Source organism: Schistocerca nitens, chromosome 4 (assembly GCF_023898315.1).
Source record: "Schistocerca nitens isolate TAMUIC-IGC-003100 chromosome 4, iqSchNite1.1, whole genome shotgun sequence".
Lineage (NCBI taxonomy): Eukaryota > Metazoa > Arthropoda > Insecta > Orthoptera > Acrididae > Schistocerca > Schistocerca nitens.
In genome coordinates this window covers 852,620,408-852,692,496 of record NC_064617.1, presented here as the reverse complement: position 1 = coordinate 852,692,496, position 72,089 = coordinate 852,620,408, and the positions used below count along the sequence as shown (strand labels likewise).

The 72,089-nt window shown below is 42.6% G+C and overlaps 1 protein-coding gene across 1 annotated transcript; it reads left to right on the top strand.

Moving 5' to 3' along the window:
• The first annotated feature begins 13,342 nt into the window (after positions 1–13,342).
• Positions 13,343–54,065, top strand: LOC126252614 (protein dimmed-like). The gene is made up of 2 exons (XM_049953516.1): positions 13,343–13,375; positions 53,577–54,065. Exons 1-2 carry the CDS (start codon positions 13,343–13,345, stop codon positions 54,063–54,065), a joined length of 522 nt encoding a protein of 173 aa, XP_049809473.1.
• The last annotated feature ends 18,024 nt before the right edge of the window (positions 54,066–72,089 follow it).

Here is a 72,089-nt window from a genome sequence, read left to right as displayed (position 1 = left end):
TGAGCGACCACATGATCAACCAACAAGAAGCATGAATTTACTCATAACACACGACAGAATAGCGAAACAATTAAACTGCCAAAACTACACCTCCCATCGGGCAGCAACGAGAGGAGGAGGAAAGATCACTGTCTTCAATTACACCGGTGCCGGGGACAGGAAACCCGATCGCCGGAGGTCACAAGGCAGAAGAGACACTGGTTACGCAAACTTATTACTTAATGATTAAACCTTCCACTAGCTTAACTTGTAATTATGCTCGAACAGGCAGTACACGACCTCCGATGGCAAGAATCCACACACCCGACCGCCCACGCGTCGCCAGTGTACCCAACACGCCACGGTCACGCGACAACACGCTCTGTCACCGGAGTTCACGTCTTCTCTGCAACGTTGACGGGTAGTGACCACTCCTTCATGTTAGGTGTCTCCTTTTTAAACTCCAGTGTTGAAACGGGGGACTTAAAGAAGCTTGTTAACGTCCCACCAAGGTGAAATGAACAGCAACTACTCGTGGGGCGATTCTGTATACAACCAACCTGCGGGGAGCTCTTCTGTCAACTCCACCCGCTCGTTACACACAACCGACATACATCACGTGGCGACTCGATACAACCGCCCACGCCTGGTCCGCGCTGGCGAGCCACATTCCCTCCCGTGTCCACCCGACTCTCTGAGAGCTTGCCCCTACTTCCGCGCGACCACACGAAGTTACCACCGGTCAAAGATCTCACTTCCACCATAGCAGTTTCCCGGAAGCAAAAACGCAGGTATCGATAGCAGAGGGAAAAGACAACCAAGCAGCCACTTAATGACAGACAACATATCAAACAAACATGTCAGGGGAAGAAAAGGAAAACCAATGCAATTTAAACACAGGGTGTAGCACGAGTCGATACACGGCTCAGTCATGCTTATAAATCTGTTTTAAGAAATTGTGACATGTTAAAATTAATAACAAAATTGTGTTTCAGCATAGTAGTGATTGCAATAATAACAGTAGGAAAAGGAAATGAAGGCACGAAAAAAGAAAGAACTGTTTTGAGGAAGATATAAGAAACATTTAAATTGAAAAATAACACAGAAGTATAGAATCATGGAAAAAAAGTTCAGGCGAAACTACTAGAACAAGACGTACGCTCTAAAGCAAAATCCAAACTATGTGACCTAGAAGAGTGACAAGAAAAACCGTAGAACATTCTGAAAAATTAAAAGACAAACCCATTTAGCTAAGAAAAGTGCACGAAAATCTAGACTAAACTGGCAAAAATAAGCAAGAAACTAAAGACAGAAAAAAATAGAAACAAAATAAAGACCTGGGAAGGATTTTTCTAAAAGTAAGAAATAAAACAGATTAGAGAAACATCTGACGCGACTTTGAAAGATGCATGAAATATTCTACAACAAAGACGGGCATCAAATGTTTCTGTAATCTGTTTTATTTCTTACTGTCAGACAAATCATTTCACAAAACATTTCCCCGTTTTCTTTTCTTTTCATTTTTTTCCAAAGCTTTGTCGAAACATGAAATATATTTAAATTTAGATCGGTATTTTATTCTTATTAAGAGTATATAGATCAAGAGAAAGCGGAGAAATTTCAGTTTGTGCTGAAATTTGAAAATTATTTTATAATTACAACATGAAAGCAAGAATTCCACAATTTCTACACCAATGTGACTTGTGTTGAGCAATACAGATAGAGTTTGAAAAGACTAACTTTTTGATACGTCATTTACATAGCTAATAGTACACATTTTGTGTAATATTTCAATTTTTCCACAAAAGTTTATCTTGATTACTCAGACTTTTTTTTTCAAGTAACTTAAAAAGAACTAGACCTCACGCCGATGAGTTTCATACACCATTTGTCCATTTCCGACTCTTCGTTTCGCTACGAAAATTCTGACCAAAATCCACTGTGTAATTTCTGGGAGGGGGTGGGGGTTGTTTTCCTGAAGAACTGCATTTCGGCCATCAGCTGTACGAAATCTTCTTTATTCTTTACCAGGTTCGGTCGTAGCGACTATCATCACAGAAAGAAAAAGCAGTACATCAGAAGAACAAGCAATTTATCATCCCTTTCGATGAACTGAAAGTCACTACAGCTGCAATATGCTTACGTGACCATACGTAATATACCATGACTCCGAAGAGCAAAAAAAAAAAAAAAAAAAGTCTCCTTATACCTCGCAACCGAGTATGAAAAAAATAGCGTGAGGATTGATCATAATTAAACGTGCCTTGGGTCACATCACTTTCTACGTAAATACATAAAACTGCAACCAGTCACTTTGTATAATAGTTATTTATTATTGCAATTTACACATACAAATACAGATTGTGTAAAAGTGTATGAAGTGATGTACCAACTGGACATAAAAATGGAAGCAGACTGTTGGACACTAACGGAAAAAGCCGCCCATACTGTCGCAGTAAGAACAAAACTAAAATTTTGCATCCATATCGACAGATAAACAATGCTCATGGCGATACATTAAAGCCTGTTCTATCTTCTTGTCATAGAGCCAGCACCCAGTATTATGCTAGAAATAGTGATGTAACTTCCAGGTTAGTGTTCGTCAGGATAGAAGTCAGGAGCGGAGGGCGTTGTAAAATGAAAGTTAATTGAGTGGAATGGACCCAGTTTATTCTTGTAATGATGGTACAGTGGTGCCTACGTAGGGCTGAGCAGCCCCAAGAGGGGTTGCCGTCTGCTCATCAGAGAGGCAGAGGCTAGAGGAGCGACTACTCGGGGCCGAGGTCAGAAGCTAAGAGAGCGCGGAGCTGTTCCCAAGCCGCCCTCGCCGCTCCCGGCCGCGTCCCCACGTGATCACACGATTAGTCTCTGATTGGAGGATTGATTCCGCCAACGTGCCTTGCTAGTAGCGTGCCCCCGTCAGCGCAACCAACCCGTGGGACTTGAGTCTGACCGAGGAGCACGTGGCAGGAATGTGCCGACCATGGTCTTCCGGCCATCACCTTCCACCACAGTATGCCCAAGCCGGCTACGGCCGAACATTATGCATTGAAAAATTTATTTAAATAAAATTTTGTCGGCAATGATCCCTCTTGGGGGTCTCCTCCCTGCACATTAGAAAACCGGTTCATGAAATAATAAATAGCTATTCAGCAAAGTGAATGGTTGCAGTTTTACGTATTTACATTCAATTAACAGTCACGGGTTCTAAAATATCCGTGACGGAAAGCTTAATCACACCACTTTGACTCAGACGAACTACGTCAAGACACAGCCGCGTGCTGGCAACGATCTTAGATGCAGAGAAATGCTATAAAACTGTACATTTACGATTTTACCAATAAATTCACTTTGTCTGTTATACTGAAGGCCATTATAATGGTTTCATCTTGGCTGTCGTTAACAGATACATGTTTTATTTAACTCCGCACAACTGGCAAATTATTTCTCTCGGTTATTCTCAAGTGCCGGTTAGGAAAAAAATAAAACAGAACAAATATGCAGCAAATTTACTTTTAGTCTAGTAACACATAAAAAATGTTTTTAAATAGAACAGTCTAAAATACACCAACATGCCATAATATATTCCATTATTTAGAAGCGGACCTGGCAGTTCTGAAAGCGAACACATACACATGCAAACATCAAATTTAAAACAGAATGTTTACTGAATATCATAATAGTCGCCGCAGCAACCAGTGTCACATTTTTGGACACTGTATGTGCTCATCCTCACATTTAAAAAACCAACTGTCGGATCTGTCCTCGCAGACAAATGAAATATACAGTGTTCTATGTCGGTGTATTCATAAATCGGTAAATGTGTCCGAGATGTAAACGTAACATATCTACATAACTATTGGCATACCAGAAGATCGAAATTGTAACAACACGTCCAGTGCAAATAGTGTGTAAAAACGGCAACAGTATCTGCTGCGTGAGGTAATATTTAGGGGAGATATTACAGTTCTTTATTACATTTGGACGTAAATCGTTAAAATATACAGCTCTGTCGGACGATCCAACAGGATAAAATTACAAAACAAGTGACCATATATACATAGGCAACTACATAAACATAACAAATAACGGCTACAACAGCAAGAAAGCGACGAAGTGCAGAGCTTCCATGACAGTACAGAGTACAATATAATGATCTGCCTCCCATCTAGACATCATCATCCTAACTTTGTTACTAGCTGCCAAAGGGACAAGCGCATCAGATAATCGTATGGTGGCTGGACAGGAGAAACGTACGGGACAATATTATGGAAATGGAAGAGGATGTAGATGAAGATGAAATGGGAGATACGATACTGCGTGAGGAATTTGACAGAGCACTGAAAGACCTGAGTCGAAACAAGGCCCCCGGAGTAGACAACATTCCATTGGAACTACTGACGGCTTTGGGAGAGCCAGCCCTGACGAAACTCTACCATCTGGTAAGCAAGATGTATGAAACAGGCGAAATACCCTCAGACTTCAAGAAGAATATAATAATTCCAATTCCAAAGAAAGCAGGTGTTGACAGATGTGAGAATTACCGGACAATCAGTTTAATAAGCCACAGCTGCAAAATACTAACACGAATTCTTTACAGACGAATGGAAAAACTAGTAGAAGCCGACCTCGGGGAAGATCAGTTTGGATTCCGTAGAAATACTGGAACACGTGAGGCAATACTGACCTTACGACTTATCTTAGAAGAAAGATTAAGGAAAGGCAAACCTACGTTTCTAGCATTTGTAGACTTAGAGAAAGCTTTTGACAATGTTGACTGGAATACTCTCTTTCAAATTCTAAAGGTGGCAGGGGTAAAATTCAGGGAGCGAAAGGCTATTTACAATTTGTACAGAAACCAGATGGCAGTTATAAGAGTCGAGGGGCATGAAAGGGAAGCAGTGGTTGGGAAGGGAGTAAGACAGGGTTGTAGCCTCTCCCCGATGTTATTTAATCTGTATATTGAGCAAGCAGTAAAGGAAACTAAAGAAAAATTCGGAGTAGGTATTAAAATCCATGGAGAAGAAATAAAAACTTTGAGGTTCGCCGATGACATTGTAATTCTGTCAGAGACAGCAAAGGACTTGGAAGAGCAGTTGAACGGAATGGACAGTGTCTTGAAAGGAGGGTATAAGATGAACATCAACAAAAGCAAAACGAGGATAATGGAATGTAGTCGAATTAAGTCGGGTGATGTTGAAGGTATTAGATTAGGAAATGAGACACTTAAAGTAGTAAAGGAGTTTTGCTATTTGGGGAGCAAAATAACTGATGATGGTCGAAGTAGAGAGGATATAAAATGTAGACTGGCAATGGCAAGGAAAGCGTTTCTGAAGAAGAGAAATTTGTTAACATCGAGTATAGATTTAAGTGTCAGGAAGTCGTTTCTGAAAGTATTTGTATGGAGTGTAGCCATGTATGGAAGTGAAACATGGACGATAAATAGTTTGGACAAGAAGAGAATAGAAGCTTTCGAAATGTGGTGCTACAGAAGAATGCTGAAGATTAGATGGGTAGATCACATAACTAATGAGGAGGTACTGAATAGGATTGGGGAGAAGAGGAGTTTGTGGCACAACTTGACCAGAAGAAGGGATCGGTTGGTAGGACATGTTCTGAGGCATCAAGGGATCACCAATTTAGTATTGGAGGGCAGCGTGGAGGGTAAAAATCGTAGGGGGAGACCAAGAGATGCATACACTAAGCAGATTCAGAAGGATGTAGGTTGCAGTAGGTACTGGGAGATGAAGAAGCTTGCACAGGATAGAGTAGCATGGAGAGCTGCATCAAACCAGTCTCAGGACTGAAGACCACAACAACAACAACAACAATAGTACAAATAGATATAAACCTCAGCTTACAACTGAAAGCAGTTTGTACTCAAAGACTTCACATTTACTTATAACAGGGAGACTGTCGTACCCAGTTTACGTACCTGGAAACACACTATATTTTTTGGTCGGTACTTGTCCAGTCAGTGTTTTTAGTATCACATGAAAGAACACGCATTAGAAACCGCAATAAGCGGTTTCCACCATGCTCTGCAGTTTTTGTTGTTGTCAGACACGAGGTTTCGTTTTTTGCAGCAATTGTAATTTTTTCGCGTTCGAGGCGCTTAAGTGCTGTACGACATATTAAAACTATTTCGAATATATTGTTAATTCTTCTGATATATAATTTTATAGTGAGTGAAATGCTATATATTTTTACAGCTATTTATTTAACGTGGCTATATGTCACAGCTGTGCACCATCTTGTACCTTGAAACAGAAGACCTTTTACCACGATGTATGTGGTACTTGCCCGCAAATGAAATAAGTTTCTTTATTTATTTTAACAATTTTACCTATCTTGGAAATGGAAATTTGTGTTAGTTTACAATAACGTCCATTTCTAGAATGTATCTAACTTGCAACTGGCTTTTAATAATACCACTGCTTAATATGATTTCAGTTTCACATTACTGTAGTGGAATAGCGTAATAATGTACCAAACTGGTTATTAAATACAGTATTAACAAGATGTTTTGGATACATCAGTCGTGCATTGTTTTTTAGATAACTGACCATGTTCTACCATAGAGCATGTTTCCACATTTTTTCGGAGAAATTTCTGGAGTTTCAGGAAAAGACTGCAGCACATAAAACGTGAATGCCATCAATTAAAAGTGGTATAATAAATATATTAAACTTCTATTATAGGGGCGAAAGTCTGAAAAGTTCACGAAGGTACAAGAATCTACAATACGTGACTGCTAGATTTATCCACAAAGCCGAGGTGGGACCATTATAGTGTCGTTCAAAATGACAGACTAATATGTTACAAAAACAGCTATAAAACCACTAATTTGCAGACTTTTTGTTCTAAACATTTTATTTTACCGTGTCCTTACCGGATTCGAACTTCTGTTCATCGTCAGATGGCTACACTAGAGGATGAACTGCTAATCAGACTTTGATTGTTTTGCTTGCCATGGTGCCCTACCATCAAAAAATATTAACTTTCAAACATTCATAAAGGAAATGAAAATAGATGAAATTTGGCAACTGCACCAGTACTTACAGTGAACGTGTCTCGACAGCTTTGAATCATTGATTTTATGTTATTTTCCGTGCACCGTGCAGTTGTATCATGGTAAACGTGTCCCAGTGTCGTAAACACATCCACGAAATCGCAAACTAAAACTTGCGTCACTATCAGCATTTTTACAACAAACAATCTGATTTAACATACACTCTATGCGTTTCACGTGTTCTGATAGTTCACAAAGGTGCTAAGAAGCGAATGTATACGTTGTTTGCATTGGTGCCAGAGACGATATGCTAGATATGATTTTAATATCGATACATTTTCGGAAATAATAGATAAATAATCGATGTGCAGCAGAAAATAATGAAGCTAATGAAATAATTTTCCAATGTGAACATTTTGTTGGCAGGGAACTAGCAACTTTATTAAATTTCTTGAAGCGTTTTTCTACGATCCTGTGAACAGTTGCAGTGCTTGTATAAGGCGACTAGTTTCCAACCTCGCCGGTTCATTTTCAAGCCTGGCCTACTGAGGCTGCGCTGATACTGTCCCATTTGAATCATAAATATTAAAGTGGTAACACGTGCTTCAAAAATGTTTGCAGAATGAATATCATAATCAACACGTCCCTCAGTGCAGTCTCTATAGGCCAGGCTTGAAAAGGAACCTGTGAGGTTCGAAACTAGTCGGCAAATACAAATACTGCAACTGTTCACAGGATCGTTAAAAACCACTTTAAGATATGAAACAATCCTTTTCAATAAAAATAATTTTAGACTTGAGATATATTACACAGGCCCTACATAATGTATTAGAATCAAGTGAGGCACATATTTGTGTCAGCAGCTGGTGGAATTTATTTTATGTCCTATGAGAGAGTAAATTTTGTACGTTTTTCAGGAAACCGTTGTTGGCTAATTCTGTTTGTTTATTGAGAACGTGAAGTCAGATTGTTCGTTGTAAAATTGCTAATGGTGACCCACCTTTTACTTTGTGATATCTTTGATGTGTTTATAATAATGGGACTCGTTTATTATGATACAACTGCATTTTACGTGGAAAATAATAAAAACTCATACCATCAAAGCTATGGAGAGACATTTAGTATAAATGCTGGGGCTAACTAGCCGTTAAGCAATTTCCACATTTCGTTGATCTTCATTTACTTCGTGAATATTTAGGAGTTAACGTCGTCTCCAGAATGAAATTTCATTCTGCAGCGGAGTGTGCGCTGATTAGAAACTTCCTGGCAGACTAAAACTGTGTGCTGCACCTCCACAATTCCCAACAATATCATTCCGCCTCATGAAATTTTTTCAGAATAACTTCCGTGAAATTTGGGTGGTATGAGATGGGGTATAGGCGAAAGTAAAGTCGTGAGTCGTGCTTGGGTAGCTCAGTTGGTAGAGCCGGCCACTGTGGCCGAGTGGTTCTAGGCGCTTCAGTCCGGAACCGCGCTCTGCTATGGTCGCAGGTTCGAATCCTGACTCGGGCATGGATGTGTGTGATGTCCTTAGGTTAGTTAGGTTTAAGTAGTTCTAAGTCTAGGGGACTGATGACCTCAGATGTTAAGTCCCATAGTGCTTAGAGCCATTTGAAGCATTTTTTCAGTTGGTAGAGACTTAACTGTCAAAGTCAAATGTCCCGAGTTTGATCCTCGGAGCGGCACAGAATTTTAATCTGCCAGGTAGTTGCAACCAACAACTGATTAGCAGTTTATCCCGTAATGCAGCCATTTCACGATTAACAAGTGTTCGAAACCGGTCACCATGGAAAAATAAAATGTGTAGAACAAAAAGTTCTTAAATAAACAGTTCGTAGCTGATTTTATGACATCCATACTAATACTTTAAATGCGGAAGTAACTTTGTCTGATACGCTTTCACGACTAAACCGATGAACCGATTTTTATAAAATTTGGTATGGAGATAGCTTGAACGCTGAGGAAGAACACAGGCTACTTCAGAAAGTGTGAAGTGCGACATATTCATTTATTTGAAGAACATAACGCGAGATATGGAACAATTATAACTCTTTGAAAAAGCTGTTTACTGTTTGACTTTTGAACTTTATTATAGTTGTGCGAATGCTTATATTGTTTGATATGTCCTAGATAATATGATTTCACGTAATGAATACAATGTTTATAAAATCCTGTACTTGTTTAATCGGTAATTCCATAGTAATATCAGTCACAAACCCGCCAAATTTTGGTCACTGAACGTCATGTGTCTCTTAGAGCTTCCAAGACGCTTAAAGACACGTAACGACGGCGTCATTTAAAGTCTGTACGACAAACAGAGAGTCGTAGGTTTACATGTGGAATGCGGGAGGCTTCTGGTGAGGCTGCATTTCGTTATGATCTATTGACTGACAATGTTAATCAGTTAATCACAAATTAATCATCACAGGGCGATGGATCAAAAATGTAGGCACCTTTCTTTTTTTGAGTCTTCAGTCTTCTGACTGGTTTGATGGAGAACGCCACGAGTTCCTCTCCTGCTCCAACCTCTTCACCTCAGTGTAGCACTTGCAACCTGTCCTCAATTATTTGTTAGATGTTTTCCATTCTCTATCTTCCTCTACAATTTTTGCCCTCTACAACTCCCTCTAGCACCATGGAAGTCATTCCCTGATGACTTAACATATGTCCTACCATCCTGTCCCTTCTCCTTGTCAGTGTTTTCCACATATTCGTTTCTTCCCCGATTCTGTGCAGAACCTCCTCATTCCGTACCTTATCAGTCCACCTAATTTTCAACATTCGTCTGTAGCACCACATCTCCAATGCTTCGATTCTCTTGTGTTCCGGTTTCCCCACAGTCCATGTTTCACTACCATACAATGCTGTACTCCAGAAATTTCTTCCTCAAATTAACGCCTATGTTTGATACTAGTAGACTTCTCTTGGCCAGGCGTCATAACGCCGCAAAATGTAAGGGAGAAACGAGTTTATGTATTGCTCTGGTGGCAAAGCTCACATCCAGTACTAGGCGAACCAGAGAGACACCTGGGAACTCTGTTTCCGCACGAATGTAATGAATCGATGTGTTTTTAAAATATAAGTAGAAAATATTGGTACGTTATTTCTATTTTGAACTGCAATTTCCTTAACCTTTAATATAAAGGGAGTGGAAGGACTTGACCCATACAGTGACCATTTCATTTCAAACATATTTATTTGCATCATAGATAAATCATCAAGAGAATTACAAGCATAAATCAGATAATTTCTTTAAGAAATGCGATTCAGGCAAACATCTCTTTAGAAACATTTAAATAGATCGCCACTCGGGCCAAGTAAATCATTTAAAAATAAACTTTACATCAAATAACCAGGAAATCAGTTACTTCCATATAGATTGAAAACCGCCCCTCACGGGCGAGATATTACCAAACACCTGCAACAATGTTATAGACAGTTTAATCAATAATAACCCAGTTATTTCCCCATCGAAATTGGCATACGCCACTAAGGCTGAATTGCACCGCTATTTTAGAAAACGGTTTCAATTAAGACACATTCTTCTAGAAATCCCTCAAAGTTCTTAAGACAAATATTTAAAACATTTAACCCGGGGAACCTTGCAGAGCCACCACAAGTTTTACAAAACTACAGCTTGTACAATAACTGAGGCCCGAGATTGCGAGGTAGCGACTTGGCCACGAACGGTGGAGGCGACTGAGTACTTATCTTCGAATTAAGATGTGGACTCCGTTTGTACTTCCACCGTGTTCAGAACACCGAAATCGGAACCAAACAGCACATGCGAGCTCAGGCGAAGTCCACCGCCTGTACGCCCGTTAGTAATTTAAGAGCGGAGGCTCTGCACTTCGGTGGACCACTGCTTCCGATCTCTGGAACATAAATCAGAAGCGACAACAGGGAATCAAACAAACCTTCCTTCACCTTAATACTCAAACTTATACAGAAAACTACTTCGTTAAAATTGACAATAATAAAACTAATTTCATTCTTTTAAGCAGAACCACATACACTAATGATGCGAACGATACTGGCTCATTAAAACCCAATCATCACATGGAGCACCTTATGTGGGCCTGTAAGGTACCACACGGCAATCTTTAGACACGGAATATAGATCGCTCGGTAAGGCTGCGTACACGTATAATTTTTTTTTTTTTTTGGACACTTGCCAGCTGAAGTAAGAACAATACTATTAAGGAGCGAAGCACACAATAAGAGGGATGAAATATCATATCACAGTCCTTGCAACACTTTGCTGCCTCAAGAGCAATCATCCTTATATTTCACTAATCGTTGGTAGGACTTGAATGACTTAACTTGATGCCAGCTGCTGGATCGATGTGGTGAAGACACCAGACGTTGCTTAGTCCGATAGTAACAGCGTGTTCCTTCACGGAAGCGAGCACACGCATAGCTTCACGAGGTTGCCAAGAAGCCACAGCGCCGGCCCGCTGTTACTGACCCCAGTACGACCAAGCGCTAACTGCCGCCCGTACTCAGGCGCATCGTGCTCACTGTCGTCTATCCAACGTCTCGCTAATACGCGCACTTCCGCGTCCGTGTCCAACGTTGTTGTCTCTTTCCACTCCGTACTGCCCCATTATATCCTCAGCCGGCTCACGCTCCAAGGACAAACTTCTGCCAGAGGGAATCGATAGTGCCTAAGCCAAAGATATCCCTGGCGCCAGTCTCGCCACGGCTCAAATATAATGTGTGCTTTCCGATTCGACATACAGCAACATAATAGAAACACCTTTTGTACCTACGTACCGGCATTGCATACATTTTTATATATACATCTCTACAACACTATATACACACACATCTACATACATACTCCACAATCCACCATACGGTGCGTGGTGGAGGGTACCTCGTACCAGAAGTAGCATCTTCTCTCCCTGTTCCACCCCCAAACAGAACGAGGGAAAAATGACAGCCTATATGCCTCTGTACAAGCCCTAATCTCTCTTATCTTATCTTTGTGGTCTTTCCGCGAAATGTAAGATGGCGTCAGTAAAATTGTACTGCAGTCAGCCTCAAATGCTGGTTCTCTAAATTTCCTCAGTAGCGATTCACGAAAAGAACGCCCACTTTCCTCTAGAGACTCGCACCCGAGTTCCTGAAGCATTTCCGTAATACTCTCGTGATGATCAAACCTACCAGTAACAAATCTAGCAGCCCGCCTCTGAATTGCTTCTATGTCCTCCCTCAATCCGACCTGATAGGGATCCCAAACGCTCGAGCAGTACTCAAGAATAGGTCGTATTAGTGTTTTATAAGCGGTCTCCTTTACAGATGAACCACATCTTCCCAAAATTCTACCAATGAACCGAAGACGACTGTCCGCCTCCCCCACAACTGCCATTACATGCTTGTCCCACTTCATATCGCTCTGCAATGTTACGCCCAAATATTTAATCGACGTGACTGTGTCAAGCGCTACACTACTAATGGAGTATTCAAACATGACAGGATTCTTTTTCCTTTTCATCTGCATTAATTTACATTTTTCTATATTTAGTGTTAGTTGCCATTCTTTACACCAACCACAAATTCTGTCCAAGTCATCTTGTATCCTCCTACAGTCACTCAACGACAACACCTTCCCGTACACGACAGCATCATCAGCAAACAGCTGCACATTGCTATCCACCCTATCCAAAAGATCATTTATGAAGATAGAAAACAACAGCGGACCTACCACACTTGCCTGGGGCACTCCAGATGATACCCTCACCTCCGATGAACACTCACCATCGAGGACAACGTAGTGTGTTCTATTACTTAAGAAGTCTTCGAGCCACTCACATACTTGGGAACCAATACCATATGCTCCTACCTTAGTTAGGAGTCTGCAGTGGGGCACCAAGTCAAATGCTTTCCGGAAGTCAAGGAATATGGCATCCGTCTGATACCCTTCATCCATGGTTCGCAAGATACAGACGTATCGTGAAACTACTAGCTTGCGCACTCAACTTCACTCATCATAACAAAGCTGCTGATACGTGAGCGAAACAGGGGGCGACAGCTAGTATTTTATAAAACAACCACGGAACCCTCCAATGTTAGTTACTACCAATATAAATTTAAATGAATATTCCAGTACGTGCTGTCAAGATGACGTTGACACTGCGGAGTTCTTGCAGCTGCGGCCTACACGATCTCTGTCGGTCCACCTTGCTCCAGGTGAGCGACGAGGTGGTGAGCTTCTCTCGGCGCAGCCACAGCGGGGGCGGCGGGGGCGGCTCGTCGTCGTCCTCGTCGGCGTCTCGTCGGCGGCGGCCGGCGCTCAACGCCCGCGAGAGGAACCTGCGCCGCCTCGAGAGCAACGAGCGGGAGCGCATGCGCATGCACTCGCTCAACGACGCCTTCCAGGTGAGGCGCAGGCTGCCACCTGCTGCGCGAGCCTTCCCAGAGTACACTGCTGGCCGCTAAAACTGCAACTTATTCTGCCTTCAAGTATGCGGTTCTTGAATCCGCACAAGTTTCGAATTTCCGCCAAATCGTAGTTCCGCAGGAGGTCGCGATTGGCGTTCTTGGAATCAAGTAAACAGTCAGAACCTCAAAATGGCCAAGATATTACGGACATGTGCAGAGCACGACCGAATAGCCGCCATTATCGAAAGTCTCGGGCCGGGCGTTCGCCCTCAGAAATGCACTCATGCTCGTAAATTAAAGATTATTGTAGAATGTGGTGCCACACAACGTAGCACTAAACAAAACTGGCGCTAGTAGCATAATCACATAGGGAACACACACGACGCACATCTGTAAGTCCATGGTATGGTGATAAGTTGAGAAAACCGTCCAGAATCACATGTACTACAAAACGCCACTGTTCCCTGTGCATGTGCCCCGACATCAATAAGGCATGTGATCACTGTGCACACGTACACAGGCCGCACAACGGGTTGGTATACTCTGGATCAGGTGGTCGAGCAGCTGCTGGGGTATAGCCTCCCATTCTTGCACCAGTGCCTGTCGGAGCTCCTGAAATGTCGTAGGGGTTTGAAGACGTGCAGCGATACGTCGACCGAGAGCATCCCAGACGTGCTCGATGGGGTTTAGGTCTGGAGAACAAGCAGGCCACTCCATTCGCCTGATATCTTCTGTTTCAAGGTACTCCTCCACGATGGCAGCTCGATAGGGCCGTGCGTTATTATCCATCAGGAGGAAGGTGGCACCTACTGCACCCCTGAAAAGGCGGGCATACTAGTGCAAAATGATGTCCCGATACACCTGACCTGTTACAGTTCCTCTGTCAAAGACATGCAGGGGTGTACGTGCACCAATCATAATCCCAACCCACTCCATCAAACCACGACCTCCATACAGGTCCCTTTCAAGTACATTAAGGGGTTGGTATCTGGTTTCCTATTCACGCCAGATGAAAACCCAGGAAGAATCACTACTTACACTATACCTGGACTTGTCCGTGAACATAATCTGGGACCACTGTCCCAATGGATATGTACTGTGTTCTTGACACCAAGCTTTACGGGCTCTCCTGTGACCACGTGTCAGTGTAATGCACCTTGCAGGTCTCCAGGCGAATAAACCATGTCTGTTCAGTTGTCTGTAGACCGTGTGTCTGGAGACAATAGTTCCAGTGGCTGCGGTAAGGTCCCGAGCAAGGCTACCTGCAACACTCCGTGGCCGTCTGCGGGCACTGATGGTCAGATATCGGTCTTCTTGTGGTGCTGTACACTGTAGACGTCCCGTACTGTAGCGCCTGAATACGTTTCGTGTCTGCTCTAATCGTTGCCATAATGTTGATTGCGGCACACGGAAGGCCCGTGCTACGACCAACTGTATTTGACCAGCCTCCAAAAGCCCTAGTATTCTATCCCTCATAACATCATCAATATGTGTTCCTTGAGCCATTTTAAACACACAGTCACCATTGGCAGGTCTGAAAATATCTGCACACTTCCCGAGGTGATTTAAACCCGCAAACCGCCCACCAGAGCGTTGTTTCACCATGTATCAGCATTATCCTTCCTTTATGAGCATCAGTGTAGCTCGATTCTTCGGTTACCTGAGGTCAGCCATTTACGATATTGTGGCCAAGTATAATGCTTTGTTAAAGTGTGGGTTCACGTGATAGGTGTTGTGTGCAGTGAGGGTGACATCATGCCACCACATTTCTTTGAAAAGGGAAGAACTGTGAGAAAAGAAGTTCATCTGGAAGTTTATAGTAATGTCGTGAAACCGTGGATGGTGACTGTTGTGGCTGCGCCCTCTTGTAATGTTTAGAGGTTCCTGGCTGGATGAGGAGAGGGTGGCATGATAGGTGGGTGGTCGGTTTCCTCTCACTACAACACAAAATGCACACGTGGTTAAAATATACTACAGGAACCAATTGAGTCCTTAACTTCAATTATGTCCAATCTGAAGTTCTGTGGTTAACAGCAGTCAAATAACATGTACTAATTCTTGAATCTTGTCCGTGCTCATATCACAGCTATATACAATGACTAACGTTCCCTCACAGCTTACTGAGGTGTGAGGCGACGACTGTCACTGTGGACGACGTATTGAGGTGCAATGCGAATCGAGTCCCGATAAGATGTACTGAGGTTGAGAGACTGAGTAGTTGAGGCAGCTCGGTCGGCGATGTCGGCCTACATGCACGCTGCCCAGGGGACGTTATCGGCACGTAGCCTGGGGGAGTGTCTTGGTTTTCTCTTTGCCTTAGGAGCGTTTGCTTCAGCGCCTGCTACACAATGTGCCCTAGTGCCGACGGGTGTGCTGGCGAAAGCGTACGCCAGCACAGTAACTGTGGCCTCAGGGTGACAATATGTCTTTCAACACGGCGGTGTGGCAGTTGTGGGGAAGGCGGATAATCGTCTTGGTTAGTTGGTAGAATTTTGGGAAGATCCATTTAGTTCAAAACTGCCTCTCAGATAACATTGGCTTGTTCAGGTCAAAGAACGTACGAACTTGAACCTCCTCGATTACTACACTACTGGCCATTAAAATTGCTACAACAATAAGAAATGCAGATGATAAACGGGTATTCATTGGACAAATATATTATACTAGAACTGACATGTGATTACATTGTCACACAATTTGGGTGCATAGATCCAGAGAAATCAGTACCCAGAACAACCACCTCTGGCCGTAATAACGGCCTTGACACGCCTAGTCATTGAGTCAAACAGAGCTTGGATGGCGTGTACAGGTACAGCTGCCCATAAAGCTTCAACACGATACCACAGTTCATCAAGAGTAGAGACTAGCGTATTGTGACGAGCCAGTTGCTCGGCCACCACTGACCAGACGTTTTCAATTTTTTGAGAGGTCTGGAGAATGTGCTCGCCAGGGCAGCAGTCGAACATTTTCTGTATCCAGAAAGGCCCGTATAGGACCTGCTACATGCGGTCGTGCATTATCCTGCTGATATTTAGGGTTTCGCAGGGATCGAATGAAGGGTAGAGACACGGGTCGTGACACATCTGAAAGGTAACGCCCACTGTTCAAAGTGCCATCAATGCGAAACGTGTAACCAATGGCACCCCATACCATCACGCCGGGGGATACGCCAGTATAGTGATGACGAATACACGCTTCCAATGTGCGTTCACCACGATGTCGCCAAACACGGATACGACCATCATGATGCTGTAAACAGAACCTGGATTCATCCGAAAAAATGACGTTTTGCCATTCGTGCACCCAGGTTCGTCGTTGAGCACACCATCGCATGCGCTCCTGTATGTGATGCAGCGTCAAGGGTAACCGCAGTCAAGGTCTCCGAGCTGATAGTCCATGCCGCTGCAAACGTCGTCGAACTGTTCGTGCAGATGATTGTTGTCTTGCAAACGTCCCCATCTGTTGACTCAGGGATCGAGACGGGGCTGCACGATCCGTTATAGACATGCGAATAAGATGCCTGTCATCTCGACTGCTAGTGATACGAGGCCGTTGGGATCCAACACGGCGTTCCATATTACAGTCCTGAGCCCACCGATTCCATATTCAGCTAACAGTCATTGGATCAGACCAACGTGAGCAGCAATGTCGCGATGCGATAAACCGCAATCTCGATAGGCTACAATCCGACCTTTATCAAAGTCGGAAACGTGATGCTACGCATTTCTCCTCGTTACACGAGGCATCACAACAACGTTTCGCCAGGCAACGCCGGTTAACTGCTGTTTGTGTATGCAAAATCGGTTGGAAACTTTCCTCATGTCAGCACGTTGTAGGTGTGAATGCTGTGAAAAGCAAATCATTTGCATATCACAGCATCTTCTTCCTGTCGGTTAAATTTCGCGTCTGCAGCACGTCATCTTCCTGGTGTAGCAATTTTAATGGCCAGTAGTGTATGTTTGGAGCGTAGTCGAAAGAGTTACCAATAAGACGACGTACCCTAACGTCGCATCTCTACGCACCACTATCGAAGCAGCATTCGTGAATATGGACAGCGCTGTTTTAAAGGGGGCTTGCGATCGCTTGATGACAAGTTTGGGGGCGGTCATTGCGGCTGAAGGGGGTTACATCGAGTAATGCTACTCTAGAAAGATACCACTACTTATATGTTAAGGATTTGCATTTTCATTTGTATTTTGTTTCAATAGATTTGCTTTAAAAAGAAAATGTTTCATTTGTCCGGATTTAAGCGCCGCACCCTGTATAAGAGCATAGAAAACGAGATTAAAAAGATTTGTGGTTGGTGCACAGGGTACGAAATTTAGCAGACGGTGTTCCCACCTCTGGCGTCAACAAAGGCTCTGAGCTGAACTGTGCTCAGAAGTCAGGTATCGGACCTACCGGTACCAGTGGTGTCTGTACTATCGGACATATCTGACAGAGCAGACAACATTCACATGTATAATTATATAGGCGCGACGACTGTTTGATGAAAAAGTTTCAGTGCAGACGCAGAATCTAAGAGCCTACACCTGTGGGAATCAGATATCAGCGAGCAGGGGCTTAATGGGCGGGGGCTGTTGCGGTGTGACGGGCCGGAAGCTGGGTGTTTGGGTATGACGGAAAGTGTGTCCGAATGGCCGAGTAGTTAAGGTAACCACTCTAGAGAAGCGGAGTATCCGTGTTTGAGCCCCGGTCCAGCAAAAATTTTCAACTCTCGCCGTTGCACTGCCATAATGCCCTGTCCGACTGAAAGCCGTTATTTCCTATGTCATTCCAATCCTGTTTCCTTTCCATTAGTTTCATCGCAATTATTCAGGTATCGAGACGTCACTCCATGTCGCTTCTACATATACGTGTACATCTACATACAACCTTGGCAAGCCACTGAATCATAAGGTGAATAGTGTTGGGTACGTTAGCCCACTGTTGGACACTTCAGTCTACATGGCTACTCTGCAATTTACAATTAAGTGCCTGTCACAGGCACTCTCGAAGAGAGAGCAGGAACGACGAACACTTAAATCTTTCCGGGCTAGCTCTAGTTATCATTATGATCATTTCTGTCTATAGACGTGTGCACCAACGAAATATTTGCGCATTCGGATGAGAAAGTTGTTGACTGAAATTTCGGAAATGATTCTCCAGTAACTAAAAACACCTTTGTTTTAATGATTTCCATCTCAACTTGCGTATTTTATCTGTGACATTCTATTCCCTTTTTTGAGATAATACAAAACGAGCTGCCCTTCTTTGAACTATTTCGATGTCCTCTGTCAATGCTAGACGCTGCGGATTCCAAACTGCGCAAAAGAGGGCTGACAATCGTAGTGTAGCATCTTCTAAGTTTCCTGCCAGTAAATCGCAGTGTTTGGTTTACTTTCCCCAAAGTAATTTATTAGTGATCATTCCAGCTCAAGTTATTCGCAATAGTAGTCACAAAGGATTTAGTGGAATTCACAGCCTTCAGAGATGTGTAATTTTTCATGTAACTTAATTTTAGCGGATTCAATTTAGTATTCATGTGGATGACTTCACACTTTCCATTATATAGTTGGTTGGCGGGTTGATTTGGGGAAGGGGAGCAAACAGTCAGGTCATCGATCCAATCGGATTAGGGAAGGATTGGGAAGGAAATCGGCCGTGCCCTTTCAAAGGAACCATCCAGGCATTTTCTTGAAGCGATTTAGGGAAATCGCGGAAAACCTAAATCAGGATGGCCGGACGCGGGTTTGAACCGTCGTCCTCCCGAATGCCACTCCAGAGTGCTAACCACCTATATAACCTCGCTCGGTTGTACAGTCAAATGCCACTATCCACACCACACAGGTATCTTCTATAAATCATTCTGCAAATGGTTTTGATCGTCGGATGACTTTACAACACGACAGCGTCATGTGCAAACACTTTAAGAGGGCTGCTCAGATTGTCTCCTAAATCGTTTATATATATTAGGAACAGCAGAGGTCCGGTAACAGTTCCTTGGGAACGCCAGATATCACTTCTGTTTCACGCGATCACATTCCGTCAATTACTGCGAACTGTAACATTTCCGGCAGGAAATCACGAATGCGGTCGCACAACTGATACTCCCAGGCAAACAGTTTGACTGGAAGTCGCTTGTGAAGAACGGTGTCAGAAACCTTCTGAGCCGGCCGCTGTGGCTGATCGGCTCTAGGTGCTTCAGCCTGGAACCGCGCTGCTGCTAAAGTCGCAGGTTCGATTCCTGCCTCGGGCATGGATGTGTGTGATACCCTTAGGTTAGTTAGGTTTAAGTAGTTCTAATTCTATGGGACTGATGACCTCAGATATTAAGTCCGATAGTGCTTAGAGCCACTTGAACCATTTTTGAAACCTTCTGGAAATCTAGAAATATGGAGCAATTTGAGATCCCTTGTCGATAACACTCACTACTTCATTACGTCCTTTTTCTGTTGCAGCTGGGAGAAGGAAATGCGTCTCTATCCTTCCGTACGAGTCGTGATTTCTCATTGCTTGTCTTCGTTGTCCTGAGACGAAATGTGCGTTGGTTGTAGTAGAATCGCTATGCAGCCAGCCATAAAAGTCGCTTCTCTAAACTTTGCAATAGTGTTTCGCGAAAAGAACGCCGCGTTCCCTCCAGGGATTCCCACTTGAGTTCACACAACATTACCGAATTTCTCGCGTGTTGGCGAACCTACCGGTGTCAAATCTAGCAGCATGCCTCTGAAATGCTGCAATGTCTTCCCTTGGTTATCCCAAACACTCGAGCAGTACTCACGAATGGGTCGCACAAGTGATCTATACCTCGTCTCCTTCATAAATGAACTACACGTTCCTAGATTTCTACCAGAGAGTCTAAGTCGACCATTCGCCTTCATTAGAACCTACTTTAGGAGCTGATTCCAATTCAGATCACTACACTTGCGTGTTTAATTTACGTGATTGTAGCAAACGGCACACCACTAGTACTGCATTCGAATATTATAGGATTGTTTTTCCTACTTGTCTAAATTAGCTTGCATTTTCCTACACCGTCCGCCCAAAAATCTTCGAGACTTATTTTATTCCTGGCGCATAAGCAACGTAAGAGCAGTTAGTACAGTGACAGTTGGGACGAACAACTGTAAACAACAGCTGTGCATTTGACACGTGAGTTGCGAGCAGGCAGTGTTAAGTTGTGGACGTGCGACAGTAGTATGTCAACGTTCTTCTGTTACAAATCATAATGGAGCAACATCTCTAATTTAAGTGTTCAAGACCTACTCCACATTGTTTTGAAGAGGAGAAAAGTGTTGCCAACGTTTGTCGTGCTCAGTTTGACCACCAAACAAAAAATGACAGATGGACACCTGCCACGACTTGATTGAAATGTAAAACATGGACAGTTCTTTTCTATAATTTCTTTCCTTCACCATACGTGACGAGATGTCATGTTATCAATGTGAACTTACCACAGGCTGACAAAGTGCAGAACGCTTTGACGACATAACTGCGTTTCAAGCGAATGTTATTTTCAAGTTCAACTACATCCCAAAGTAGGACTTTTCTGACGGTTTTACATGGTTGTATGAACGTTCTGTGCGTTGTAATCAGTTGGAAGGCAGCCTATGTAGAACATCCGAAGCATTAATCCACCATCTTAACATTATGTTTTATTATCCAGCCTCACTACTTTATGGACAGTGTACAATTAGAGCAAGCTGTGATTCATCACACCAAATAGAAACTTTGTCCAGTCCATCCCGTATCCTCTTGCACTCAGTGACGACGCCTCCTATACACTACAGCATCGTCAGCGAACAGTCACAGATTGCTGCTCATCCTATGAGTCAGATGGTTTATTTACTGGGTGGTTACAATTAAACTGACGGTGTTCTGCGTGTAGCAGTGCGGTCTGCATACATCGCAAGACGCTGAAACATCGCAAGTATGTTCATTAATCAGTAAGTAATGAAGTAATGAATGTTATCGACAAGGGATCTCAAATTTCTCCATATTTCTAGATTTCCAGAAGGTTTCTGACACCGTTCCTCACAAGCGACTTCCAGTCAAACTGTTTGCCTGTGGAGTATCAGTTGTGCGACCGCATTCGTGATTTCCTGTGGGAAATGTTACAGTTCGTAGTAATCGACGGAATGTGATCGGGTGAAACACAAGTGGTACCTGGCGTTCCCAAGGAACTGTTACAGGACCTCTGCTGTTCCTAATCTATACAAACGATTTAGGAGCCAATCTGAGCAGCCCTCTTAAATTGTTTGCACATGACGCTGTCGTCTCGTAAAGCCATCAGACGATCAAAACCATTTGCAGAATGACTTATGAAAGATATCTGTGTGGTGCGGATAGTGGCATTTGACTATACAACTAAGCGAGGTTATATAGGTGGTAAGCACACTGGACTCGCATTCGGTTGGACGACGGTTCAAACCCGCACCCGGCCATCCTTATTTAGGTTTTCTGTGATTTTCCTAAATCGCTTTAGGAAACTGCCTCGATGTTGAAAAAATAATAGTTCCACCTTCTGCCATATACCACCTTCTCCACACTTCACTCTTGGCACCACACGTGATGGTAGGTAAAGTTGTACAGGAATTCTCCAGACACAAACCCTCCCACCGCACTGGCGCGGGTTATGGCGTAATTTATCACTCCAGATCGCTCGTTTCCAGTCATACCCTGTCCAATGGCGTTGCTCTTTACACCATCACAAGCGTCACTTAGTGCTGAATACAGAAATGTGTGGCTTATGAGGAGCTGCTCGACCAGCGTATCCCATTCTTTTTAAGTTCTTAAGTCATTGTGGGACTACTGGCAGCACTTTGGAAATCTCGAATGATTTCTTGTGTTGACTACATTCGATTTTTTACAACCACCCTCTACAATGCTCGACGGTTCCTATCCGTCAGTATAAGAGGTCTTCCTGGTCATGGTTTGGCTGTGGATGGTCCTTCGCTTTTCCAGTTCACAAGAACTTCAACAACAGCCGTCTTGGGCAGCTCGTCTTGGTTGGCTGCGGATCGTCCTTCGCGTTTCCACTTCACAATCACTCCCACAACAGCCGTTTTGGTCAGCTTTAAGAAAGGTTAAAATGTCCACCTGATGATTTTGTTACTCAGTTGACAGGCAATAACCAGTCAACTTCCGGAGTCACTGAGGTCTCCTGACAGCCCGATTCTGCTAACACTGCTTGTCTTTTGACAACACAGTACTCCCCGCCCACTTACTCTGGAAAGTGCGTCTCAGGTGACATCTAGTGGTCAGATTCTTTTCACATAGGGGTCTCGAGATAATTTTGATCAGATAGTGTACTCCAGTCTTTCTGTAAATGTTTTGCCCATCTTCGCCTGTGAGAAGCACCATGAAAGTTATTCCATGATATCTTGACACCGATATACACTGAAGAACCAAAGAAAATGGTACAGCTGCCTAATATCGTGTAGGGCCCCCTTAAGCACATAGAAGTGCCACAACACGACGTGGCACGGACTCGACCGATGTCTGAAGTAATACTGGAGGGAGCTGACACCATGAATGCTGCAGGACTGTCCATAAATCCGTAACAGATCTCTTCTGAACAGCACGATCCAAGGTATCCCAGATATACTCAATAATGTTCATGTCTGGGGAGTTTGGTGGCCAGTGGATGTGTTTAAACTCAGAAGAGTGTTCCTGGAGCTATTCTGTAACAATTCTGGACCTTGGGGTGTAGCATTGTCCTGATGGAATTGGCCACGTCCGTCGGAACGCACAATGGACATGAGTGGATGCAGGTGATCAGACAGGATGCTTGCGTACGTGTCACCTGTCAGATTCGTATCTAGACGTATCAGGGGTCCCATATCATTCCAACCACACACGCTCTACACCACTGCAGCGCCTCCACCATCTTGAACAATCCCCTGCTGAAATTCAGAATCCGTGAAGTTGTCTCCACATCCATACGCGTCCATCCGCTCGATGCAATTTGAAACAAGACTCGACCGATTAAGGAACATGTTTCCAATCATCAACAGTCGAATGTCGGTGTTGACGGATCCAGGTGGGGCGTAAAGCTTTGTGTTGTGCAGTCATCAAGGCTACACAAGTGGACCTTCGGCTCTGAAAGCCCGTATGGATGATGTTTCGTGAATGGTTCGCACGCTGACACTTGTTGATGGCCCATCACTGAAATCTGCAGAAACTTGCGTCAGGGTTACAGTTTTGTCACGTTGTACGATTCTCTTCTGTCGCCATTGGTCCCGTTCTTGTAGGATCTTTTTCGGCCACAGCTATGTGGGAGATTTGACGTTTTACCAGGTTCCTGATATTCACGGTACAACCATGAAATAGTCATACGGGGAAATGCCCACTTCATCGCTACCTCCGAGATGCTGTGTCCCAAGGTTCGTACGCCGACTATAACACCACGTTCAAACTCACTTAAATCTTGCCAACCTGTATGTGTAACAGCAGTAACCGATCTGACAACTGCGCCAGACACTTGTCTCATATAGGCGTTGTCGACAACAGCTCCGTACTTGCCCGTTCAGATATCTCTGTATTTGAATACTCATGCCTATTAAATGTATTTTATTTCAGTCTTTGATCAAAGTATGAATTCTTTAGACGATGACCGTTTGCAGTCCATGATGACCATCCTCAGATCTTTTTTACACCATGTCCTAAAGTGGTTAGGCCGTAATGGCATCGTCAAAACATATAAATATAATCAGCATGGCATCGTCATAAATATCTAAAATAGGGTGTAGAATAGGCCGCATCGTCCACACAGTCATTATTGCATGGTTACACATGCCTATACCAGTTTCTTTGGCGCTTTAGTGTATCATCACGTCCTCTACTTCAGTCAGTCTTTTCCACATATTCCTTTACTCCCGATTCAGTCCACTAACTCTACGGATCCAGCCTGCTCTCGTAGACAAAATCAGACGATATGCTCAACACAGTGTTAGGTTGAAGCCAGGGAAAGCTGTCAGTGGCTGTCGGGTACTTCCGCTTTGCATTGTTGCAGCTTCTTTCATGAGCTACCACGACATCCTCAAGGACTGTGCGAATAATATGCGTTTTGGTGCGAGGGAAGGTCAAGAAAGACGATTTTTAGGCGCGCTTTGTTGGCAATGTAAAGCCCATAATCTTCGTCGACAGCGAAAGTATTACAATACAAGTTAATATTAATGCACAGCAATGGAATATACTTCGAAAACAAAAATCCCGTTGCAATTCGAAATATGCAAAATTTGAATTCTTTTAATAGAATTACTTCAAATATATTCTTCACACATTCGAAAATGCACACAATTTTATGTCAGCGCTTCATTGCTTCCAACGTTTTCAAAATATTTCACCATCGTGTTCACTCAGTTTTAACAGTGCTTTTTTTTCAGTTGGAAACTTCTAACTTTAATTTTCGCCAATAAAGTGAGAAGTGCAATGCCAAGTCCTCGATAGCACGAAACCTGAAGCATGTGCCACACGTGCTGTGTGCTAAACTGCCTCTGGCTCAGCTTATTAAAGTGGAGGTCACACTTCCTTGCAATAAATCTGGTTAGTTTGTAGGTTCTCGCTAATCGCATCTTACCCTTGCTCTGGGTGGTGTCCCTGCCGCTGACAGAAGGGGTTCCGGATGCTTGTTTCCGAGTAATCAATAGCTCTGATGAGAACCAATCAACGGCTCGATCCGTCTGGCAGAGAAATTGGAGGCTGTGCGGCTTCTTGAATGGGACGTGACGTCAATGGAAGCCCCGGTGCTAGCGCCACACAACATGGTCCCCAGAGGGCGCCCGCACGTCACGACGCTTCCCAGCAAGTGGGCCGTAACATGCCGTACGTGTTCGTTACTGAGTAATGAGTGTTCCACGTACTGTTTCGTTGCTGCCCGAAACGTTTGCTTACTGGCGTGCTTTCTTTCCTGCACGTACATGTGCCCGACTCGGTAGTTCTCGTATTCGTCCAGTTGCCTGTTCTGAGTCGAGTAACTCGTTAGTGACATAGAGTACCGAATACGTATTGTGATTCGCCATGTTTTCTTTCCCGCAATCAATTCGTGCCCGTCTCTGTCCGAATCGGTAGTAATCGTAAGCACCCAATCTTTTTTCACACGCTATTGTTTCCGCCATGCGGCAGGCAAATCGCCAGTTTTTCAATAGTCAACAGTGTTGAACGAGGATTTTAATGGGGTTACGGCGGGAGGCCAGAGCACGGCTACTGCCGTCAAGCATGTGTTGAAGAGACAGTTTTAAGCTCGGAAGCCATGTAAAAAATGTCATATTTCATAATTTTTTTGACTGATATCCATTTTCTTTTATTTTTTTTATTTTTATTTTTTTTTTTTTTTATTTGTGGCCTTTGGACTTGATCCTCTCTGCCAGCCTTTGATGCATGTGTGCTGCAAAATAAATGACATATCCAGTGACACACACACATACACACACACAAGTCAACTAATGACTCAAACAGAATATTTACATTGAAGTTAAAATCTTCTGGGTTATTGGGCCAAGTCATATTTCTTCTAAAATGTTCGACGTTTCGACCCCTCTGTTAGGATCTTCCTCAGGATCTTTTAGTGTCCACTACTGCTAGGTACAGTGTTCCAGCAGTAGTGGACACCAAAAGATCCTGAGGGAGATCCTAGCAGAGGGGTCGAAACGTCGAACATTTTAGAAGAAACATGACGCGGCCTAATAACCCAGAAGATTTTAACTTCAGTGACAACGGCCACGAAAGCCTGCAGTCTTACAATAAAACCTGCAGATTTAAATAATATTTACATTTTTTTAAAATATCATACACTACTGCCCATTAAAATTGCTACACCAAGAAGAAATGCAGATGATAAACGGGTATTCATTGGAAAAATATATTTTACTAGAACTGACATGTGATTACATTTTCACGCAATTTGGGTGCATAGATCCTGAGAAATCAGTACCCAGAACAACCACCCCTGGCTGTAATAACGGCCTTGATACGCCTGCGCATTGAGTCAGACAGAGTTTGGATGGCGTCTACAGGTACAGCTGCCCATGCAGCTTCAACACGATACCACAGATCATAAAGAGTAGTTCAAATGGCTCTGTGCACTATGGGACTTAACATCTGAGGTCATCAGTCACTTAGAACTTAGGACTCCTTAAACGTAACTAACCTAAGGACGTCACACACACCCATGCCCGAGGCAGGATTCGAACCTGCGACCGTAGAGGTCTCGTGGTTCCAGATTAAAGCGCCTAGAACTGTTCGGTCACTCCGGCCGGCTCTAAGAGTAGTGACTGGCCTATTGTGACGAGCCAGTTATTAGGCCACCATTGACCAGACGTTTTCAGTTAGTGAGAGATCTGGAGAATGTGCTGACCAGGGCAGCAGTCGAACATTTTCTGTATCCAGAAAGGCCCGTACAGGACCTGCAACATGCGGTTGTGCATTATCCTGCTCAAATCTAGGGTTTCGCAGGGATCGAATGAAGGGTAGAGCCACGGGTCGTAACACATCTGAAATGTAACTCCACTGTTCAAAGTGCCGTCAATGCGAACAAGAGGTGACCGAGACGTGTAACCAATGGCACCCCATACCATCACGCCGGGTGATACGCCAGTATGGCGATAACGAATACACGCTTCCAATGTGCGTTCACAGCGATGTCGCCAAACACGGAAGCGACCATCATGATGCTGTAAACAGAACCTGGATTCATCCGAAACAATGACGTTCTGCCATTCGTGCACCCAGGTTCGTCGTTGAGTACACCATCGCATGCGCTCCTGTCTGTGATGTAGCGTCAAGGGAAACCGTAGCCACGGTCTCCGAACCGATAGTCCATGCTGCTGTAAACGTCGTCGAACTGTTCGTGTAGATGGTTGTTGTCTTACAAACGTCCCCATCTGTTGACTCAGGGATCGAGACGTGCCTGCACGATCCGTTACAGCCATGCCGATAAGATGCCTGTCATCTCGACTGCTAGTGATACGACGCCATTGGGATCCAGCACGGCGTTCCATATTACCCTCCTGAAGACACCGATTCCATATTCTGCGAACAGTCACTGGATCTCGACCAACGCGAGCAGCAATGTCGCGATACGATAAACCGCAGTCGCGATAGGCTACAATCCGACCTTTATCAAAGTCGAAAACCTGATGGTACGCATTTCCCCTCCTTACACGAGGCATCACAACAGCGTTTCACCAGGCAACGCCGGTCAACTGCTGTTTGTGTATGAGCTATCGGTTGGTAACTTTCCTCATGTCAGCACGTTGTAGGTGTCGCCACCGGCGCCAACCCTGTGCGAATGCTCTGAAAAGCTAATCATTTACATACCGCAGCATCTCCTTCCTGTCTGTAGCACGTCATCTTCGTGATGTAGCAACTTTAATGGCCAGTAGTGTAGTATTCAGCCGCTAAAATGTTCTATATAGAGGGTGATTCAGGTGCGCCTGACGATGTCGTTCTAAACAACCTGCAATTCTATATCTGGTTCTCAAAAAACTCGCGTGAGATTTTCATCTTCTCTAGCTTTCTACACGCAAACCATTCTACAGAAAAAATGAACAGGACGTTTTCGTGGGAAATTTCACGTAGTTAAATTTTGCTCAGGGATACGTTTTCGCTAGAGGCCGTAGTTCTAGAGTTATTCAAGTGAAACGTAGCGAAGTGGCCTTCAAATGTACCCCCATGCCCACACTCAGCGCCTACAGCTCAATTTTTCTATTATGTTGTACATGGCACTCCCTCCTACAAATGTACAATAATTTGCAACTGCACGAATTATTTCGCACATCCGACCTTCTTTGGTCACTGGTCGACCACTTGCAAATTCTAAAAGTGACGTTTGTGTAAATTTTACCTAACAAGTTGTGAATTTTAACAGCATAAAATAAACAATTACATAGTTGTACTTGTCACAACTTCTGCATAAGAAAATACAGAACTTGTGAGTGTTAAGTTTCGATTGCATAGTCAACGTAATTAGTTTTAGCGTAACGTTTACAAAAGTCGCTTTTCTTTCATTAGCCTTACGGGCACGTTTGAATCAACAGTATTAACGAAATAGCCGACTACGCTGGTGGCGTAATAGCCCAATCAATAGACACCAAATAAAGTAGAATATAGGGTATAATTCGTGTAGTCGCAAATTTTTGTACATATGTAAGAGTGTGCGTCACGAACTACCTACTAGAAATCCTGACTGTTGAAGAACGAGTGTGGGAGTGGAGGTGCATTCGAATGTCACTTCTGTACGTTTTTCTTGAATAACTCTAAACCCGTGGCTTCCGGCGAAAACTTATCGCAGCAAAAAATTTAACTACATTAAATGTCCTACGAAAAGGTCCTACTCATTGTTTCTGTGGAAGTAATAGTTTGTGCGTATTGAGCGACAGAATATTAAAATCTCGTACAATGTTCTTTTAAGGCCAAATATACATGGTGACAATTATAGAACTATATACAAAATGTACATTGGTTACGAACTACGACGAGCACACACTTTATTCAATATGTAAACGTCACTATAGATATTCAGATTTAGGTTATGACATGTTCTACGTGCCTGCCATCATTGGCGATGAAGTGGCGCAGACGAATACTGAAATTCTGCATGCCCAGCTGAAGTGTCGGAATATCGATGCTGTCGATGCCCTTCTGAATGGCTGTTTTCAGCTCAGCTGTGGTTTTGGGGTTATTGTTGTACACCTTGTCTTTAATGTACCCCACAAAAAGGAGTCGCATGTGTTCTGATCCTGAAAATATGGCGGCCAATCGAGGCCCATTCCAGTGACCTCCGGGTACCCCAGAGTCGGAATGCAGTCCCGAAAGTGCTCCCAGGACATGAACCACATCTTGTTGAAATCCGGGTCACTTTGGATAAAGAGGATGAAGTTAGCTTTCTAAACCGTGCCATCAAGGAATATCGCAACGATTATTCCGTGACTAGACATTGCACATCACACAGTCATCCGTTGAGTGTGAAGAGACTTCTCAATCGCGAAATGCAGATTCTCAGTCCCCCAAGAGCGCCAATTTTGCGTACTGACGAACCCATCCAAATGAAAGTGGGCTTCGTCGCTAAACCAAACCATATTAATTCCCATCATGCCCCGCGGCCAACCGTGCAGTTTGAATGCCATAACGCAAACCGTTCAGAGGTTATGACGATTTTATTTCATATAGTTCAATGATAATTGTCACACTGTACGATTGCGATGTGAATAAATCGACTTCGTTAGGGGCTGCTCAATCATTCTGTTATATCGAGTGTCTCAAACCTTTTGGGTCAAACTGAAACAGGCGATAGTGGGTTGACAATCGATTGTGTTGAGGTAGAATATAAACGGTCGTAAGTGCATATTTATTGCGTTAAGGACACACACAGCGTTGTTCATAGTAATTGTTCAAAATAACGACCGCCACTTTCTCAGTGCATGCGTGGCAATGGCGCATGAAGTTCCAGCGCACTCTCTTCCTGGTGTCTGTTGTACCAAGAGACAGTCAGTTATGCACAGTAACACACTATGGCCGCATAACAAGCTGACTGATGCAATGGATAAGTGACATCTGGGATAATGGTGTGCGTGCGGTGCAATGCTTGTGATCGTCACATTGTCACACGTGCTCTGAGCTAAGTTGTGTATAGTACGTCTGGTTGGTGGTCAGGCGTGTACGCTGTTTACCACCCAGTGCCTGTTCCAGTCTACAACAGGCACGCGGGATCTTTGCGAGAGTGCAGCAGACCTGCAGGCGCCGTTGCAATACATGCACTGAGACTGGTGGTTGTCGCTTTTAACAGTTACTATAAGCTATGTTGTTGTGCGGTGTAAGCTGTGTATGTTCCTAACACAATAAATATGCATTTCCGACCATTGGTTCCCTCCTGTCTCAATATAACAGACTGTTGACCCACTAACACCTGTTTCAATTTGAACTAAAATATTTGAGACAACTTTTATATGTAGGGTGCCTCCAAATATTACCGACAATGCTTACTATCGGTTTTCAAGAAGGAAGCCATGGAAACGCACGGCTTGGGCCCTGGAGAACGTCTGAGATCGGTGTGCGTTCCATATTGTGTCAATAAACCCATCATGAGCAGCACTTCGTGCTGTATGTATTACAAACGGGCTCCGAATTGTTTACCTCCCACCCCTGACAGAAAGTACCCACTTGCAACTTTCAGCCTTCTCGGAAGCGTCTCTCGTTGGCCGCGAATGTGGAATGATGCGGGGTTCGTCTGTTTGGACGACGTTCCGCGTACAACCTTTCAGCAGCTCTTCCATTGGTAATCCTCTTTATCGTAAACGAGCACCGCAGCTGTGTACTGGTAAATGTCGCATGGCCGTCAACAACGTTACTGCACTGGCTGACCACACCAGGTCCGCAGTAGGATGGACGCAAGGGCTCTGTCGAGGAATTTCGCGCATGCGCAGGGATGTTGTTAGGCTCACGTCGTCTATACGCAGTACACAGACGGGTAAAGGGTTGCATACCTTCGTATTCAGACACCAAACCGAAACAGAACAAATCGTCACAACCGTTCGTTCTCGGACTTCGACGCTTCCCAGCGCCCAAGCCGAGCGTTTCCGTATGCGGGTTCCTTCTTGAAAACCGATCAGCTTGCCTTCCTGCACAACGTACTAAGCGGTGTTGGTGTTTTTTGGGACACCCTGTATGTGTGTTTAGTCTTATTTATTTATTTATTTATTGTTCCGTGGGCCCAAATTAAGGAGAAGTCTCCATGGTCATGGAACAAGTCAATACATGAAATTACAACACGATAGTAGAAACAGATAAAATGAAATATAAAAAACATATTCAGGCGACAAGTCGTAAGTTTAAATAAAGAAAATCAACAATGTAACACTGGAATTTGCTTAATTTTTCAGCTCTTAGGAGCTCCTCGACAGAATAGAAGGAGTGTGCCATTAGGAAACTCTTCAGTTTAGACTTAAAAGAGTTTGGGCTACTGCTAAGATTTTTGAGTTCTTGTGGTAGCTTATTGAAAATGGATGCAGCAGAATACTGCACTCCTTTCTGCACAAGAGTCAAGGAAGTGCATTCCACATGCAGATTTGATTTCTGCCTAGTATTAACTGAGTGAAAGCTGCTAACTCTTGGGAATAGGCTAATATTGCTAACAACAAACGACATTAAAGAAAATATATACTGTGAGGGCAATGTCAGAATTCCCAGACTATTGAATAGGGGTCGACAAGAGGTTCTCGAACTTACACCACATATAGCTCGAACAGCCCGTTTTTGAGCCAAAAATACCCTGTTTGAATCAGAAGAATTACCCCAAAATATAATACCATACGACATAAGCGTATGAAAATATGCGAAGTCACTGTCACTCATTTCAGATACTGTTCTAATGGTAAATAAAGCAGCATTTAGTTTCTGAACAAGATCCTGGACATGGACTTTCCACAACAGCTTACTATCTATCCGAACGCCTAGGAACTTGAACTGTTCCGTCTCGCTTATAATATGCCCATTCCGTCTGATCAAAATATCGGTTCTTGTTGAATTGTGAGTTAGAAACTGTAAAAACTGAGTCTTACTGTGATTTAGCATCAAATTATTTTCCACAAGCCACGAACTTATTTCATGAACTACATTATTTGATACTGTTTCAATATTACACGCAAGATCCTTCACTACCAAGCTGGTGTCGTCAGCAAACAGAAATATTTTTGAATCACCTGTAATACTAGAAGGCATATCATTTATATAAATAAGAAACAGCAGTGCCCCCGCACCGACCCTTGGGGAACGTCCCACTTAACAGTGCCCCATTGGGACTGAACAATATTGCGGATAATTACCTTTTGCTTTCTGTTCTTAAAGTAAGAGGCGAACCAATTGTAAGCTACTCCCCTTACTCCATAATAGTCCAACTTCTGCAGTTATATTTTGTGGTCAACACAGTCAAAAGCCTTCGTTAAATCAAAGAAAACACCTAGCGGTAGCAACCTTTTATTTAATCCGTCCAAAACCTCAGAGAGAAAAGAGAATATAGCATTTTCAGTTGTTAGACCATTTCTAAAACCAAACTGTACATTTGGCAGGAAATTATGTGAATTTAAATGCTCCAGTAACCTTGTACATACAACCTTCTCGATAACTTTAGCAAACACCGATGGCATAGAAATAGGTATAAAATTGGCAATATTATCCCTGTCTCCCGTTGTATAAAGTGGCTTCACTACCGAGTACTTTAATCGGTCAGGAAACCGACCACTCCTAAAGGAAAAGTTACAGATATGGCTAAGTACTGGGCTAACATACATAGAACAATACTTCAGTATTCTGCTACATACCCCGTCATAGCCATGAGAGTTCTTGGTCTTTAGTGATTTAATTATTAACTCAATCTCCCTCTTGTCAGTATCGTGGAGCAGCATTTCAGGTAACAGTCTCGGAACACTTTTTTCTAAGAGCGCTATATGATTCCTTGTTGGGACTAGGTTTCTATTTAGTTCACCTGCTATATTCAGAAAGTGATTATTAAATACTGTACGTATATGCGACTTATCTGTAGCACGGACATTCCCACTACACACTGATTCTATATCCTCGACCTGTCTCTGCAGACCAGCCACTTCCTTTACGACTGACCATATGGTTTTAGTTTTATCCTGAGACTTAGCTATTCTATCTGCATACCACATACTTTTTGCCTTCCTAATAACATTTTTAAGCACCTTACAATACTGTTTGTAATGAGCTGCTGCATTTAGATTCTGACTGTTTCTAACGTTTTGATATAATTGCCACTTTGTTCTACAAGATATTTTTATCCTTCTAGTCAGCCACCCAGGCTGCCTGTTTGTGCTAGTACCCCGTTTTGAACGTTCTAACGGAAAGCAACTTTCAAAGAGCACGCGAAAAGTCTTGAGAAAAGCATTATATTTATCGTCTACTGTATCAGCGCTATAAACATCTTGCCACTCTTGTTCCTTGATAAGGTTTACAAAGGTCTCTACAGAAACTGGATCAGCTTTTCTAAACAGTTGATAACTATATTTAACATGTGTTGCAGCACAAAAATGTTTTAGAGTTAAAATTTGTGCATCATGATCTGAAAGGCCATTCACCTTTTTGCTAACAGAATGCCCTTCTAGTAATGAGGAATGAACAAAAATGTTGTCTAGGGTTGTTCTACTGTTCCCTTGCACTCTCGTTGGAAAGAATACGGTTTGCATAAGATTATATGAATTAAGGAGGTCTACCAGCATCCTTTACCTTGCACAATCACTTATACAATTAATATTGAAGTCACCAGAAATAACTAACTTTTTGTATTTCCTATAAAGTGAACCAAGAAACTCCTCTAATTTTAGCAAAAATGTTGTGAAATCGGAGTCTGGGGATCTATAAATAACAACAGTTAGAAGTTTAGCTTCATTAAATTTAACTACACCTGCACAACATTCAAACACCTTTTCAGTGCAGTACTTTGAAACATCAATTGACTCAAATGGGATGCCGTTTTTCACATACAAGGCTACTCCTCCACACCGCAAAGAGCTCCTCGAAAAGCTGCCAGCCAACCTGTATCCTGGTAAAGGAAGCCTCTGAATTATCTCCTTATTTAAGAAGTGTTCAGATATACCAATAATTTCAGAGTCAACATCTATAAGCAGTTCACTAACTTTATCTCTAATACCTTGTATATTTTGATGAAATATACTAATTCCCTCATTACTCGGATACCTAAGCTTTGTCAAAAGTGGTTCCTTTGTTAGAGAGACTTCCCTTAAGCAGGAATACCTATCAGCTGACTTCAATTTAAAAAAGGTGCAGCTCTAACACCCACTGCTGCAGGAATTTTCCCATGAGTGATCCCACCACCCTCACCTATGCTGTAACCTATAAGCTTTGCCAACATCCCCTTCCCATGCCTGTTGAGGTGCAGGCCATGTCTAGTGAAACCCGTCCTGCTGATAGACTCCACCGACACCACTAAAATGTGACCCATGCTTTCTGTCATCAGCGCCTGACGGCTGTATTAAGATGAGGCCGATCGTGACGCTGAAACAGTTCCACGAAATGCACATTCGTGTTGCCAGTCTGAGTGGCTATCTTTTCCAGGTCATTGATTCATTTACTTTACGACGATTCCTCGTCTTCAAAAAAACGGCATCGTAGACATGTAATAGGATGTACCACGATCTCTGTTATACACTTCACATATCTGAAATGTACTGTAAGCAATAACTTCTCGGCTGTTAAAAGTCTCCAGCCCTGATAGAGTCTCCACTTTACCACCACGGTAACCCAACCATTAATATGTGCACTAGCATCCCATTAGTAAGTATAAAATTCAGTACGCATCCACAAAACACTGAAGGGCCATGCAGAATAACTTGCGCACCTACTCCATTCTTCATACCATAGGAATTTTGTCAATAGCTTTATACACTGTAAGGCGCGAACGCTATCTCCTCCTATAATGAAGTGGCGTAGCTGGTCTGTGTCGATGCTGCTGCTCGTGCGGCTGCTCACGACTGACGTCCTCTTATCAGAAACGTCATTTATATAGCTGCCAGTTATCTAACCGCAACTTCCGGCTGTTCTTCATAGACCACATGATGTAGAAAAAGATAAGTTGTCAGTGTATAGATATGCTACTAAGAATGTAAGGTGGAGGAAGTTGACTCACGTACTAAGTTCCGTTTTACTAGATACTTTAAGCCTAAGAAGTCTGCTATAATGGGTGAGTAAAGTAGTTCTTGGAGTTTTGGTAACATTGAGAAGGATTGTGATGTTGTTAAGATGGTTGGTTGGTGTGAGGAAGGAGACCAGACAGCGAGGTCATCGGTCTCATCGGATTAGGGAAGGACGGGGAAGGAAGTCGGCCGTGCCCTTTGAAAGGAACCAACCCGGCATTTGCCTGGAGCGATTTAGGGAAATCACGGAAAACCTAAATCAGGATGGCCGGACGCGGGATTGAACCGTCGTCCTTCCGAATGCGAGTCCAGTGTCTAACCACTGCGCCACCTCGCTCGGTGTTGTTAAGAATAATCAATTGTATGGTGAAGGAGGAATTAATTTTTGTCTTGGTATTTGCGTTAGTGAACTTGAACCACAGAAAACTGAAAAGTATCTTGTTATGAGAAAGTATTTCCAATGTTGTCTTAAAGTAAGATATTATGTAACTTATTCAGGTAAACGCATTGGTACACTTTGTTAATTTGTTTTTGAGAAATCAATGACTGCTTTGGATTTCTTCGATTTGTTGCCTCAGGTCTTGCACAAGCTCCCTCTAAGGAATACACAATGTCATCAAAAGTATCCGGACTTCTGGCTGAAAGTGACTTACAAGTTAGTTGCGCCCTCCATCGGTAATGCTGGAATTCAATATGGTGTTGGCCCAACTTTAGCCTTGATGACAGCTTCCACTTTCAATCAGGTGCTGGAAGGTTTCTTGGGGAATGGCAGCCCATTCTTCACGGAGTGCTGCATTGAGGAGAGGTATCGGTGTCGGTCGGTGAGGCCTGGCACGAAGTCGGGGTTTCAAAACATACCAAACGTGTTCTATAGGATTCAGGTCAGGACTCTGTGCCGGCAAGTCCATTACAGGGATGTTACTGTTGTGTAACCACTCCGCCACAGGCCGTGCATTATGAACAGGTGCTCGATCGTGTTGAAAGATGCAGTGGATATCTCTGAATTGTTCTTCAACAGTGGGAAGAAAGAATGTTCTTAAGACATCAATGTAGGCCTGTGCTGTGACAGTACAACGCAAAACAACAAGAGTTGTTCCATAACACCACCGCCTCCGAATTTTACTGTTGGCACTACACACGCTGGCAGACGACATTCACCGGGCATTCGCCATACCCACACCCTGCTATCGGATCACCACATTATGTACCGTGATTCGTCATTCCACGTTTTTCAAAAAAATGGTTCAAATGGCTCTGAGCACTATGGGACTTAACATCTATGGTCATCAGTCCCCTAGAACTTAGAACTACTTAAACCTAACTAACCTAAGGATATTACACACATCGATGCCCGAGGCAGGATTCGAACCTGCGACCGTAGCAGTCGCGCGGCTCCGGACTGAGCGCCTAGAACCGCTAGACCACCGCGGCCGGCCCACGTTTTTCCACTCCACGTTTTTCCACTGTTCAGTCTTCCAGTGTTTACGCTCCTCACGTCAAGCGAGGCGTCGTTTGGCATTTACCAGCATGATATGTGGCTTATGAGGAGCCTCTCTACCATGAAATCCAAGTTTTCTCACCTCGCCCCGAACTGTCATAGTACTTGCAGTGGATTCTGATGCAGTTTGGAATTCCTGTGTGATGGTCTACCTATAGACATTACGACCCTTTTCAAATGTCGGCGCTCTCTGTCAGTCAACAGTCGAGGTCGACCTGTACGCTTTTCGCTGTACGTGTCCCTTCACGTTTCCACTTCATTATCACATCGGAAACAGTGGTCCTTGGGATGAGACCTTTAACTTTTCCCGGCGAATCGATGTTCAAATAACTTACGGGTTTGCTGCCGGGTGACGTCGTCGAACACCGCCGATATTTCGACAGGAGCACACCCTGCCATTCTCAAGGCACAAATGCAAGGAAGAAAAAATGTGCAAGCAAATTTAATACCTCGGTTCACAGAGGAGGAACAAGGAAGACACCACATACAGAACAAGTGTCAACACAACCAAAGATAACCACATCAGAAATATCGATAGTTACTATTAATCAACAGGTGAGGTAGCACTAATTCTGTCCCTCTGTTTTTTGATGAGAGACAGAGCCGGATTCCAAGCAGCATCTAAACAAAATCCACCATCTCTGTTAATAAGGTTGCTTGATAGTCTGATTTCAACAGCTTCCTTAATGACACTATCCCAACAGCTGGACGTGCAAGCCAGAATCTCCGTGTTGTTGTATTCCAAAGGATAACCGGTGTCAAGGTAATGTTCTGCAATAGCGGATTTGCTCGGCTGTTGTAAGCGTGTGTGACGCTTATGTTCAATACACCGGTCTTCCACAGTCCTGATTGTCTGACCAATATATGACATGCCACAACTGCAAGGAATACGATAGACCCCAGCCTTACGCAAACCAAGATCATCTTTTACGGACGCCAACATGGCCTTAATCTTAGAAGGTGGTCGAAAAACACATTTCACATCATATTTCCACAAAATACGGCCAATCCTGTTGGAAATGCTTCCAGCGTAAAGCAAAAATGCCGTAGACTTAGGTGCCACTTCGTTGCTATCGTCACTCACCCGTTGCACAAGAGGCTGATGGCGCAACGCACGTTTGATCTGCCTCTCACTATAACCATTCTCACGAAATGTGACTTCGAGATGTGCCAGCTCAGCTGCCAAACTTTCAGGGTCTGAGATAACGTGGGCCCTGTGAACCAACGTGCGAAGTACTCCTTCACGCTGAGCTGGATGGTGACAACTATCAGCTCGCAGATATAAATCAGTGTGGTTGGGATTCCTATAAATAGAATGTCCCAACGTACCATCAGTCTTCCTTTGCTTGCACATTTTTTCTTCCTTGGATTTGTGCCTTGAGAATGGCAGGGTGTGCACCGGTCGAAATATCGGAGGTGTTCGACGACGTCACCCGGCAGCAAACCCGTAAGTTATTTGAACGTCCTTGGAATGTTTAGGAATGTGGAAATCTGGCGTACAGACGTATGACACAAGTGTCACCCAATCACATGACCACATTCGAAGTCTGTGAGTTCCGCGGAGCGCCCCATTCTGCTCTCTCACGATGTCTAATGACTACTGAGGTCGCTGATACACGGCAGTAGGTGGCAGCACAGTGCACCTAATGTGAAAAACGTATGTTTTTTGGGGGTGTCAGGATACTTTTGATCACATAGTGTATATTCTTACGTCTTTGTCATATGGTGGACGACACTCTTAGTGAGAGTACTGACAGTTCCATTGCCCCTGATACCATGGTGCCCCTTTTACCTAGAGGATGGTGATTTTTCTCGATTCTGCTCTGTAGTGCAGCAGTCACGCATGTAAAGTGGTACAGCAAGTGACTGTCGGCGTTACTGGCATTATTCCTTATAAGTATAATTGCTGATAGCGAGTCTGTCACAGTAATGATTGTATCTGTATGTAAACGGCTTGCAGCTCATGTCGGTACCAAACATTTGCTTACTGACTTTTTAAAAAGTTGACTGACATTGGGAATAATATCAACACAAATGTAATCATAGGAAGTGTGACCATTCACTTGTCAGTAGCCGTGGTACACACTGAAAACCCCACGCTACAGTACTGTAGCACACCACTAGAAGAGCCAACACAAAATGACGCAGACCAGTAATAAAGTGGGAGAAACTAGTTTCGTTCGAAGCTTACTGGGAAGGGATGACCGAATGACGAGTATTCTCCTTGTCTAGCACGTTTATCGACTGGTATCGGGTTTGTTTGTTGTTATTAAGAATTCAGATCCTATAGTAGTATTTTAATCATAAGCAGATAATAAGTCATAAACACAACTTTCCTGTTTGATATATATATATATATATATATATATATATATGGTGAGTCACCTGTTACCGCTGTATATATTTCGTAAACCACATCAAATACTGACGAACCGATTCCACAGACCGAGCGTGAGGAGAGGGGCTAGTGTAATTGTTTAATACAAACCATACAAAAATGTACGGAAGTATGTTTTTTAACACAAACCTACGTTTTTTTTAAATGGAACCCCGTTAGTTTTGTTAGCACGTCTGAACATATAAACAAATACGTAATCAGTGCCGTTTGTTGCATTGTAAAATGTTAATTACATCCGGAGATATTGTAACCTAAAGTTGACGCTTGAGTACCACTCCTCCGCTGTTCGATCGTGTGTATCGGAGAGCACCGAATTACGTAGGGATCCAAAGGGAACGGTGATGGACCTTAGGTACAGAAGAGACTGGATCAGCACATTACGTCCAGATGCTAACACCTTTTTATGGGTCTTTTTCACTGACGCACATGTACATTACCATGAGGGGTGAGGTACACGTACACACGTGGTTTCCGTTTTCAATTACGGAATGGAATAGAGTGTGTCCCGACATGTCAGGCCAATAGGTGTTCAATGTGGTGGCCATCATTTGCTGCACACAATTGCAATCTCTGGCGTAATGAATGTCGTACACGCCGCAGTACATCTGGTGTAATACGTTGTTTCATATCCTCTGGGGTTGTAGGCACATCACGGTACACATTCTCCTTTAACGTACCCCACAGAAAGAGGTCCAGAGGTGTAAGATCAGGAGAACGGGCTGGCCAATTTATGCGTCCTCCACGTCCTATGAAACGCCCGTCGAACATCCTGTCAAGGGTCAGCCTAGTGTTAATTGCGGAATGTGTAGGTGCACCATCATGCTGATACCACATACGTCGACACGTTTCCACTGGGACATTTTCGAGCAACGTTGGCAGATCATTCTGTAGAAACGCGATGTATGTTGCAGTGCTCTCCGATACACACGATCGAACAGCGGAGGAGTGGTACTCAAGCGTCAACTTTAGGTTACAATGTCTCCGGATGTAATTAACATTTTACAATGCAACAAACGGCACTGATTACGTATTTGTTTATATGTTCAGATGTGCTAACAAAACTAACGTGGTTCCATTTAAAAAAAGTAGGTTTATGTTAAAAAACATACTTCCGAGCATTTTTGTATGGTTTGTATTAAACAATTACACTAGCCCCTCTCCTCACGTTCGGTCTGTGGAATCGTCAGTATTTGATGTGGTTTACAAAATATATCCAGCGGTAACGTTAGGTGACTCACCCTGTATATATATATATATATATATATATATATATATATATATATATATATATATATATATATATATATATGGGTCGAGTACATTTGGAGAGTTCTAGCTGAAAAGTTTGTGGGACAAATGTTCCATGGGACAACGGGTGCCATAATATAACGTTGGTTTTTCGTTGCTAGGTGGGAGCGTGCCACAGATATTAAGGTCAACTTTGTGTTTTTAAATGGGATGCTATAGTTTGCTAATTATTTTCTGATAACGGCTATCAAGACGAATCCAATGATGTGTAACAGTAATGTCTTTGAAGGTCAACGAAGGTCAAAAATGTGGCATGAACGTCCATTTAGAGAAGATGTTCGAAGTGATGACCATTGGTATCAATGCAGTGCTGCAATCTTCTTATGATGGATTGAGTGGTATTCCTTATCACTTCGGCACTTATCGAAGCACATGCTGTGACAGTTCTCTCTCGTATATCGTGAAAACAGTAAATATTCGCCGAATCTAAGATGCCATTCACATTTAAATACCATTCGAGGTTTCGCAATGCAACAATAATAGGAATGGTAAGACTAGTATCGTCTAATCAAGCGAATGTGGATGATGTATTCCTTCGAAGAACAAGTCGATATGCTTCTCATTTACGCAGAATGCCAACGAATTCAGTGAGAGCTAGAAACTTATGGGCTGAAAGATATCCTCAATGTACTCACCCAACACGTCGTACATTTAAATATGTGGATGATATACTGAGAACAACTGGATCTTTAACGCATCTGAAATACATCCGGCAAAGGATAGTTACTAACGAGGAAACGGAAATTAGTACTCTTGCCACTGTGGTTCGAAATCCTTGTGTTAGTTCGAGTCAAATCGCAAGGGAATTTGGCATGTGCCAGAATAGTGTTGCTCGTGTTCTGCATCGCCATAAACATCATCCTTACCTTAAAAGTCTCTACCAAGAGTTAACTGGTACTGATTGTGTTTTGGTTGGCAGAAGAGGCAACACCGTGTTACTAGAGGAGGCCGCAAAGCACGCGTTTTAGCTCACGCAGGCTGGCGTGAGGTCTGGAACAGGACAAGGAAATTAGAATGTAGAAAAAAGGACGTAGCTGGTGGAATACTTAACTTTAATCCATTAATGAAGAACGTCGGTCTTGACGGTACATGAATCAATATCAATAGTAACTGATAATGGCGCCTTGCTAGGTCGTAGCAGTTGACGTAGCTGAAGGCTATGCTAAACTATTGTCTCGGCAAAGGCGAGCGCATTTTGTCAGTGAACCATCGCTAGCAAAGTCGGTTGTACAACTGGGGCGAGTGCTAGGAAGTCTCTCTAGACCTGCCGTGTGGCGGCGCTCGGTCTGCAATCACTGGTAGTGGCGACACGCGGGTCCGGCGTGTACTAACGGACCGCGGCCGATTTAAAGGCTACCACCTAGCAAGTGTGGTGTCTGGCGGTGACACCACAGATTGTATGCGTCGCATTGAATTCTGCCGATGGGCTCAACTTCAGATTCAGAGGGATGATACATTTATTAATTTCATTTTATTTACTGACGAGGTAACATTCATGAACCATGGAAATATTAATTTACATAACATGCATTATTGGGCAACTGAAAACCCATGTTGGCTGCGGCAAATTGCACAACAAAAACCGTGGTCGGTGAATGTATGGTGTGGGATTCTGGAGGGCAGAATTATAGCCCTCTATTTCGTCGAAGGAAATCTTAATGGTAGGAAGTAAACCACATTACTGCTGGAAACATTAGGTCTGTTATTGGAAGAAATACCTTTAGGAACAAGGAACAGAATGTGGTATCAACACTATGTGTGTCCAGCACATTTTTCGCTGATGGCTAGAAATGAGTTGCAGAGACAATTTCCACATCGTTGGATTGGACGCGGAGGAGACGTGTCGTGGCCGGCTCGTTCGCCACACTTCAGGCCACTGAATTTTTTCTTGTGGGGATTCGTAAAACACATTGTATATAAAGACGTTCCAACTACACCTGAAGATATGTGGGAGAGAACTGTCAGAGTATGTGCTTCAATAAGTGCCGATGTGATAAGGAATACCACTCAATCCATCATAAGAAGATCGCAGCACTGCCTTGATACTTCGAACACGTTCTGTAAATGGACGTTCATGCCACCTTTGTGACCGTTGACCTTCAAAGACCTTACTGTTACACATAATTGGATTCGTCTCGATAGCCGCTATCAGAAAGTAAGTACCAAACTATAGCATACCATTTAAAAAACAAAGTTGACCTTTATATCTCTGAAGCGACCCCACCTAGCAAGACAAAACCAATGTCATGTTATGGACCCCGTTGTCCCATGGAACATTTGTCCCACAAACTTGTCAGCTCCCATCATACTTTCGAAGTTATTCTCGGTGGCAATAGTTAGTGACTCACCCCGTATATTAAAATATGTACCCTATGCGTCCGAATGTTCGTCAGACTATTGTGTAACAATCTGAAGTAAATCGGTCAAGAGATTTTAGAGATTTTTTTGGTAAAAAGGCTCCCCTTTATATATTATATATTTATTTATGTATTATATATATTAAGAAAGGTGTATAAAAATATGTACGTATTCGAATGCAACGTTTTGTCATAGCCAATTTAGAAGCAATTGGTAAAGAACTTTAAAATATTTAAGATTTCGAACAGACGAACATTTCCATTTTTATGTATATTTGCCCTCTAATTATTACATAGACATAAACATATTACATATGTTTATCATATCTACGCTCCAGCAGATATATAAAAACATGCGCATATTCGAATGAAACGTTCGGTGAAAACTTCAAAGCAATCCATTAAAAGCTGTCAGAGATTTATGAATTTGAACAACTGAACGTTTATATTTTTATAGCGCTCTGTCTCAGGAGTAAATTTGTTTGATTTCGTGGAAATGCTAAGGTATATTGCATGAACGGTTGTCTGAACCACATCCACATTATGTGCAAAAATTGCGGAGATAACATGATAAGAATGGTGTGTTGTTATGTGTACTTTTGGATATTCACTAGTAAACATAGGTAAGCTACTAGAGTTCTGTCACAACTTTCGTTTTTTAATCAGACTGAAATGCGTTTTCGGATTCTAAATGCGCATTTTCTGAAGTACGTGTACTAATACCATATTTCATTACTCAGGTATGGAGGCCACATAATATTCTGTAAAAATAACTGCAAGACGTATATAAAATGAATATCGTACCACGAATGAATCGACAGACACAGTACAAAAAATTGGAATACTCCAATAGAAAATTTTATGATTTTTTCCATGCATTAATTGCAAGTTTTTGTTTCTGAATTGGTGTCAACATGAACCGCATGTAATTCTTTTGGTAGAAAAAGGAGCAAGACAATTTGTTGCAAAGTATTCACTCCACTCTGATTAAAAAAACAAAAGTCGACACAAAGGTATGGTAGTTTATTTACAGGACGAATCAGAAGTCCTACGAGGTGCATTCAAGATCTAAGGCCTCCGATTTTTTTTCTCCGGACTGGAAAGAGATAGAAACATGCACATTGTTTTAAAATGAGGCCACGTTCATTGTCAATACGTCCCAGAAATGGCAGCACCGTACGGCAGATGGAATTTTACCGACAGCGGCGAGAATGAGAACTGTTTTAAATACTTAAAATGGCGACGTTTTCCTTACTTGAACACCGTGCAATCATTCGTTTTCTGAATTTGCGTGGTGTGAAACCAAGTGAAATTCATCGACAGTTGAAGGAGACATGTGGTGATGGAGTTATGGATGTGTCGAAGGTGTGTTCGTGGGTGCGACAGTTTAATGAAGGCAGAACATCTTGTGACAACAAACCGAAACAACCTCGGGCTCGCTCAAGCCGGTCTGACGACACGATCGAGAAAGTGGAGAGAATTGTTTTGGGGGATCGCCGAATGACTGTTGAACAGATCGCCTCCAGAGTTGGCATTTCTGTGGATTCTGTGCACACAATCCTGCATGACGACCTGAAAATGCGAAAATGTCATCCAGGTGGGTGCCACGAATGCTGACGGACGACCACATAGCTGCCTGTGTGGCATGTTGCCAAGCAATGTTGACGCGCAACGACAGCATGAAAGGGACTTTCTTTTCGTCGGTTGTGACAATGGATGAGACGTGGATGCCATTTTTCAATCCAGAAACAAACCGCCAGTCAGCTCAATGGAAGCACACAGATTCACCGCCACCAAAAAAATTTCGGGTAATCGCCAGTGCTGAAAAAATGATGGTGTCCATGTTCTGGGACAGCTAGGGCGTAATCCTTACCCATTCCGTTCCAAATGGCACTACGGTAACAGGTGCATCGTACGAAAATTCCTTCCTTCAGTGCAACAAAAATGTCGGGGAAGGGCTGCGCGTGTGCTGTTTCACCAAGACAACGCACCCGCACATCGAGCTAACGTTACGCAACAGTTTCTTCGTGATAACAACTTTGGAGTGATTCCTCATGCTCCCTACTCACCTGACCTGGCTCCTAGTGACTTTTGGCTTTTTCCAAGAATGAAAGACACTCTACGTGGCCGCACATTCACCAGCCGTGCTGCTATTGCCTCAGCGATTTTCCAGTGGTCAAAACAGACTCCTAAAGAAGCCTTCGCCGCTGCCATGGAATCATGGCGTCAGCGTTGTGAAAAATGTGTACGTCTGCAGGGCGATTACGTCGAGAAGTAACGCCAGTTTCATCGATTTCGGGTGAGTAGTTAATTAGAAAAAAAATCGGAGGCCTTAGAACTTGAATGCACCTCGTACTACACAGCTATACGTGTTATTGATGGGATTCTGGGCAGAAATATTTGGTAATAAATCCATACCTGGAAATTCGCCGTTTGGAAGATAAACGACTTTTAAAGAACGTCAAAAGATACGCTGCACGTGTATCAACCAACCAGTACTTGCGTGAACTTGCGAGCTAACTTCCCAAAGATGTTCGGGCTCACATATGGTTCTTCTTTGTCGAAATGTCTTGGCTCAAACTCATCTAGGGGTTGAACCGCAAGTGTCGCATTACACGCCCTAAATTAGACACTTGTGGCCATTTGGTTAAATTGTCTGGATGATGGCAAGTTTTCGAAGTACAAAGTTAACATTTTGTATAATAACAGTAATAACAACATCGGGATCTAAATTAACGACCCATAAATAATGTAGGCAACACAGTTGCGCTTTAGTTACAATAATGTTCATTCAGAAAGCGAACTAATAGCGAAAGTGGTCGTATTTAGAGATACTGGTACACTCGAGCGCATATCCATTTGACACAGTTCGATATTCACAATCTCATCGCGAAATACAAGTTATCTACACGAAAAGTTAGAGTTCACTCCAGGCACGCGTCTTCTCGTCGCTCATAGAGTAAGTCCCGCAATACCACACAACGCGAAATTTTCTAAGTCGTTTCACTTTCTAGCAGCCTAAAGACCGACTGTCAGCTTTCGCGTCTCAGTTCGAACTGTACCCTTTGGTGTCTCCAGCCGAACTGTCCGCTTTCGCCTCTGAACCAGCACTGTCCCTCTGCCCGTCCCCGGCCGCGTTTCCCGCATGCCGAATATCCTCGCTCAACTGACTAGCGCAGTTCAGTTTCCTGAAGCCGTTCATCTGATTGGCTACACCTTAGTCTACATTATTTTACATTTTAACATATTTAAATAATCAATGCCTGGAAACTTTCACGATCTAAATGAAGTAACAATAATATCCATTACATAATAAACGTTAAATCCTCATACATAAAATCAATACAATTTCCTTCTTAACTTTGAACGTCACGGCCAGTAGCCTTGCACCAATATGCTTTCTGCTAAATAAATAAAGAACAAAAGTAACTATTATGCACCAATCTTTACAACAAATAGTCTATTACATAATGATTCAATAAGGTGTCATGCTGTCATCGTCCAATGTGCTTTGTATGGAGGAAATGATGATCTGATGCTTAACTGAAAATATTGATAATTTAAATTTACTATATCTTTTAAACAATTGAAGTTACATTTACAACATTTGTCATTTTAACGATGCGCTTCTATATGAAAGGTCTATCGTTAAGATCGACTAAAGCGTTCAGATTTTAGCATTCAGGTCTTTGTTACAAAACTTGTGAATTTCACTTTAACAGTAAATCCTAAACTATTATCCGTCTTTTGCAACTGAAATTTATTCTTGAGTACCAGACACGTTTCGACGGTTCATGTTAGTGGTGTGTAATACATGTGTGTAAATGAATAGACTGACGGATAACAAAATCACAACACCAATAAGGAGCCCAGCGACATAAGCGAAAGTTGGTCGGCGCGTTTCTTCATCTGAAACATGATGTTTACTCAGCTTTCCCCCCCAGTCACATAAGAGAGGCACTAGTAGTGCCACTGTGAGGAAGCAAATCAGGTTTATTTTAGGAGCGTTAGTTACCTTTGTGATTGGACATGGTGAATTATATTATCCAAGAACGCCTTTAAGGTGACAAAGACGGCATTATCAACACCTTACTGAGTTTGAATGAGGTTGTGTAACAGGGCTACAAGACCCCGGATGCTCCTTCTGCAGTATTGCAGAAATACTTGGCAGGAATGTAGCCTTTTTGCATGATTATTGCTGGCAGCAGTGGTCGCCAGAATGTACGGTCGCAAGAAGACCGGGCTCCGGACGACTATGTGGGACTACCAACAGGGAAGACTATGTCTTCAGCGTGAGGCTGTGGCCCAGCGTACTGCACCTGTAGCAGCAATCTGAGCAGCACGTGGCACCATAGTGACGTACCGATTGTTACAAATCCGTCACTTCAAGGACACCTCCTAGCCAGAAGCCCCGTACCATGATTCTGCTGACCCCAACACCACCGCCATTTGCGACTGCAGTCGTGTCAAGCGAGAGCTCACTGGAGGACAGATTGGAGGTCTGTTTTGTTTTCTGATTAAATCTGGTTCTGCCTCGGTGCCAGTGATGGCCATGTGTTGGTTACAAGGAGGCCAGTTGAGGGCCTGCACCCAGCTCGTCTGCAGCCTAGATACACTGGACATACACCTGGATTTGTGGTCTGTGATTTCGTGTGACAGCAGGAGCTCTTTCGTGGTTATTTCACACACCTTGATTGCAAATCTTTACATCAGTCAGGTGATTCGACCTTCTGTGCTACCATTCATGAACAGCAGGTGTTTTCCAACAGGATAACGCGGGCCCTCGTACCACTGTTGTAACCCAACATGGTTTTACGGAGTGTCGACATGTTGACTTGGCCTGCTCGTTCACCATATCTGTCTCTAGTCGAGCACATGTGGGACAGCGTCGGAGGATAACTCCAGCGCCATCCACAGACAGCCTTAACCGCCCCTATAGACTGGCCAAGAGCAACAGGCAACTGTATGACACAATGTATGCACGTTTGTATGCTGGCATTAGACATTCTGGCAGCTACACCAGCTATTAATGTACCAGCATTTCATGTGCGATGGCTTTCCTCACGCTTCAAGCTGCGCGGGGTAGCCGCGCGGTCTAGGGGCACCTTGCCGCTGTTCAAGCGGCTACCCCCGTCGGAGGTTCGAGTCGTCCCTCGTGCATGTGTGTGTGTGTGTGTGTGTGTCTGTGTGTGTGTGTGTGTGTGTGTGTGTCGTCCTTAGCGTAAGTTAGTTTAAGTTAGATTAAGTAGTGAGCCATCGTAGGGACTGATGATCTCAGCAGATTGGTCCCATAGAAACTTACCACAAATTTCCAATTTTTTTTTCACGCTTCCATTAACCTGTGATCTTGAGATGTCAATCACTTAAATATGTTACCTAGAGAAATGTGTTCCCATAATTTTATTACTCAACATTAATTATTTTTTTGTGTTGCGACATTTTTCTGAAGTTCATCTACATCTACATTTACATATATACTCCATTAGCCACCAAGCGGTGTGTGCCGGGGGGCACAATTCGGGCCAAAGTCATATTCCCCCCCCCCCCCACCCCCCCCTCTGTTCCACTCGCGGATCGCGCGAGGGAAAAAACGACTGTCTGAACGCCTCAGTACGAGCTCCAATTTCCCTTATCTTTGAATGTTGATCATTGCGCGATTTGAAAGTTGGTGGTAATAATATATGCTCTACATCCTCGGCGAAGATCGGATTTCGGAATTTAGTGAGCATCCCCTTCCTTTTTGCGCGTCATCTACCCGAAAGTGTGTCCCACTTCATACTTTCAAGGAGATTTGTAACACTCTCGCGATGATTAAATGTACCAGTCACGAATCTTGCCTCTCTCCTTTGGACCTTCTCAATCTCTTGAATCAGAACCAACTGGCAAGTGTCCCATACAGACGAACAATATTCTAAGACTGGACGAAATAAGGTATTGTAAGCAATTTCCTTTGTTGAAGGACTGCATCGCTTGAGGATTCTACCAATAAACCGCAATCTAGAGTTCGCCTTGCCCGTTATTTGTGTAATCTGGTAATTCCATTTGAGATCATTTCGAATAGTCACACTCAGATACTTGATGGATGTTACCGCTTCCAAAAACTGGGCATTTATTTTGTACTCGTGTAGTCGAATTAAGTCGGGTGATGCTGAGGGAATTAGATCAGGAAATGAAACACTTAAAGTAGTAAAGGAGTTTTGCTATTTGGGGAGCAAAATAACTGATGATGGTCGAAGTAGAGAGGATATAAAATGTAGACTGGCAATGGCAAGGAAATCGTTTCTGAAGAAGAGAAATTTGTTAACATCGAGTATAGATTTAAGTATCAGGAAGTCATTTCTGAAAGTATTTGTATGGAGTGTAGCCATGTATGGAAGTGAAACATGGACGATAAATAGTTTGGACAAGAAGAGAATAGAAGCTTTCGAAATGTGGTGCTACAGAAGAATGCTGAAGATTAGATGAGTAGACCACATAACTAATGAGGAAGTATTGAATAGGATTGGGGAGAAGAGAAGTTTGTGGCACAACGTGACCATAAGAAGGGATCGGTTGGTAGGACATGTTCTGAGGCATCAAGGGATCACCAATTTGGTATTGGAGGGCAGCGTGGAGGGTAAAAATCGTAGAGGGAGACCAAGAGATGAATACACTAAGCAGATTCAGAAGGATGTAGGTTGCAGTAGGTACTGGGAGATGAAGAGGCTTGCACAGGATAGAGTAGCATGGAGAGCTGCATCAAACCAGTCTCAGGACTGAAGACCACAACAACAACATTAATGGGGATTTTCGCCTTGTTATACGCAGTAGGCTACACAATATTGTGAGATAATTGCCAGTCATTACACCACACATTTATTTTCAGCAAATCCTCATTGATTTGTTCACAACTTTCCTGTGATACTACTTTCCTGTAGACTACAGCATCATCGGCAAACAGTCTCAGGCCGCTGTCAATACCATCAACCAGATCGTTTACATAAATCGTAAAAAGCAGAGTACCTATTACGCTGCCCTGGGCCACACCTGAAGTTACGCTTGTTTCTGTTGAAGCCACCCCTTTTCAGGACGACATACTGCTCGCTGTCTGTTAGAAAACTTTCTATCCAATCGGATATGTCATCGGACAGACCGTATGCACGCACTTTTTGGAGCAAGCGACAGTGCGGAACTGAATCGAATAGCTTTAGAAAGTCGAGAAATATGGCTTCACCCTGGGAGCCGGCATCTAGAGCCTGTTGTATATCATGCACAAAGAGGGCCAGCTGTGTCTCGCATGACCGCTGTTTCCGAAAACCGTGCTGGTTCCTGCAGATGAGCTTCTCAGAGTCTAGAAAGGTCATTACGTCTGAACACGGTGCTAGAAGATGCTCAAATGGTTGAAATGGCTCTGAACACTATGGGACTTAACATCTGAGGTCATCAGTTCCCTAGAACTTAGAACTACTTAAACCTAACTAACCTAAGGACATCACACACATCTATGCCCGAGGTAGGATTTGAACCTGCGACCGTAGCGATCGCGTGGTTCCAGACTGTAGCGCCTAGAACCGCTCGGCCACACCGCCGGCCTAGAAGATGCCTCATCTGTTAAAGTGTGCCACTGTTTAGAGTTTGTTAAATGTAGCCTTCGTTGTTTCGGAGCGATGTGTGAGTATTTAAGACCATTGTATTACGTTTCGGTACCTGTTGCAAGCGACCTTCTTCAGGGTTTAAACATAAACACCCTGAAAAATGTTGCTTGCAACAGGAACCGAAAGGTCGGTACTTTTATATTCATTGACAATCCGGTCACAAAACCAGAAAAAATTTTATTGAATGTGATAATGCCCGCGGAAGCCTACGTTTATATCCTTTATGGTGGTTTACAAAACACGGTTATAGGAACACTTATCATCCAACTGTGCCTATGCGGATTGCAGCGGTCTGAAATACTCGCATATCGCTGCAAAACAACGACAGTTACATTTAACAAACTATAAACAGTGGCACACTTTAACTGATGAGACATCTTCTACCACCGTCAGTGGAATCTACGTCCGACACTTAACCGCTTACCTCCACCATCCCTTTCCAACTGCCACTTTGGAGTAGGAAAGTGCTCCGTTGTGTTTTGAGCCAATCAGAGCCCTCCATTTTGTTGCATGTATATCTGTTGCCTTCTGAGGCCGACCAATGGCTATCTTCTTAAGTTGCTGATGTAATGCCACGTCACCAGGGACGCAACTCATGACGGTTTCTGTCCCCCAGTTTATTTACCCTCGCTCTCTCACAATCCGTTGGCAGCATATTGTGCAACATTGCGTAATCTTAGGTATCACTCACTGAGTACTCTATCAGTACAATTATTATATCAAGAGCAAGTCTCATCTGCAAAGTACAGAAATTTTCTTACAGTTATGATACACTGAAGCTCCAAAGAAACTGTGCTCGATTGATTTCTGTAATGATTGATACATCGAATCATCTGGGTTTGAAGTTGGTTACTCTCCTTATCAGGTATTTTCACCCTGAAAATGGCACCACGGTGAAAGTGCTCGAATTGGTTAATTTAGGAGGAGAAGCTTCAGATTTACTTCAGAATTATGTGCTGGAGGTTTTAAAGAAATATGATCTTGAGGGAAAGGTGATTGCAGTTTCTGCAGACAACACTAACACCAATTTTGGTGGTAAGCAGAGTAAAGGAAAAAAACAATTTGTTCTATAAACTGCAACAGAACAGAGTGAATAATATAGTAGGTGTTGGCTGTCCAGCAATGTGGTGCACAATTCCTTACAAACTGGCTCAGATTGCCTACCCATCGATGCCAATTAATTGTAAACAAAATCTACCAACATTTCCACATATATACAGGAAGGGTTGAATCTCTGAAGTCATTCTGTAAGTTTATTGAAACTGAATACAAAACTGTACTTGGGCACAGCAAGAAAAGGTGGCTATCTCTGCTACCACCATTGGAAAGAATTGAAGAGATATTTCCTGCTTTGAAATCATATTTCATTTCCCTTGATAAGTGTCCTGTTATCCTTAAACAATTCTTTGATAACCCTGTGTCTATTTTTCTTCTACATTTTCTTGTTAGCCAGCTAAAACCTTTCTCCACAACAATTAAATGTATTGAGAAACAAGAAATCACAATAGTGGAAGTTTATCAAGAAATAAACAAATTATTGGGCAAATTACAATGTAGAAAATCTTAAAGATTTCTCGCATCCTTTGTACGTGAGACTCTAAGAAAGCTGGAAGAAGCAGGTGAAATTATTGTAGAACAATTTAATATTTATGCTGACATCTTCTATGACTCTTGCATTGAGTATATTAAACAATGGTGTTTACCATTTCTCACACCTTTTAAAGCTTTTGACTAGGTTAATACTGAAAAGGAGCAGCTACAGTGGAAAGATATTCAGGAGTGTTGTGTTTTTGTTAAAAGTATTGTACCAAATATTCTTGTTTATGAAGACCAAGTGTCTTGAAAGGAGGATATAAGATGAACATCAACAAAAGCAAAACGAGGATAATGGAATGCAGTCAAATTAAGTCGGGTGATGCTGAGGGAATTAGATTAGGAAATGAGACACTTAAAGTAGTAAAGGAGTTTTGCTATTTAGGGAGTAAAATAACTGATGATGGTCGAAGTAGAGAGGATATAAAATGTAGACTGGAAATGGCAAGGAAATCGTTTCTGAAGAAGAGAAATTTGTTAACATCGAGTATAGATTGAAGTGTCAGGAAGTCGTTTCTGAAAGTATTTGTATGGAGTGTAGCCATGTATGGAAGTGAAACATGGACGATAACTAGTTTGGACAAGAAGAGAATAGAAGCTTTCGAAATGTGGTGCTACAGAAGAATGCTGAAGATTAGATGGGTAGATCACATATCTAATGAGGAGGTATTGAATAGAATTTGGGAGGAGTTAATGGCACAACTTGACTAGAAGAAGGGATCGGTTGGTAGGACATGTGTTGAGGCATCAAGGGATCACAAATTTAGCATTGGAGGACACCGTGGAGGGTAAAAATCGTAGAGGGAGACCAAGAGATGAATACACTAAGCAGATTCAGAAGGATGTAGGTTGCAGTAGGTACTGGGAGATGAAGAAGCTTGCACAGGATAGAGTAGCATGGAGAGCTGCATCAAACCAGTCTCAGGACTGAAGACCACAACAACAACATGAAGACCAACTGTTCGATGAATTTTCATGTGCACAGAACTTCATAAAAAGTGAAGAAGGAGACTAAGAAAGTGTTAGTGCAACGTTGTGTAAAATATTTGCTTATTTCAAAAGTAAAAACATTAACATGAAAAACATGATTCATTTCGTGGAGTTTTGTCTGGCAATTCCTGGGTCAAATGCTGCTGTGGAACGTGTGTTTTCGTTAGTGAACTCTTTGTGGTCAGATGAAAAAAACAGAATGGAAGTTGAACCAGTGAGGGCCTTGTTCATTGTCAAAACACATTTTAATGGTGTATGGTGTACTGACTTTTATGATACAATTTCAAACGAAAATGCACGTCTTGATTAAGTACATAAAAGTGAAAAGTACGGTGATAGTGTGGCAGAATAATTGTAAAAATTGATTTGGGATCATCTGAGTGCACATTGTAAAGGTAAACTTGTATGTGTATTAAATTTATTCAATACAATATTTATGTCCCGTTTTTTTCTTCATTGTCCCAGGTTTTTCTCTAATTTATTTTAAATGTCCCCTTTTTCAATGGAAATGAAATGGACACCCTACTCCAGCACTACTTCAGACATTAGTCGAGTCCATGCCACGTCGTCCTGAAGCACTTCTGCATGCTCGCGTGGACCCTATACAGTACAATAATAGGCAGCTGTACCAGTTTCTTTGGCTCTTCAGTATAAGACATAGATGAAGTTACAATTTTTTCAGGTAGTAATTAGAACTTTATGACCGTCTCTCGCACTGTTTACGTAATGTGTGTAACATTATCTTTCTGCGTTTTTGTTGCTCTCTACTGCAGTCGCTCCGCGAGGTGATCCCGCACGTGAAGAAGGAGCGCCGTCTGTCCAAGATAGAGACGCTGACGCTGGCCAAGAATTACGTGATGGCGCTCACCAACATCATCTGCGAGATGCGCGGCGAGGCGTCGCCTTACGCGGCGGCGCTGCTGCCACCCTCGACGCCCGGCGTCGCCGCTATAGTGGCCGCCCCCGCCGCCGGCGACGTTGCGCCCGCCCCCGCACAGGGCGTGGCCGCCCCCGGCTACGCGACGGCCCCCGCCGCTGCCGACGCTGCCCTCAGCCCGTCGACGGCGTCCGCCCTGCCAGTGGAAGCCTTCGGCGTCGGCGTCGGCGTCGGCGTCGGCGTCGGCCTCGTCGTCAAGGATGAGGCTGCCGGAGTCACGGCCGCCCCCGACGCCACCATGTGCGACGAAGACGCCGTGGCGCTCAACAGCTTCGACGACACCGACGGCAGCTTCTACGACGACCTGAGTCGATTCGTCGACTGAGGGGCACCTGCCTCCACTGGTCCGTTGGCGCCGGCTCGTCTGCATTCGCTCTAACTCCTGCGACCGCAGGTCAAACCGTCCCCGCCAGAAAAAGGGACACTTACCCACACACACACACACACTGTACTTCTGACGAGCAATACCATGGTTACCGTCGCCAACAGCATCTTGTCTTTGCCGCAGTTACCACTGCCTTTTCTGCTAACAATCCGGCAGTGTGCATGTCTCCAACAGTTCGTACAGTAAACAGCGAAGTGTTGCTCTCGTTAGCTAAACAGTTTCACTGTTGGCCAGCGGACGGGAATGTAATCCCTCCGAATAAAACCACTCGAACGAATTTTGCCTGAACTGCTTTCATAATTACGCTAGTTGCGTGGAGTGAGCTTCCACTGACTGAAACACATAAATAAGGGAAAAGACGTTGGCTCCCCTTCTTAGATATAGAAATCTCTTCTCACTTTACCTAAAAGTGGCCGAGGTGTAATGGGAACATCACCTTTTCCGCTTGAGTCTGTCATAATTACGATGTTGAGCTTCATCTTATGTCATTTCAGACTCGATTCTTTGATTGCTTTATCATATAGCTGCAGCTTCAACAATTCGTGCCGTTTTTACTGGGTCCGAAATGTTGACTATTTTGTGCTTGTCAGAACTTGTACGACTGTTTGCAAGGTTTCCTCCATGTGATGTAGAAGCACATGAAGTTTATTGTTAATGGTCTACCTTATTAAATACTGTGCATCGCTTTAGACCTGGAAGTTACCTACTGCCTCTAAATATGTTTTTTACGGTTTGCCGTCCTGAAATTTTCTCCTCAAAGACGGCGAAATACCTAGTCGTGCTAAGAAAGTGTGGACGCTCGCTGCGAAAATAATTGTATCGATCGGCTAATCACTGTTTTACCTCCGTGGACCTATGCCTAAAATGCTGTTGCAAAATTGGATTGCAAAGGGTGAGGATAGGGAGTGACAAGACTTTGACGCACCAAAACTGTCAGTTCCAAAAGCTGACTACAGACAGAGAAATTCACTCGTGAAAAGTCACAGGCTGTGCATGTATCACGCTGATCTCCCTTTTTCGTTAGCGAATAGTGTATTGTGGTAAACACTTACATCCTCAATCAAACAACCCTGAATTCCCCAGTAAGTGATTCTCCACTCAAGCGCATACAGCTTACCCATCATGCGTTACGCCCATTAAAATGTTTGAAAATTTTTCACCTACTGAACTAGAGAAATATTATCAATAGGCTACATATGGCAGGAGTAGAAAAAACTTATATATACTCGCACACTTCGATTACTAAATGCGAAACTCGGTTAAGTATGGAACATATAGGTGATAGTCTCACATGATACTGAACTGCAAATGAGAATGAAATTCTTAATGAAAATGAGTTACTTAAAGCACAATCAGTCAAGAACGTACAATGTCAATACATTTTCGAATTTGATATGACCTTTCTGGGCATAAAAACATATCACTAAAGTCAATGCCGTTTTTACTGAGAAGTTACCAACCTATATCGAGTTTTAAATCTAAATCTTAACTAATTGTACAAACCATTTCATAAACAACACCTTATAATCGGCTAGCTCAAAATTTATAATGTATTCTAAATATTTCTAGTCGAGTGAACATATTGGAAGTTTTTTTTCAAGAAGTCTATGGGCTTTCATTGATTTGTAAGAGCCTGTATTTAATAATTGTTTTCACTTGTCACTCTGAATCTTTTGAAATATTAGATTCTTCCCTTTTGATATGCTCTAGCATGAGATTGATTATATTACATTACAGAGACTTCAAATACGGGAAATGTAAACAGGAATGTAGTTGCGAAACTGCAACAACTTTTCCTCTTCTAATGTTGCTTTGTGGACCAAGAAACAAGTGGTACCACTTATGAAAATTGAGTACGAAAAAGAAATGTATTCATACGTTGTCTACTTTATATTTCTCAGATACAGAAAAGGCATAGAATTCTATATTTGTCAGTTCTCCTTCCGAAAGTAATTTAGAAAGTTGTGTACATAAATGATTCAGGGAGCTTGCATGCATAAATCTTTGCCTATATTACTACTTGTATCATTTTCTCAAGCAATTTGTATTTCATTCTGTCTGCACAACAGCCCAGAGACATGTTTCATTCACCACATAATAAACGAGTGCTAAGGAGAAATACTTGCAGGGACAGTGTGATAAACGAAGAGTGATTGAAATGTACTCAGTACACTGTATATGTGAAACCTGTAAATGCGGAATTAGTATAAGCAATTTTTTGAAATATTTCAAATTATGAAATGCCAAATGTTCATAGTGTCCAGTCCTTTACGCCAGTGCGATTCAGCTGTAGTTCATGCATACCATATGTTAACAGTTAATTTATTTTCTACAATGTACGTCAAGTATTGTATATTTTAATCATCAAAGTAATATGTGATAACAAATCAAATATCTCGAAAAATAATAATAGAGTAGGATATTATATTTAAATGTCTGAATGTGGATGTCCAAGTATATGTTTTAAAGTTTCTGCCGTAATAGTACTAGTGCTAAGGGTTTGTCAGATTTTTGTGATATAATCCGTCTTAGATTTAAAAAAAACAATCTCGAACGTCAGGTCGAAAATTTGTCTTGATTTACGATTATTAGTGGGACCTTTTACAATAGGCAGACCGTGTAGCTGCCTAAGTTTAGATCAAAGAATAGTTTTCCAGTGGTTTCGGGTATCACGTGGCCGACAGGAACACTCGTATTGCATACAGTATGTTCACTCTTGGCGAGTAACATGAAATTTTATCGAGGTTGTTGGACTTGGTAAAATAGCTTGTTAGTACTTTTATAGAGACAAGAAATAATGACGAAAGCATATGGGTTGGAAATAGGGAACCAGAGCAAAAATAACGTGACGATTATACTACATCCCTTTGCCCTGATGTATTCGAACCAAGAGTTCTACGCAGTCTCGAGGTAACAGTGACTCACAGCTGGTGAAGTCATCGGAACCAGAAAAAAAACAGAGGGACGTATCGCTTGTTAATTAGAATGTTTATATGCATTAAGGGAAGTTTTTTCGTTAAGATGTGGTACTTGTTGATATGGAAAATTGTGAGAGATTGAGATTTTGTGATAGATCAGTGCTTGAGTCGATAGCCACACATTTTACAAGAGCCATCTCATCAAGTCACTAAAGCAACTCAGAACTTAAACACACTACAGTCCCTACTTCTGCAATGTCTGCAGAAACTCTTGCACAGATATGAGAAAATGGGATCCATGACAATAATGGTGGTTTGAAATGAAGTAACGTAGATTACAGGCGAAATTTCAGCTGTCAGTGACTCAGAAGGAATCCTTCTTCCAAATGTTACATTTGCATGAACGGTACCCTTTTTACTTGAGATTTCTGCAGAGAGACAAAGCATCAATAATGTATTGAGTTGGTGCCACATCATAATTAAAGCGAAATAATGTGAATAGTCACAGGTGTTGAAGTTATAACTGACGACGTAACTGGTCTCCGTGGTCTGACACCATTAAGTGAGAACATGTTTCAGCTGATCCTACACTCAGCGGTTGCCTTAGTTTCCAGGGGAGCACCTCGTGCTATTCCATGTTTGGTTCCAGAGAAGAAGTGTCCTTAAAGGCATATCGCTAGAACCTCACCTCTTGCTTTATTCTGAAAGCAACTTCCGTTTGACTGGCTGACCAAATTATGCAATTTTATTTGCGTTGAACCTGTTTCCAATGATAGTAATATTTCACTGTCTAGGTTACCTCCCTCTACAGGTTTGCATCTGTATGGCTCTTTCCTTTCGTGCAGATACATTTAGAATCACACCATTATCCTCACTTATTCATACCATCTCTTCTTGGATCTTCCACGACTTCTTTCACTATCCAGTACATAGGTCATGGCCTGCAGTGGTAACTGCCATTCTGACGTTTCCACAAATTTCTTCCATTTATCCCTACATCCCTCTCTTATATCGTTTACTGGTTGAATTTTTAACTTTTTAATACATTTATTTTTTATTTTATTTAATTTTGTAGACCCTTTCACAACTCTTAGGAATCTAATTTTCGCCGTTTGATAGGAGTCCAGATCTCACTGCCTTAGAGAAAAACTGTAAGAGTTTCTAATTTCTTTCTTTATTTTTTTAAAGAAGAATTGCAGTAGTTCCTAAAAATTTAAATTTCTTTCTTCACTTCATTTTTTTTATTTTTTAAAAGTTTTGTTCACAGTTATCGCAATGTTACAAGTTTATTGTGTACATATTGATCTTCTAGATAAATTATGGGATTTCAATGATAGTTAAAAAAAATTATTTGTTCCGTTATCCTGTTATGAATGACACTTTTTATGTTATATGTTGACTCCTCTAAATGCAATTACTTCTGTCTTATCAGTAGAGATCTTAAAATTATTTTGTTGGCTCAGTAAACTGCGGTTATGGACGCCAGTTGGAAGTTTACCTTCATTAATATGCAATGTTAAATGGTCATCAGCGAACAAGCGATGTTTGTTTGCAATTTGTATTATGTATTATACTTTTATCTAAAATTTTTCACTTTCTCAAAAAAACGCACGCTCAAATATATGTGTGTTGTGTGTGTGTGTGTGTGTGTGTGTGTGTGCGTGTGTGTGCGTGCGCGTACATGTACAAAAATGAGGACGACATACAGTACCCTTGCCCAACCCCATGGTTTTACTTGATGTTTTGAGCTAGTTTTGATCTTCCTTGTTGAACATATATACTGAGTGCTCTCCTAAGAGCCATCAGGCGCATTTTCTGTAAGGTTTTCTAGATTTTTGCAGTTTCGTTTTTACGGTGTGTAGCTGGAAGCAGGTCAAACAAATAATGATCATCATTTGTTTCGCGTGGCACCCATTGTCTACGGAAAGCGTCGGTTTGTTTCAAGTTGGAAACAAAACTATTCTTAATATTCCGGTTTACGTGCCCATCCGACAGAGCGATCCCATATTAGTCCAGTACGATATTCGCTTTATCGATATATATTAAGATGGACAGTATAAGATGGAAAATAACCACTACTACAGGAGCGACTGAGCAGTGCTGCTACATTGCGTTAACAGCCAGTGCGAAGGCGTTGCTGCAGTACTGGTTGTTCTTCGTATTTACGTCTCTGCTAACACACATAGATAAAACGAATTTTGTACTCTACTAATATGGGACCGCTCTATCGAAAGGGCACCTAAATTCTGGCTTTAAAAATCACTTTGTTTGTAAAAGATAGCAAACCAACATTTTCCGTCAACAGTGGGCGTCTCACGAAAGACGCGATGAGTAACATTCGTTTGGACTGACTGCACCTACACAGTGCAAAAACGAAACTGCAGATATCTGCGGAAACATCAAATAAAATGCTCACGACGACTCCTAGAAGGGAAACCCAATATGTATAGATATATGTGTGCCTGTGGTAGCCTTGTTCTTCCATGATCCTACAGAGAAGTTGTCTCTTCCGTCAAAAGCCTTCTTTTAGCATATAATGCTATGAGAGTTTCAGTATTACACTGTCTTCTTTCCTGTGTCTGTTATTTTGTAATCAAAACGTTGTCGGGGCAAGATCTGTCCTACCTGAAACCATTTCATTCCTCTGTCCATTCCTCTGAAGAAAGTGCTTCAACTACTATTTGTACTCATCCACACATAATTCTACTGTGCATCTTATACTTCCATAATTTCCGTTTTCTTTTATTTAGAAAACCAAAAAACCTTATGAACCTCTCTTCCCCTCCTGCTATTTGTTTTCTCGCGGTTTAATGAATTCGGCAATTGTGCGTTGCGACAATCATTAAGCAGACCATTTTCCTCTTGCTCTACTGCAGATCTCCACTTAGGACTATAATTATCCTCCTTAGGTTTTACACTCACGTTCCTCATAAATACTGCCTCCTCTTCAGAATTTTCATTTACAAGATGGTTGTGGCTTAGAGTACTCAGCATCAGATCGCTAGTGTCGTTAAGAAGGAGACTATTCTATGATTTCTGTATCTGTTCTCACTTTAATTCACGTTAATCCCACCTGCAAATCATAAACGCACAGCATTTTCAACGTTCGGAAGGGATCAAAACTGTATTGCTTTACACTATTGTTAAGGTAGACAGTTGTTGACATCCGGCCATCGACCTAGCACCTAACGATGTGGAGCAGTGGTTAAGACAACGTATTCACATTCGGGAATCAATCTTTTAGATTCCTCTGGTACTGCTGCGTGGACTGAGGTAAAGGTTGAGATGGTTCCTCTGAAAATGGCATGGCTTGTTTCCTTCCCTGTCCGTTCCAGTTCGAACGTGGGCTTCGTCTCAAATGACCAAGTCGTTGACGTGAAATTTAACACTAATCGTCTTTCTTTCTCTGAATCAGCACACACTGCGTAATTCTAAAGTGAATTCCGAATTCTAGAATTTTCACTTTGTGCTTTGTCCGAAAGAGGGAACTTGTATGGTGATTCGGAAAAAATTGACGGACGGATCGGCATTATAGGTCCAGTACAACGCACAGGCAGTAGAGCTATTTGCAGTTACGCAGGAATTCTAGTGATTTTCATTCTCCTTGGCTTATGCCACGCAATTTATTTCTGGCTCCCACTGATTTTCTCGTGAATTAGGGTCGATGTGACAACAGTTAGCTCTCCGTCTTCAGGCGTGATGCGGAGAATTCCGCCATCGGATATCCTTTGAGAGAGAACTGAGCGGCAGTGGTTGACTTTTCTACGGTAACTAGTTCTTCAGCAGGTTGAAGGCACACTTGAAATTAACGTATTATTTTACAGGGTATATGCAATGATTCCTCTTACAACTGCTGCAGGTGGAAGTTTAGTGCGACTCAATGTCTAACGCGTAGGCCCTTTGAAGTCTTAATGTTTCACGGCCCGGACAGAATCCTTGTTATCGTCAGCTGTTTCAGTGCGTTGCTCTGCGCTTGTTATAAACTACGCTCTCATTTGTCCCGTTGAGCATCACGCCTTGACTTTAATGCAGGAATCTTTGCCACCCTAACTTACTAACTAGCTGCTACTGGGTGGTTATGATTACAATACAACTATTCATGGAGATCGAGTGTGGGCTGTAATTATAGTATGGCAGTGAAACGTGTCAGCTACGCTAATGCGTTAATGCGAAACAAATTTACGCCGGAACAAAAAACTAGTTCCATATTGAACACCAGGTGCAAATCTGGCGCTGTACAGCATCTCGTGCTCATGCTGAACAAATTGTGTAAGTTGCAGTTAATAATAAGATCAACATTATGTCTTTCTCACTTGCATGTACTTCTCTACCCATGTCTCGTTAGTAATCCATTACATATGGAAACTTTTCTATGGTCTTTCTTGCATTCACAGCGCCAGATTTACACCTGGTGGCCAAAATTGGAACTACTTTTTTCCAGAGCAAATCGGCTCTGCATTAACGCATTAGAATATCTACGTTTCCCTCCCATACGATACTTACACCGCACACAGGAGCTCTGTGAGCAGCTGCTCCTTAATTATAACCAGCCAGTACTATTATTTGGTAAATTTTCGTTCGCTGCACCCTTTGCACCGTCAGGAAATGGTTTACACATCAATGCTCTTGTTTTGAAGCCTTCATTTCACAGTTTTCAGCACTACTAGGTTCAGTGGACGATAGAAGCGAGCACGTACTTTCTCAATCGACACTTTGGTGTGCACCCTAGGGGCGAGGTTTGGGCCTCAGCTTTCTTATCGAGACCACACCTTCTTCATTTCACAGCCTCCGATCCGTTTCTTTGTGAACGCACCTTATACTAGTAAGCGTTGACTCTGCGTCCTAAGCGACAGGTCAGAGGGCGGACTTCCGGGGGATGGCGCTGCCCGCTCGGGAGGCGGGTCTATTTTCCGGGCCACGGCACCGCGAGGCGAGTAACCGCCCCAGCTCAGCTCAGCTCAGCTCAGCTCAGCTCTGGAGCTGTCAGAAGCGAAGGCTGCAGCAGTGGGGGCTTCCCACCGCTGACATCATTTGTCCGAGTAATAGAGCCGGCCCTGCACGGCCCGCCGCAGCTGCGGCGTGATTACCCCAGAGGCTGGCCGCCGTTCGTTTGTTCCCAGCGCGAGCACGAGACGGTCGCGGGGCACTGGATTAGGAACCAGTCTCTACATAAAATGACAAAAGGGCTCGCCTGTAACTAAATCGACACATACTTTTTGTGCCACGTAAAATCGAAGTATCACGTTCCGGCACTTCGAAGTCATCTTCAGGTGCTGAATCAACTATTGTCTGTAACATAAAAAGAACTGCTAACCGCAGAAAAAAATCACGTCCACTTCTACAAATTTTACGGAAGGGACAAAAAATTTCTTTGTACAAAAGCTCCAAGGCAAAATTATCTTTTTTTGCTAAAAGATATGTGGTTTTCCAGTTCTTTATATTTTGTACTTTCTATCCAACGTCACGTTACCGGTAGTTTTTTTCCCCCTGCTGGGCGTGTTCCCTTTTTGCGGTAAACGATGCGGAATATAAATTAGAAGCCTTGTATTTTCAGGATACAAATTTATTTCACACCAGGGGAATAGTGCAAAATTTCGCACTTTTATATTGTTAAATAATGACAGTATTTGAATTAAGTGTATTCGTCGAGATAACGGTAATTATGTGAATGTTTTAGCATTCCGAATGTTTGTCCTGGCTTGTACCCAGGGCGAAAATCTGGGACTGTAAAGAAGCCCATATAACCTATAAATTAAACGCGACAAGCATTTTAAGTTACTGTAAGCACGTTAGGCCATAATTGCAATAGGTAAATCACAATTCAGGGTGACAGTGACAAATATGTTTACCTTTCTGGAAAGCTTATTCGTTCACCAAACTCATTTTGTACGACGGGTAGATATAATGGACTACCGCAATGGTTATTATCAATAACAACGCAGTGTACGAATTATCCAGATAATAACTATTTTAAAACAATTAAATGGTGTTTGTATCAAGATTGTATGAAAAGGGAGCTCTTATTCGTAATTGAAAATGAAATGAAATGATCGTATGGCATTGTTGGCCGGGAGGCCCCATGCGGGGAAGTTCGGCCGCCGTATTGCAAGTCCTTTTTAGTTGACGCCACTTCGGCGACTTGCGAGTCAATGATGATGAAATGATGATGAACACACAACACCCAGTCATCACGAGGCAGAGAAAAATCCCTGACCCCGCCGGGAATCAAACCCGGGACCCCGTGCGCGGGAAGCGAGAACGCTACTGCAAGACCACGAGCTGCGGACTATTCGTAATTAATATGGTAGCTTCGTAAAATACAGGTGTAAAGTTGGGCATCCAGTATGTACTTCTTCCTATGACAGCTAAAAGTCTCTTGTACGTAAAAATTTTCTACAAATGGTAAGTTTTAGCGCAATATCGGTATGCAGTGTCACAAGCCATGTCTGCACGTGTATTTTGAGAAAAAGGTATGTTTACTTGAGAAATAATATATATGTCATTTTCCTCAAAGTAAATATATTGTAAACGCCATTACACCAAAATAAGTTCATCGAATTAAATATTTTCTTCAATTTCATCTCTCTTTGTTGTCGGATATGTCCAAATTTCATTCAAAAACTGCATTCTTTTTCTGGAATTTAAAGCAAACTTTTTTAAAGTGTAATCGATTTTTATAATGTTTATGTGTGATTTGATTCTGTAGGCTGCTTCCTTGGGACGTTCTAGATACATCTGACTATTACTTAAATAAAAACTATCAGCTCGTAGGCCATTGACCTACATGCGGTGTATCTCTGCTGAAGCTAAATTCATAAATTCATGATAAGTTGAAAGGGTAAAAGAAATATTTTCCGCATTACCACGGGAAAGTTTTTCATTTATTTGTTTTTTATTTATTTATTTATTTATTTATTTTTTGAATTTTGGTCACCAAGTATTTTATTCTGTAAACTCTTTTCTTTTCAAGAGAAGAATACTAATTTTTTCGTTCTTCTGTGAAGAAAGTCTTCGGAGACTGTCGTGTGACTTGTCTCCTCCTTAACATAGCTGTTCTGGGAGTCACCTTTAATTCGACCATAAAAACCATTGACATTTCTTCGACGATTTTCTTCAGCGAACCGCATGTTATATCTACTCCCACTGCTGCCAAAACAAATGGTCTTGCAGGCACGCTGCTAAATCTCGGGAACGACAGAACACTTTGTCTCTGTTACGTTTGCTTGTAAGGTCGATTTTGCACAAGCATTGCGACTGACAGTGTCTCTGTCTTTTCCGTCCAGTTTGAACTTCAAGGCTTCACTGTGACTAGCCTACCCCAATATCCCACCAAAGGTAATGTGTCGCCAATTGTGCGCAAAGGTTGTTCGCCTGTTATGTACTGCGCTGACATCACTGCTTTAGAAATTATATCTGTAAATAAACAGTACTGTCTAATTATTAAATGATGGAGTCCAATATCAAAACTTACCAATATCACATACTTTTCTTGTCACAACTAAGTAAATTACATTACGAAATATCAACTGGGCAAACAAGTCGATGCAAATTTTCTGAAAGATAACACCTTGTAACAAGTGGCCGATTATTACATTTACTTCATGGGAGGGGGGGAGGGAGGGGGGGCACTGCTGCTACACGTTTATCCAATGAAGGCGATATTTTTCCATTAAGGCAGTATTTATATAGACCTCTTTGTTACATAACCAGTTTCGTGGCGATTATGCAATGTGCTTTTTACAAAGCCAAACTCTCGATAATGGCTTAAAACGCCAGGACTGGTTGTTTAATGTAGAACAGTCCTAAATAAAAAGTCCTAAATATAAATGCCAACCCCAACCATTTTATTTGTTGTTGCTAATAGTTTCAGCCTTTATGCCATTACAAAATACCTAAAATTGGTACTAAAAAATGAAACCCAATTCATTGTAAATTTAAAGAATACACAAATTTAGCAAGTTATAGTGTGGGAATAAATCTCACAGTCCGGTTTTTCTGACACTGGTAAAAATTAATACAAATTTTAGATATTTGATAATTATTGAAACAGTACCTAACAACAGCAAGAAGGAAGTTATAATAGCAGTCAGACGTAGAACAATGTTACCTTTTTCTCCAAACTAGTTCCATTTCACCGCATTAAATTTATGTATTATACTTCATGTAACAGGGGTCGAGTTCAAGAAATCGCATAATTTAATAGGTTCAATTGTTAAAAACGTCTCCAATAACATGGAAAATATATTCCCTGTCTCAACAAATGTAAAATATGTGAATATATCAGCGTGCTACCGACACTTGCAGCACCAATATTTTTCCGTGTTAAAAAACAGCTATTGCATAAAATTTATGGTAGTTTAACGTCACTCGCGTAATGGAAAAAGAAATAGCATATGTCCTTCCACTTATACGGAATTACTGTCGAAATACGACTGAGAAGTTGAAATAACTTGAAGAAAACCATGGTTGGCACTCAGCTTCACAATCAGAATGGTCGTTGCCGTCTCTGACACTAGAGATGACCATCAGTTATCATCACTGACATTAAGTTGAACCAATGAGAGTTCATAACAAGTATAGGGCGATGCGCTTGTATCACTGATGATAACAAGGATTCTGTCCGGAGAGCAAGATATCAGGAGCTTCAAAGAGTTTCTACATCCTATACTGAACAACATCAAGCTCCCATTTGTGCATTTCTGACATTTAGATAGGCATTCAAAAACGCTGAAATTAAAATGGAAGCCCAGTGAGAGGACGACGGAAAAATTCACAAGTTTTCTACACACCTTTGACACTGCGACCTACTACATCACCTAACACTGTATACTACACATGGTTAAAACCTAAATCGAACAAAGTGGCACAAAATGCTTCCTCTTCAGCAAATCTCCATTACTACCTCTCTCGATAACTTTCTGTCTTCTGTCATAAAGATCATATCAATGTACAGATCTGTGCGTGTACAAACATGGCTACTGCCCATCCATTAACTAGTACAGTTACTCGGCATTTTCTTCTCACAGACTTACTTATTTGACCCAAAATATTTGATTGAGTTGTATGGGGGATAAAACAAGTTAAGACGCTTCAGGTTCTTTTGGTTCCACCATCCCTTCAGCTACATTTCTCAGGAACGACTCAAGTGTTATATGTTCTCTTCGTATCATTATGTTCTTTCTTAGGATTACTCCTCATTCACTCGTAGTAGGACGTCTTCATTTCCCACATGATCAAGCTATTTGATCTTCATGTCTCCTGTAACGCAACATGTCAAAAAATTGTAATCGTTTCAGTTCTGCCATCCCCAAATCCCACGTTTCAGCACCCATTCACAACAGATACGCCTCATATATAGGTTTCTATGACCATTTGTCTAATTTTAAATGTGAACATTTTGGGTTAGATTTCCCTGTAGCTGTTATGAAATGTCAATTCAAACTATAATTTATTGCAACCAGTCACGCTACGATTTTCAGAGGATTAAACCTTGAGCATATATATATCAGTGAAGATGGCAGGTATTTGTTGAATAGTATGACTTTTTGGTGACCTTCAGCACGATCTTTCAGTGGTCTCTGCTTAGTTCCTCGTCACAGGGTGATCCAGCTCTCCCTACTGCTGCGTTTTATGCAGACTGCAACACCATCAAATACCGCGAGCAATATTTTCATATTCTCTCGCTCATTATGCTCAAACTATTAATCCCACACGAAAAAAATTAACGTGACCTTCTTGTAGGAAATTTAATGTAGTTAAATTTTGTGCTGCGATACATTTTTGCTGGAGGCCACAGTTTTCGAGTTACTCAAGAAAAAGGTATTTGTAGGTCACTTTTGTACGTTTTTCTTGAATAATTAGAAAACTGTGGTCTCAAGCGAAAAGGTATCCCAGTACAAAGTTTAACTACACTGAATTCCATACAAAAAGGTCCTGCTCATTTTTTTTGCGGAACTAACAATTTGCACATGGTGAGCGACAGAATGTGAAAACCTCACATGTGGTATTTGAATGTGTTGTGGGTTGCATAAAACCCAGCGGCAGAAACAACTGAATCACCCATATAAAGAGGATTCCGTTCATGTGATGATAAGGAACCTATGACCAATGACAGACAGCCCTCTGAAACGCGTAAGTACAATAAATTGTGTCTGGTTACGGTTGCAATCTCATTTGATATTTTCTCAGTTTCAGATTTTATACTTTTGGATGTTAGCAGGTTTTTGTTGTTACGGAAAGTTCTTTTACCTTGGAAAATCGTTGATGTTGCCCTATACTCGGCGGTAAAGTTCGAGGCTACGGCTCCAATGTTTCTGGGAGTATCTGCCCAGTACTATGATTTTTATGGGACCCTTACCATTGCTTTCACATGCGGCAGTGTTTGTTAATGGGAAAAAATGCGAGTTCTACAGTGGTTCTGAATCCACATTAAAGTCAATATCCCACTATAAGTCGCTGGGAAGGCAGTTCGAAGGTAGGAGAAAGGCAATGGCATTCTACAGGACCATGCCTATTAAAGGCCTGTGGTAATCAACCAATCTTCGACTTGATGGCAGCTTCGTTTGCTGTATCTTTCTTCCATTGATCCTCGTTTCTTTACTTGTTAGGTACACAATATCTCCCATCTCTCCAAGAAGCTCTTTTACAAGTTTTACATTTAGCATTTTAAAATGTACACCTGCTATTCTTTTTGTTTATATATCATTATAGCCATCAGGTAGCGCTCCCTCCATTTCTTCAGACACTCGATTCAGTTCCTATCCATTTCGAGGATCCGTGCTATGTCATTAGCGTACCATATAGTTCCAACTTCCTGTGACAGACATTTCTCCTGTCGCGCTAGTACTTGATTTGCCTGATTGCCACTCCAGAGCACAAATTAAATAGAACTGCTGGCTACAGACAAGAAGTCATTTTCCCATTGTCGGGCCTAGTGGTATAGCGGTAAAATGCTTGCCTGGGAACTCAGAGGTCGCGAAATCGCATCCCGGTCGAACCACGGTTCTTTCAATCTTCGTTTTAAACTAACATTCACCTCTCAGCAACGCGAATTGCCGCTAGAGACGAAACATGGTAACATGGTTCTGGTTCCATGCTAAACTGTAGGTTCCCTTTCCCCGGTTGGACAAGTGTGGTAATTTAGGGACACGCTAGTGGCCGAAGTTGCGCCCAGTTGAAAGACTTGCACTACGCCACTGAGAAACACGAAATTATTATTACTTTACCTCTATGGCGGTATCCAAAATGACGGTCATGTTGGTAACACAGCCACATAGACAACTGCATAATACGGACAGCCACAGTCGGTGAAATTCGTGGTCAACTGAATTTGAATAAAACCGCAAACAGCTGTCAATTGACAATTTATCCACGACCGGTTTTGTTGCGTTAAAGCAGCATCGTCAGGAGATTATACATGGAAAGGAATGCAACGTTGTAGGATATATATTTAAAAATTAATTAAGGACTGGTAATAAAAGTAAACCTAAATTAAAAGCGCTCACAACAGCACCTCATAAATTGGCACGTGGAGATGCCCCGAGCGTTCGCAGTAGCATAATCTTACTCCATGCAGAGGGGAAGTAGTCAGCAAATAATGGCGGCAGAGAACTGAGGCAAATAGTGAAGGGGATGAGGCACTATGAGAAAAACAAGCGTGATAAATGTAACAAATATGATTAAAATGTAATACAAGAAGCATAAAATAAGACGCCATCAGCGGTGCGCCTGACTGAGCAATTTTAACTGTTAACCACCCCCGTTGCTACGAAGATGAAACCCCAGAAGGAAAAAGTTACAGAAGATTAAAAGCAGGGAAGCGAGAAGTTAATTCAGCTGTCGGGCCTAGATGGGGCCGGAAATTGTCTAATGCTCGTTTTCCATCCTGACTACCTTGTTACGTGTAAGTGTCTTAAAGAGGGGTTATAACCTGATAAGGTTTTTTGCGTTAAAGCAGCATCCTCAGGTGATCCTACATGGAAAGTAGTTTAGTTCTTCACCTATACTTAGCTTGCTCACCAATGCACATGTGTCTAAGTTCCTGTAGGACCAAACTGCTGAGGTCATCGGTCCCTGGGCTTACACACTGTTTAATCTAACTTAAACTAACTTACTCTAACAACAACACACATACCCATGCCCGAGGGAGGACTCGGACCTCCGACGAGGGGAGCCGCGCGAACCGTGGCATGGCGCCTCAGACCGCTGCACCTGCTGTTCGTTTTGTTTATATATCATTATAGCCATCAGTTAGCAGTCGCTCCATTTCGTCAACACTCGGTTCAATTCCTATTCATTTCGACGTCCAGTGCTATGTCGTTAGCGCACCGTATAACTCTAACTTCCTGCACCTACAGCCCAACAGCTTGATTAACTTCTCGTTTCGCGATTTTTAGTCTTGCATAAATTTTACTTCCTGTGGGTTTTTATCTGTTTAGTAACGAGGCTTGTTGATGGTTTACGTTTTCCTAACAGACGCGCCACTGACGATTTCTTATTTTATGCTTCTTGTGTTACATTTTAATCATATTTATTACATCAACTACGGTTGTTTTTGCCCTAGTGTTGAAACCTTCTCGCCTCCTCTATATCTCTTTTGTTACGAAACCTTCCCTTCTACAATAACCTATGAAACCTTCTCTTAGGATTTCTGTCTCTTGCTTAATAATAACAAATGAAATTTTCCCTTTGAAATTAATTCTCTTTCTCAATAATAATAAGTGCAATCTTCGCATACAAATTTAAATGCTGCTTATTAAAAGTGATTTTCTGATTATTTCGACGAAACATAGACTGTGTCGTCGTCGTGGCCCTCATTCGTCACCTGCAATAACCCAAAACTGTTCCTTACATTTTTTGCTGGATCACCATCTGACTGCTACATCGAACTGCGACATGAATATACTTACTCTGTTTTACTATACTCTATTAGCTGCTGGTGGGCTATCATAATAAGTGGCTGTATTTATTACCAAAGCTGACGTTATTCTTTAATAGCAAAGCTGACGTTATTCTTTAATTAATTTGACTGCAGTTACGTAATTCATAGTTAAACTTTTTCTTGACAACAATAAAATTTTGCCAAGTTTTACGTTGATGTTTTTGGGGTGGATCGTAATCAGTAATGCAATATTGCTGGCAAAAATAAATTATATTCTGAAAACGATTCTTCAAATATTTACTGTTGGTAATGAAATGATTTTACAAACGTTCAAATGCGACTTACTTTTTACAATAATCACATAACTATCATTGCGCAAACATACCTTCAGTAGTCTTGAGTTTCTCAAAAAAAATTCAATCATATTAGTTCCTCTTATGATAATAGTTAGCTGATGTATCTGTACATCCGATTATAATCTCTTGTAAATCATACCTGGTGGCTGGCAGGCACACCGCTCCTCTCAACCTCTCGCTTCAGACCTTCTACCGACTAGCTTCACATCTCGCTTACTACTGACTTCCTACGAACGCTAAAGTGCGGTCTCTTCCACCAACAATGCGTTCTGGTGCAGACAATCCCTGCTACCATTACAAAATGTATCAATGCGAGGTCTTTCCCTCTCTTTTCTTAAAATGTATCCATACGCGGTCTCTCCCGCCCTTTTTAAAATTATATCAATGTGCGGTCTCTCCCGCCAACAATACTTTGGTGCAGACATTCCCTGCTACCACAATTATTTCCAAAATGACAAATATTAATTATTCCTACTTAATCCTAGTAATAAAATATAAACATCTTTCATAAATTGTGATTTGACAATAGACAATAGAAATATTCACGTCTTACCGTGTCTCACCCAGTGCGTTGTTAGCCCCAGTCCTCTGCCGGCTGATATTTGTTGACCACTTCCCCTCTTCATGGGGTTGAATTTTGTGACTACGAACCCGCTTGCTAATTTACAAGACGCTACTGTAAGCATTTTGCATTTAGGTTTACTTTCATTGGCTGTCCTTAATTAATGTTTTATATACACAGATTACAAGTAGAACCGCCTGAAGATGCTGCTTTAAAGCAGCGAAACCAGTCGTGAATAAACGATCAGTTAACGGCTGTTTGCTGTTTTATTCAAGTCCAATTTAGCATAAAAAACAAACACTCCGTCTTCAGGCCACGAGTGGCCTACCGGGACCATCCGACCGCCGTGTCATCCTCTGTGGAGGATGCGGATAGGAGAGGCATGGGGTCAGCACACCGCTCTCCCGGTCTTCCCGGTATTCTTGACCGAAGCCGCTACTATTCGGTCGAGTAGCTCCTCAATTGGCATCACGAGGCTGAGTGCACTCCGAAAAATGTCAACAGCGCATGCCGGCCTGGATGATCACCCATCCAAGTGCCGACCACGCCCGACAGCGCTTAACTTTGGTGATCTCACGGGAACCGGTGTATCCACTGCGGCAAGGCCGTTGCCTGCCCAATTTATCATAGCCTCGTAGGTTTTCTCTTTCTCCCACTTGACTTAAATTTATTGTTTACCCACCTGTTCTTGTTTTAGAAAGGTGGTTTCAAACCTGTTGGCCACCTTGTAGGCTGGGTCACTGTAACACGAGTCACTGACAATGGAAGGCTGGCGTGGTAGCGGAACGGAAGAACAGAAGTGTGAAAAGTGAAACGCCGAGTGTATCGCCCCGAGGACAAGGTGTGGTGAGGCTCGCCGGTGGCTCCTGGAGCGGTTGCAGCGGCCCTGGGGGCGGAGCCTGCCTTCCTCGGGGGCGGCCAGAGACCTCGTTACGCCGCCGACTCGGCTCGGCTCGCGGCAGGAAACCCGAAGAGGCGGCTCCGCTTTGAACTTATTAGCTTTGATACCCGACGCGGGGCGGTGCGCCCTCTGCGGCAGTCGTTACCGACGCCGAGCGCTCTCCCTTCTTTCTGCAATTCTCTGCGCGACCTTTCATCTCTGCTCGAGGCGGTCACTCTGGACCCAGTCTGCGCACCGCTTCGTCGCCTCGCAGCGCAGCCGCAGACCACACGCGTACATCGTCTCCCTTCTCCGAAAACGGTGAATCCAGACTTCAGTTAACGTTCTCATAAATGTTTAGTGGTTTT

Coding starts and splice junctions, on each gene's coding strand:
- LOC126252614 (XM_049953516.1), top strand. CDS start 13,343: ATGCGCATGCACTCGCTCAACGACGCCTTCCAG. Junction 13,376..53,576: donor CGCTCAACGACGCCTTCCAG/GTGAGGCGCAGG, acceptor TCTCTACTGCAG/TCGCTCCGCGAGGTGATCCC.